At 49.1% G+C, this 54,161-nt stretch overlaps 2 protein-coding genes across 4 annotated transcripts; one reads left to right on the plus strand and one right to left on the minus strand.

Moving 5' to 3' along the window:
• Positions 1–1,490: 1,490 nt before the first annotated feature.
• LOC120858101 (testis-expressed protein 49-like) lies at positions 1,491–17,469 on the plus strand. The gene is made up of 4 exons (XM_040233961.1): positions 1,491–1,500; positions 13,578–13,700; positions 16,552–16,696; positions 17,114–17,469. Exons 1-4 carry the CDS (start codon positions 1,491–1,493, stop codon positions 17,160–17,162), a joined length of 327 nt encoding a protein of 108 aa, XP_040089895.1. The 3' UTR covers positions 17,163–17,469.
• A 156-nt stretch (positions 17,470–17,625) lies between these two features.
• LOC120858160 (adenylate cyclase type 6) lies at positions 17,626–37,618 on the minus strand. 3 transcript variants are annotated; one of them, XM_040234025.1, is made up of 22 exons: positions 37,494–37,618; positions 32,119–32,977; positions 28,507–28,656; positions 27,999–28,120; positions 27,791–27,902; positions 27,499–27,626; positions 26,821–26,979; positions 26,606–26,747; positions 26,369–26,497; positions 26,073–26,098; positions 25,707–25,854; positions 25,420–25,517; positions 25,159–25,246; positions 24,891–25,007; positions 24,466–24,624; positions 24,018–24,196; positions 23,030–23,065; positions 22,818–22,947; positions 22,241–22,504; positions 21,279–21,483; positions 20,327–20,451; positions 17,626–20,106 (listed from the first exon to the last, which is right to left on the minus strand). In XM_040234025.1, exons 2-22 carry the CDS (start codon positions 32,974–32,976, stop codon positions 19,981–19,983), a joined length of 3,501 nt encoding a protein of 1,166 aa, XP_040089959.1. In that variant the 5' UTR covers position 32,977; positions 37,494–37,618; the 3' UTR covers positions 17,626–19,980. The 3 variants fall into 3 exon arrangements, with proteins under 3 accessions (XP_040089959.1, XP_040089960.1, XP_040089961.1); XM_040234026.1 differs by lacking the exon at positions 37,494–37,618 and adding an exon at positions 36,388–37,338; XM_040234027.1 differs by lacking the exons at positions 17,626–20,106; positions 20,327–20,451; positions 37,494–37,618 and having other exon boundaries at positions 21,311–21,506; positions 32,119–37,344.
• Positions 37,619–54,161: the final 16,543 nt, after the last annotated feature.

Below are 54,161 nucleotides of genomic sequence, written 5' to 3' on the forward strand. Positions count from 1 at the left end.
TCCAGATAATTCCATTCTTAATAGAAAAAAAAAATAACCAATTAATTTTACAATACTAACACAAACTGATAAAATAACATAAAACAATATAGAATACAGTACAAAAGAGGAACCCATAGACCAATAAATGGACAAATTCACTAATAGGTTAAGTTCAAGAATAAAGACAATCATATACCATCAAGTAGGATTTATTCCAGAAATGCAATGATGATTTACTATTAGGAAATAGATAAATATAAATACACCACACCTGTATGTCCAACAGTTATATCCAACTATCACTAGGAACTAAAAAGGCATTTGATACTTTTAGAAAACACTTTGTAAATTAAGTAAAAAAGGACATCATTAGCATAATATGGTATCTACCTCATATTTATACACAAAAATAAATTCTTGATGATGTAAAGACCTAAGCATATAAGACAAAACTATAGAAATATTAGAGGAAAATGTAAAATATTTTCACAATCCTAGGATGATTTCAGAAAACTTTCTTGTAGGACATAAGGCCCAGAAGCCTAAAATTAAAGATTGACAACCTTTCCTAAATAAAAATTCTGTATCAAAAGACATCATAAAGTTAAAGGTAAGAAAGCAACTAAGAGAGGAATTCCCTGTTAGTCTAGTGGTCAGGACTCCACACTTTCATTGCCAAGGACCTGGGTTTGATCCCTGGTCTGGGAACTAAAATCCCACAAGCCATGCAGCATGGCCAAAATTAAATAAATAAAAGAAAGACTAAGAGAAAATATTTGCTATTTATAGATGTGTATGTGTGTATACACATATTTATATATATACACACACCTCTATATAAACACAAATTTATAATTCGCACATACATATAAAACACACATATTTATAATTCATATATATAATATTCAGAGTACATAGAAAACCCCCAAGTAGGGCATCAATCCAGATTCTCCTTCTCATTCAACATCAGATATTTATTTTTTGGGAACTGACTGTGCCAGGCCCTGTGTTAGACACTGGGAATACAAAAGTGACTAACACAGACAATAAATAAACAAACAAGATATTCACAGATTATAACAAGTATAACAAGTATGGAAAGGATATAAGGGTGGGAAAGTTGATGCAATGGCTCAGGAGTTATAAACTGCTGGCCAGAGGGCCAGACTCAGCCTGCAGAGTGATTTCTTGAAAAAATTTGGTCCAACATCTAAAACTCAGGAGATTTTATGTAAATTCCACATTTCTGACTTCTCTTAAAGATTAGAACTGGCCTCACTGGCCCTAAGTTCCCACATGAGCACAAACGGCCAGAGTCAAGTAGCAGCTGCCCATTTTGATTGGACAAGTTTCTTGCTCAGTTTGTTTTATTCATTATCTGCCTGACTCTTGGAGGCAACTGAATTCATAGATCCCATGATGGAGAGTAACTTGGAGAGGTCCACTTTAGACAATAATCAAGGAAGCAATGTTTGAGCAACTTCATGAAAAATGAGAATGAACTAGCCATGTGTAGAGGTAAGGCAAGAACTTCATAAGAGTAAATTTCAAAATCTAGAAGCAGTTCAAGGCCAAAACTATAGCAAAGCACTTCCAACTCCCACTTTGATCACAGACTACTTTCACTGAATCCCAGTCAGAAACCTGTGACTCATCTCCCATTTGTAACAAGAATTTTTTTCTCCTATGGTTGATTTCTAGTTTCATACTGCTATGGTCAGAAAGGATGCTTGAAATTATTTCTCTCCTCTTAACTTTGTTGAGTCTTGCTTTGTGTGAAATTATGTGGTCTATTCTAGAAAATGTTCCTTGAGACTTGAAAAGAATGTGTACTCTGGTTCTTTTTTAGAAAATCATTTATCTATTTTTATTGACTGTGCTAGGTCTTCGTTACTCTACTGACTTTCTCTAGCTGTGGCGAGCAGGGTCTCCTCTTCACTCTGGTGCGTGGGCTTCTCGTTGTGATGGCTCCTCTTGTGGTGGTGCGCAGGCTTTAGGCACGTGGCCTTCAGCTGCTGCAGCTTGTGGGCCCTAGAGCATGGGCTCAGTAGTTGTGCATGGGCTTAGGTGCTCCTCAGCATGTAGAATCTTCCCAAACCAGGGATCAAACCCATGTGCCCCCTGCATTGACAGGCAAATTCTTATCCACTGCACCACCAGGGAAGTCCTGGTTCTTTTTTTGTTTGTTTTGTTTTGTTTGGATGTAGTGTCTTGTAGATATAAGTTTAGTCCAGCTGTTTTATTGTGTTCTTTAGGATTTCTGTTGCTTTACTGATTTTCTGTCTGGAAGATCTGTCCTTTGATGTCAGTGAGGTGTTAAAGTCTCCTGCTGCTGTTGCTGCAGTCACCATCTTCAGTGATTTTGGAATTCAAGAAAATAAAGTCTCTCACTGTTTCCATTGTTTCCCCACCTATTTGCCATGAAGTGATGGGACTAGATGCTATGATCTTAGTTTTTTCAGTGTTGAGTTTTAAGCCAGCTTTTTCACTCTCCTCTTTTCACCTCATCAAGAGGCTCTTTTGTTTCTCTTTGCTTTCTTCCATTAGGGTGGTGTCATCTGCATATCTGAGGTTATTGATATTGCTCCCAGCAATCTTGAATCCAGCTTGCAAGTCATCCAGTCCAGCATTTCACATGATGTACGCTGCATAAATAAGCAGGGTGACAATATACAGCCTCCTTTCTCAACTTTGAATAAGTCCATTGTTGCATGTCTGGCTCTAACTGTTGCTTCTTGACCTGCATACAGATTTCTCAGGAGGCAGGTAAGGTGGTCTGATATTCCCATCTCTCTAAGAGTTTTCCACAGTTTGTTGTGATCCACACAGTTGAAGGCTTTAGATTAGTCAGTGAAGCAGAAGTAGATATTTTTCTGGAATTCCTTTGGGTTTTCTGTGATCCAACAGATGTTGACCATTTGATCTCTGTTCCTCTGCCTTTTCTAAATCCACCTTGTACATCTGGAAGTTCTCGGTTAACATACTGTTGAAGCCTAGCTTGGATTTTGAGCGTTACCTTACTAGCATGTGAAATGAGCACAACTGTACGGTCATTTGAACATTCTTTGGCATTGCCCTTCTTTGGAATTGGAATGAAAACTGACCTTTTCCAGTGCTGTGGTCACTGATGAGTTTTCCAAATTTGCTGGCATGTTGAGTACAACACTTTACAGCATCATCATCCTTTAGAATTTGAAATAGCTCAACTGGAATTTCATCACCTCCACTAGTTTTGTTCGTAGTAATACTTCTTAAGGCCCACTTGACTTCACACTCCAGGATGTCTGATTCTAGGTGAGTGAACATACCATGGTGGTTATCCAGCTCATTAAGACCTTTTTTGTACAGTTCTTCCCACTTCTTCTTAGTGTCTTGTTTCTTTTAGGTCCATACTGTTTCTGTCCTTTGCTGTGCCCATCTTTGCATGACGTGTTCCCTTGGTATCTCTAATTTTCTTGAAGAGATCTCTAGTCTTTCCCACTCTATTGTTTTCCCCTATTTCTTTACATTGTTCACTTAGGAAGGCTTTCTTGTCTCTCCTTGCTATTCTTAGGAACTCTGCATTCAGATGGGTATATCTTTCCTTTTCTCCTTTGACTTTTGTTTCTCTTTTTTCAGCTATTTTGTAATACCTCCTTAGAGAACCATTTTGTCTTGTTGGGTGTATATTGGGTGTATGTATGTTATTAATAACACATATAATATCTTCTTCTTGTAATATAATGATTCCTTTATCATTAGACAGTGTCCTTCTTTGTCTTTCTTCATGGACTTTGTTTTAAAGTCTATTTTGTCTAATAAGAATATTGCTACCCCTGACTTCTTACTGTTTCCATTTGCATGAATTATCTTTTTCCATCCCCTCACTTTCAATCCATGTGTGTCTTTTGCCATAAAGTGGCAGCATACTGTATATTCTTCACCAGTCATTTTAATTGTGCACATCCTGAAATATCTATGCACAAAGACATTCAGGGAACTTGACTACCCTCTGCGAAGTTTGGTTTCAGTTATATTATTCAGACTTCTATGTAAAAATTCCACTCAATAGCAATTATGTTCTGTTTCTAGTATTCCCTTGAAGCCACTTCAGCTGCCCCAGAACTGAAGTCTGGGCTCATGTGACCAAGCTCTGGGGTACATAGGCTGACTCTAGAAGCTCAGGATAAGGCTATGAAACTCAAGGGAGTTGGAGTGTTGAACTCCAGGGCAATCTATCAAGACAAAGGTATGTGTATATGGCTCTCCTCCTAGGATATCTAGTCTTCCTAGAATGGTTAGGAACAATAACCACAAATCTCAAGTGAGCACTTGGGACTTCCTGATAATCCTGTTATATTTCCCTAGCCACTCTCCTACTCCTCAAGGCAACTTCACATCTATTCTCTCCTCAAATCTCTAAAATGCCCTCTCCCATCCTCACTCTGAGGTAATAACTTCCTTGTTTCTTATTTAACTAAGTAGGAGTAATCAAAAGACACTGTCCGTCATCACATCTAACATTCCACTGCATTTCTATCTTCCCTCTGCTACAATGAATGAACTAACTCCATTTGTCTGCTCTATCTCATCCACTTTTTTTGGGTTTATTTATTTTTGGCTGCACTGGATCTTTGCTGCTGTAAGTGGGCTTTCTCTAGTCGTGGCAAGTGGAGGCCACTCTTTGTTGCAGTGCAACGGGCTTCTCATTGTGGTGGCATCTCTTGTTATGAAGCACGGGCTCTGGAGCGCAGGCTCAGTAGTTGTGGCACATAGGCTTAGTTGCTCTGTGGCACGTGGGATCTTCCTAGAACAGAGACTGAACCTGTGTCCCTGCACTGGCAGGTGGATTCTTAACTACTGGACCACCAGGGAAGTCATGGATCTAATCCACTCTTAACCTCAAGGATTTTGCTCCTGTAATTATCCCCTTCTCCCTCAGTTTTTTCCCTCTTCCCAGATCATTCCCATAAGTATACACATGTGCTGTAATCTCTTCCATCTGGGAAAAAAAGGAATCCTCTCCTGATCATATGATCCCCTCAAGCTGTTATCCCCATTTCTTGCTCCACCACTCTCCCCACTCCCACTCCTGATTATACCAAAATTCCTAGGAAAAGTAGTTTATACTCATCAACAGGAGAAAAACAACCATGCTGATTGACCTCACTTTAAAATTCCTGATCACTAAACTCAAATGGGTCTTTATGGCTGCCCAAATGTCAGACTACATTTCTTTGTTCTATGCATTTTCTCACTCTGCTGAAGGCCTCTTCATATCTTCTCTTCCCTCATACCTCCACCATTTCCTCCCCTATCCTCACTCTCAGATAATGACTTTCCTTCTATTTCACAGTGAAAATGAAAGCAACTGGAAGATAATTTATATAACCCCTCACAAACCATATCTATCCATCTACCGCATCTGTGCCCATACATGTCTTATAATAACAAGCGAATGTTCTACACACTTAAGACCAACCCCTCCACTTGTGCATCAGATTTTTGACTATTCAAAGATACTTTGCTAGTACTACTCCAAATGTTGCATCAGTTTTTCTGTGTCTAACCATTCCTATCTACATACATACATGCTATAATTTTTTCCATCTTAAAACCTTACATCCTATTTCCCTGCCTACAGAAAAGCTTCTCAAAAGAATTGTCGGGTCTTTCTGTCTCCAAATGTCCTGCCAGTCTCTCTTGAACCTACATCAGTCGGGCTCTTGCCCCCACCAGTCCACTGAAACATACCTAGTCACCAGTGCTCCTATCCATGGTGATGTTGCTAAATTAAATGGTAAACTCTTGGCTTTCGTCTCATTTAACATATTAACAAGAAAGAGCAACAGAGCTCACCTGGTTCTGAATCCTGATGGTGCTAATGTTGCTTACAGTATGTCAGCTGGTAGAGGTTTGGGAATGTGGACCACCATAATGAGGAACTTGCTTCATACCCTTCTGTTACTTCAGAACTGGTTCGGAAAAAGTTATGTGTGGAGAAAATACTGCATTCTGTTTGGCTCTTAAAAACCACATCCATCCACCACGCTTAACCAGGCCTTTCTAATCTCAATTTCTACATTCATTAATTTAAGGAACACACAGTTCCTGACTGTGCTCACCCTTAGTTCCACAACACAAGTGATCTTACAGGACTGTGAGTTGTATTCAGAATGATTCTCTGGCCCCTCTCACTTTCTGACTGATTTCACCTTGTTAATACATTCACTCAAGTGGCTTGACCCTTTTCTGACTGCCTGTACTAGCACTTCAACCTGTTCTCCATGCTCAGATCAGCCACACTCTTACCTGGCTCTTCAGTGAGGGCTTTAACAGCAACATTAAAATGAATCTATTAACACTTCACATTCTTAACACATACTATAATGATATTTTTGAGTTATTCACAATTTTTCTTTGAAGAAAGTTTTTTTCCCCTTCTAGTAGATATGAGGGCCCACTCAACCTTTCCTTATTATAGTCATAATGAGAACTTGTAGAAGTGAGTCAACACAGGTAACTAAATATTCTGCCAGTCTCTGCCCCCTTCCTTTCTTTTCCTCCTGATAAAGAACCAAAATAGAAAAGCCAAAGAGGAAAACCGGGTGTGGAGAGCATATTTTGGTTTATCCTTGACTTGAGAAACTCATTCTTATCAGGTACTCAAAGCTAACTCACACTAAGCAAATTCAGAGTGCCCCATTTTCCTCACCTGTAAATGGAGATAATAATGCCTTCCTTACTGATCTGTTTTGGAGAGTAAATTAAATATACAATGTATGTAATACACCTGAGACCTAGCACATAAAACTGTATGACAGATGATTGGAAGAAAAGTTAAAAACCATAATTTTATTTACATAGGGAATATATACCTTTCCTCTGACTGGAATATATTTGCTACTCCAAACATACTTGCCAGGGTAGAGAGCCTGAAAAGCAATATATATATTTGGGTCATATAGCTTATAGGATCTTAGTTCCCCAACCAAGGATTGAACCTGGGCCCTTTGGCAGTGAAAGCTCCGAGTCCTAACCATCAGACCACCAGGGAGTTCCCATGGAAAGCAATATTTTTAACCATAAGATTTCTTGAGAAGCAACAAATGCTAGCTGGCATCAAAGGATAGCTCATCCCAGACCCTGAAAGAGCCTGGTCAATTGCAGTTGCTCACAGAAGTGCATCCCTGACCAGTGACCAGAACTCTCTTGTCCACCAATCAGTAATTCCTACCCCTCCCAGACTCACCTTACTGATCCTAATTCTACTAGTTGCCCCTGCAGGTTCAGCCCAGCTTCCTGAGTTCATTCACCTTGAGTGCCTAAGCTTTCCCTTCCCTATCCTGCCCAGGAGAGCCTGGCCACATATCTATCCTTTCCTTTGCTGAATCTGTCTCACCAGTTGCTTTGAGTCCTATTCTCCTATCTTCTTTTAGCATCACACCTGGACTCTTTTCTTGGTTCAGAAGTGTCTTAGAATTTCAGAAAAATTCCCTTATATGGCCCTTTGCTAAGACAACTCCCTTGCCTTGTTATATGAAAAACCTAGGTCAAGCTAGACATAATCCCAACACACATCTCCACTCAGGGCATTGCCCACTGACAGGCGTCTCAGAGGCAAATTGATGGGGATTGGTGGTAAAGGGTGCTTATGCTTGTTCTTGATTGGAAACGAATGACAGAGTCTGCCTGCCAGACTCTCTAGTGACTGCCCTCCAGCCACAGACACAGTGACCTCCGAGCTCTGCATATCCAAAGGGCCTCACTCCATCTTCCTCCACTGCAGCCTTTATCATTCCTCCTCCCAGAGGAATTCCATAATGAGTCCTCCTAGTTGCTCTTACTTCCAAATGAATCTCTTCAAAGAAAAAGTATATCTTTGGTAAAAACTGAGTATGTATCACTTGTATTCTCATTTTCTGGATCTTGCCAAAGGGATCCCATAGGTGGTTTTCCCCACCCTTGCTGGAAAGTACTCTGCTCAGTCTCCTAGTTCTCTTGACCTCTGCTAGCTGCCTGTTTGATGACCCGCTATGAGAAGACAGCTGGATATGCCATTCTTAGACTCCAGCAGAGGGCACTGTAGTTCTGGCTTTTCGAACAGGAGCGTGAATGGCACAATGCAGCCAAGAGTGAACTGGCCAAAGTCTCTGAGCCCCTCTACCTTTCTAAATGGATAAATGTACTGAAATTATTTTTGGAAACACTCATACATCTCATAGCTTCTGCAGACCGTCATCCTCATCCACCTGAAACTAGAGGGACAAGATACTCAAGCTACTCACAGTTAGATACTATCTAATAGACATTACTTGCAGTTGTCTTGAAGTTGGTATAACTGCAAGCAGAGTAATACCACCCTGCCAGAGCCTCAGGAATGGGCACCTCCAAGGTAGGTGACTGTGTCTGTATTGCAGCAGACAGACCACTTTTTTCACAGGGGTCTTTCCCTGCTGGTTCTCCCCACTGAGGCTGGTCTAATCCACTGAAGAGTGACCCACCAGGTTTGTCTTCTCTGTTCCCTCGATGCTAGCCATAGGAAATGGTGTTCTGCATTTAAGTGACACTCAGGGAGGCGAAGATCTGCTTCTGGAACAAGGTTATATTACTAAGTCCCTTACCCAACACAAGGCTTCTTCAGGGTGAGAAGACACCCTTGACAGGGCCCTCATTCAGCTATACACAAGAGAGCCCACTAAGAGGGTAGTTCTATCAGTTCATATTTTTCCTTAGCCTTTGGTATTTCCTGGAAACTCTGATGATATTTCAGAAGCCAATTTAATGTGGTGGTTAAGAGCATGGGCAGTAGAGCCAAAGTGCTGGGTTAAACTCGTGTCTTGGCCATAAGCTAGTCATGTGATCTTGGCAAATCAGTAAACTTCTCTGGGCCTCCGTTTCTCCATTTATAAAATAAAGTAATAGTACCCACGTTTTACAGTTGTGCCAAGCACATTCATTGCATATCAGCTCTTATTGTTGTTATCGCTAGAAGATCCATGCAGTCCATTTTATATCAGCAGTCTGCAACCAGCACTGTCTCTCTCTTATCTCATGCACCCCCCAACTTTCCCTGTGTTCAGAATTCTGAAGAACTCCACCACTTTAAGGAAGATATTTTCAGAGGTAAAGGAACTGCCCCCATGTGTAAAATGTGCCCTGAGAATTGGTCTGGTTGCCTGGGTTTATGTTCTTGTTCACTTTCTCCCAAATCACTGACAATTTCCTGATGTCAGGAAAGACTAAGTACAAGATAGCTTCCAAAAATATTTCAACCAGTTTCAGTCTGTGTTAATACTCCAGTCAACTTGCCTCATATCTGATACAACCTCTTAGATAGGAGTCATATTTTATGTACAATACCATAACATCTAGAAATGTTGTTTGCATTTCTACAAGTATGTTCTACAAATATCTTGTATGCATTTCTAGTCTGGGTGGTATTACTCTGCTTATAGTGACACCAACTTCAAGTAATATCTGTTAGATAATATCATCACTATGTACTAAGAATCTGGAACAGACAGGCAAATACCTTAACCTAAAATTCAGAATTCTGGGAGTCACTGAGGTAGCGTACATGCTTAGTTGTTCAGTTATGTCCAACTCTTTGTGACCCCATGGGCTATAGCCCACCAGGCTCCTCTGTCCATGAAATTCTCCAGGCAAGAATACTGGGGTGGGTAACTATTCCTTTTTCCAGGGGATCTTCCTGACCCAGGGATCAAACCCAGGTCTCCTGCATTGCAGGAAGATTCTTTACCATCTGAACCATCATAGGTAGACCCATTCTAAAAAGTTTTCAGCCTGAAAACATTGTGGCCAATCAGCCCCAGTTCTAACTAACAGAAACAGTGGGCAAAGCAGTGGGAAACTAAGATTTTGTGACCTTCTTAGGGGCCCTGGGAAGCTTATACTACTGAGAAATCTGCAACATAAATTTGGAAAAGTAGAAGATCCAGCCATACTTTTGCATTACCCCATATATCCTTCACAGTCCATTCAAAGCATTAAATCTGGTCTTTTGGTAATTCCTAATTTATGGCCTGGTTCTAGAAGAAGCTGTCAGGGCCCTTCCTATCTATTTACCACAAAAAACCATATGGAGTATAGTATTAACTAAGTGGATGAAGAACCTCTGTTATACCATCTGCCAAAAAAATGATGAATTTTTCTCCCTTGCCACAATGGAATTTGCTTATAAAGAGTTCATTGCATTGCGCTATCCAGAACATGCTCTTTCACAGTAGCTGTGGCATGATTCTTACCTACCCCTCACCACCCTTCACCTCGGGTGGCTTCCACAACTTGGCAAAGTTATGGGTTACCAAAAATATCTTCCAGCTTGCCAAATACTGATCCGAAGAGTAGGCCAACTGGTGCTTGATTCACGAGGAAGGCATCCAAGTGGGTGACACTGTCTAATATGCCTCCAAGCACATGGTAACCCATACAGGAAGCTAAGCACCCACTACTCAGAAACTGACATAACAGTCATCTGATAATAATCATACGGCTATACTTTAAAGAACTATCAGCCTGAGGCCTCAGGACCAGAGAAAGAGTTCCCTCTGTCACCGGCACCCTAATCAGTACTTGCCTGCAATCCAGGTCCCATTGCTCACTAGGAATATGCTGTTGCTCTTTCTTGGTCTACACTTACTTGGCCATGGACATTCTGCCACCCTCACTTAGCCCAAAGTCAAACAACCAAACTCAAATGACACTGTTTCTAGGAAATGTAACCTGTGATGAAGTACAAAGCCAACCCCTGGTTCAGTCCAGGGTTCCACCTGTCCCAGCCCTCAACTGTCAGTGGAGGGGACTCAAACCTTGCCCCACTCTGTGGTGTCACTGTCGCAGAGAATGTTAAGGGTGTCCATGGGAGGGCAAAAGGGAGGATGGAGGGACAGAGATGATGAACAACATGTGGGGCCAAGCAGAATAAAGGGGAAAGCAGGAACTGCAGAAGAACTACAGAACAGCAGGCATCCCCACCACCCACCCAAGATGAGTCCGCAATCTCAACAATTTCCAGAGAGAATGGCAAGCTTTGACCCAGTTCACTACAAGCTCAGGATTCTGAGATGCAAGCCAAATCTAGCCTATTTAAGTAGAACATGAATTTTTTTTTAAAGATAGTGGTAAGACTACACCAAACTTAAAAGCTTCCATGTGGCAAAAGAAACAAATTGAAAAGACAGCCTACAGTATGGGAGAAAATACTTGCAAACCATATATATGATAAAGGGTTAATACCCAAAACACATAATGAATTCCTACAACTCAACAGCAAAAAAAGAAAGAAAATCCAACTAAATGGGCAGAGGATCTGAATAGACTTCTCCAAAGAAGACAAACAAATGGCCAACAAGTATATGAAAAGATGCTCAACATCTAATCACCAGGGAAATGCAAATTAAAACCACAATGATATATCACCTCACACCTCTTAAAGTGGGTATAATAAAAAACAAAATCCACAAAACTTAACAGCATTGGTGAGAAGAAAAGGGAACCCACATGCATTGTGGTAGGTAAGCAAATGGGTACAGCCACTATAGAAAACAGGGCAATTTCTCAAGAAATTAAAATAGAACTGCCATATGATCCAGCAGTCTCACTTCTGGTATATATATCCCCAAAGAAACTGAAATCATGATCGTAAAGGGATATCTGCACTCTCATATTTGTTGCAGCATTATGCACACTAGCCAAGACATGGAAGTAACAGAAATGTCCATTAGGGCTTGGATGGATTCTTTTAATGTGGTAAGTGCATACAACAGAATATTAGTTGGCCTTAAAAAAAATAGGGAAATCCTGACACTTGCAACAACATGGATGAACCTGGAAGATATGCCAAGTGAAATAAGCCAGACAGAGGACACATATTACATACCACTTATGTGAGGAATCCAAAATAATTAAACTCAATAGAAGCAAAGAATACAATAGTGTTTACCAGAGGCTCAGGGGAGGAAAAAACAGGAGGGCAATAATCAAAGAGTACAAAGTTTCAGTTATGCAAGAAGAATAAATCCTAGAGATCTACTGTACAGCATAGTATAGTTAATACTATACTATATACTTAAAACTCTACAAAGAGATTAGAGTTCATGTTAGATGTTCTTGTTACAAAATAATAATTAAGAAGGTGAGAGGAAGTTTTTGGAGGAGATGGATATGTTTGTGGCATAGATTTTGGTGATGGTTTCACAGGTGTATACTTATCTCCAAACTCATTAAGTTGTATAAATTATATACATAAACTTTTTTTATGTGTGTTTCACAACGAAGTAATTTTTATTAAAAAAATTTATTATTCAGGTGTGTCAGGTCTTCGTTGCAACATGTGAGACCTTTCACTGCAGCCCACAGACCCTCTAGTTGTGGTGTGTGTGCTCAGTTGCTCTGTGGCGTGTGGGACTTAGTTCCCTGCCAGGGATCAAACCCAAGCCCCCTGCATTGCAAGGCAAACTCTTAACCACTAGACTACCAGGCAAGTCCTTGAAATAGTTGTTTAAAAAATATTAGGAGGCACATAAAAACTGTAGAAGGGACAGAGAACCAAGTTTGGCAGATAGTAACCAGAAACAAGGTTCACAGTCATGCCATAGACCTGGCTGTGCAGATCCGCCAATGCATTCAGTGCTGTGGTGGGCACTGCCGGCACCGAGGACACTGGGCCCCAGACAGTGCTGCTGGAGACAAGAGGCAGCTTCACTGCCCCAACCTCCATCAACAGAAAAAGACTTCACATGGTCCCAACTTCTTTGCAACCCCAATCTTTGATTCAGAATCTGAAGAAGACGTGTTGATTAGCCTAGCCAAAACTCTTGGCCCTTGGCCTTGCTACAAGAGAGGCTGAGTCCATGCAGGCTGCTATAACAAAATACCATAGACTGGGTGGCTTATAAACAGAGATTTATTTCTCACGGGAGACTGGCAGTCCAGGATCAGGAAGCCAGGTGAGGGCTCTCTTCCAGGTTGCAGACTTCCTGTTGTTCCCTCACGTGGCAGAAGGGGCCAGGAAGCTCTCTCAGGCCTCTTTTTATAAGGGCACTTATTCCATTCATGGGGGCTCCATCTCATGAATCACACCCCAAGAGCCCCACCTCCAAATGCTATTACCTTGGGCATTAGGTTTTCAACATATGGATTTGGGGGGAGGATGGAGTGGAGGGAATTCAAACATTCAGACCACAGCACTGGGTAAGGAAAATCTCATCTTTTCAGTCACTATAAGAAGTTACAGATTTTGCATCTGAGATTTCTAAACCCCCATAAGAATGCTAAGACTACACTATCCCACTCTATACTGCCTTCCCAGCTCCTGGCCCTGTCCCTCTCCATTTGACCCAGCACCAGTCCATCTCTAAACCAATAGCAAGCTGAGAGCTCTCTAATGCTCCTAACACACTTGATGCCTGCTGCCCAAAATGCTCTTCCTGATACTACTGTGTCCCATGAACCCCTTCTTACCCTGCAGCACTTGGCTTGTGAGGGGCTTGGAGGGACCCCTGCCTGTGCCGGGTTAGCGTGGAGACCAGAGACTGAGAAAGCCAAACAATCCCATTTGCTAGGCACTCAGACCAAGTCTGCTCTCGTTTCAGACCAGAAGGATCCAGTGCCCACGAGGCTTCCCCCTATTTCCTCAGAAGATGGGAATTATTCTGTGCACCAAAATAGCCACACAAAGTACCACGAAGCTGTTCGGAAGGTATCGTTAAAGACATGTAAGTATCTTGGGTTTGTCACAATTCTAGGGGCAGAAAAGGTGGGTCTGAGTTGCTAAAGTGGCTGGGATGTGGTGGGCACTGTTTTAGAGCAGGCGGCGAGGTCAAAAAGAGCCAAGAAGAGACTGAGAAGAGGGAGAAAGTGGGCTCCAAAAGTGAGATAAACAAGATAAGATAAAAACTGAATCAGAATTGACAGCAGAAGATCTACCCGTGAGTACTTTCTGTCTCTTTCAAGTGTCTCACCGTGGATAAGTCACGTATCCTCTTTAAACTTGTTTCCTCATTCATTAAAAAAAAAAGGGCAGAAAATGCCGACTCCACCAATCTTACAGGATTGTTATGAGGATCAAAGCTTGTAGCTGAGAGGTTAAAGCGTCCGCCTGGAATGCAGAAGACCGGGTTTCGATCCCTGGGTCGGGAAGATCCCCTGGAGAAAGAGATGGCAACCCACTCCAGTACTCTTCCCTGGAGAATCCCACGGAGGGAGGAACCTGGTAGGCTGCAGTCCATGGTGTCGCAAAGAGTCAGACACGACTGAGCGACTTTACTTTTTTTCAACTCCAAACAAACTGTGTGACCTTGGGCAAAATCCTCTGATCACGTAACTTCTCTGAGTGAGTGAAGTCATTCAGTCGTGTCCAACTCTTTGTGACCCCATGGACTGTAGCCCACCAGGCTTCTCTGTCCATGGGATTCTCCAGGCAAGAATCCTGGAGTGGGTTGCCATTTCCTTCTCCAGGGGATCTTCCCAACCCAGGGATCGAACCCGGGTCTCCCGTATTGCAGGCAGACACTTTAACCTCTGAGCCACCAAGGAAGCCTCTAGACCATCTGAAAACTGGAATAACACTCTAGTGTTTTTTGAGAAAGAGAAACTTACATTTTAAAAAGTACCTAGGACAAGCTGCAGTCCATGGGGTCGCTGAGTCAGACATGACTGAGCGACTTCACTTAGACTTTTCACTTTCCTGCATTGGAGAAGGAAATGGCAACCCACTACAGTGTTCTTGCCTGGAGAATCCCAGGGACGGAGGAGCCTGGTGGGCTGCCATCTATGGGGTCGCACAGAGTCGGACACGACTGAAGTGACTTAGCAGCAGCAGCAGCAGGACAAGCTACTGATATAGGCAGATACTTGCAGGAATCTCCAGGGAATTCTGCTATGTAAAGAAAGCCAGTCCCCAGAAGATCCCATACTGTATGATGCCATTTATACAACACTCTTGAACTGACAAAATTACAGAACTAAAGAACACATTACCGATTACCAAGGAGTGGAGGGAGGAGTATGTGACTGTAAAAGGGCAACTCTGGGATCCTGTGGTGACAGAACTGTATCAGTATGTTAATAGCCTAGTTGTAACTGAAAAGTGGGAATGTGGTGTTTTTTGTTTTTTTTTTTTTTTTGCTTAATCGTATTGGACTCTTTGCAATCCCATGGACTGTAGTCCCCCAGTCTCCTCTATCCATGGGATTTCCCAGGCAAGAATACCAGAGTGCACTGCCACTTCCTTCCTCAGAGGGGCTTCCCAACCCAGGGATCAAACCCGAGACTCCTGCACTGGCAGGCAGATTCTTTGCCGCTAAGCCACCTGGAAGGCCCCAATAATATAGTAGGGATTTTTTTAAAAAAATAATAATTATAAAGACTAGATAGCCAGAATATTAGGCTATAATTCTAAGTTTTAAAACGTATACAAGTTTTATACACTGGTATAATTAGATTTATACAATAAATTAAGAGTGAAAATCCAAAAAAAGAAAATCTAGGTAAGTCTGATATTCAAAATTTTTTAAATATCTAATACAACATTTAAAATTTAACAGGTACTGGATAAATTATAGGACTTCCCTAGTGGCTCAGACAGTAAAGCATCTGCCTACAATGTGGGAGACCCCGGGTTCAGTCCCTGGGTCAGGAAGATCTCCTGGAGAAGGAAATGGCAATCCACTCCAGTATTCTTGCCTGGAAAATCCCACGAATGAAGAACCTGGTAGTCTACAGTCCATGGGGTCGAAAAGAGTCAGACACGACTGAGCAACTTCACTTTCACTTGATAAGTTATATGTTGCTGCTGCTGCTGCTAAGTCGCTTCAGTTGTGTCTGACTTTGTGTGACCCGAGACAGCAGCCCACCAGGCTTCCCCATCCCTGGGATTCTCCAGGCAAGAACACTGGAATGGGTTGCCATTTCCTTCTCCAATGCATGAAAGTGGAAAGTGAAAGTGAAGTCACTCAGTCGTGTCCGACTCTTAGTGACCCCATGGACTGCAGCCTACCAGGCTCCTCCGTCCATGGGATTTGCCAGGGAAGAGTACTATAGTGGATTGCCATTGCCTTCTCACAATTATATGTTAGCAATACCTAAATATAAGGCAGTATCACTGCTAAATTTCAGAGAATTTCCTGAAATAATCAAAGGGGGAGGGAAGGAAGAACCAGTAGACCCATCTTGCACATTTTCCAAGTGGGATGTGTGGTTAGGACTCTGCACTCTTATTGCTGAGGACCTAGGTTCAATCCCTGGTTGGGAAACTTAAGATCCCACAAGCCATGTGGCATGGCCAAATAGAAAAGAAACCAAGTAGGTGGACCACTTGTTTTTGCACCACCTTAGCACTTGGGGAAAGCGCTCTTAGAGATTGACTTGTGGTAAACACCAGAAGAACCAAGACTGATTCCACTGACCATGTAGGGTGTAAGATGCTGAAATCCAGAAGTGGAGCCGAGTGTGGTGACTACATTTCCGGGACTTCTCAGCATCTGGTCAAGCCTAGTTGCTACGTTGGGCTTGTGGTGCCCTAAGGCACAAACTCTAAGAAATCTGATAACCTGCCTAACCATTCAGTCCCTAATCAGGTCTTCAGGGTCCCCCTGACTGATGCTCAGAACTTCAGCTTCTGGCGGTCCAACGCTGCAGGAGTGCGCCCAGAAGAGACCATGCCGTGGATCCGGAACCCCCGCCACTGCCTCATCAAAAGCGCAATGACCAGGTTAGGCTGGGAGGGGGGAGGGTGGGGAGATCACTTAAATCCTTGGAGATGCTTTCCATCTTATTCAGAGTTGGGAAATGGAATAGGAGGTTTTGGTCTTTCCAGGGAAAACTGGCCCCGGAATCTGGGCAGTAGTGGCTACTGCTAGTAGTGGCTATTCAAAGGAGCTAAAGATTCATCCATGTCTTTGTGTTTCACCTTATGGCTATGACTTCTGAACACTCAAGAATCTACAGCATTCCTGTGGGAGGCCTGGAATGTTTCTGCTCCCTTCGCTGCCACCTCCCACCCCTCTAAGCACCACCCATTGGCAGCAGCTCCACTTCTTCATTACTACCCCTGCCCATTCAAGGTTTAAGCCCCACCCCACCCCCAGTCCAGCCTAACCTAGCTGAATCTGAGACTGTCTCTTTCCAGGTTTATGGATCACTCTATTCTCCATGACAGGAACTTCAGTCTGTATTAACCAGGATACGTTTGCAGAAGGACAAGATAGTACTGTGGATGGAGCGATGAAGAGGTGGTATCCTGGTTTCAATGGCTGACTAATGGGGAGAGGGGACTGAGAAAGTGCAATAAATAGACTGATCTAGAAGTAACTTGTGTACACAGGAAATGAGTGAGTAGGAAATTATTCCCCAATTCCTGTGAGATCAGGATTGTGAGAGACTCCTGAAGGAGTCGGAGCTTGGTGCTTAGTTTGGGAGGGGCCAGGACAGACCACTACAAGGGGTTCTGACCTCATGTATGGCAGGAGTCAGAGTAACGAATGCTGCCGGGCCTCAGAGGGGTCACATTCTCTGCAGACACTGCAGCTTCATCTTAGCAGATGAGAGGTCTACAGAACCCCTGGCAGGGGCCTGCCCCCTCCACCAGGCTTTGCCACTTCGGACCCAACCCAGGGCCCAGAACAGCTGCAGAGAACAGGGAATTTTACAAAGAATTTGATTTTTATTGATATTTAAATATATTAAATATTTCACTGAAATACAACGGTATGCCACCCTCCCCCCGGCCTCCACGCTGGTTACATTATAAAACCAAAGTCCATGGCCTCCCATCCACTGACTCCCCCACCAACTGGCAAGGAAGAGGGCAATATCAGCCCAGGAGAAATGCATGGCTGGCACTGTGGTGCAGGGAGCCAGGGTGCAGACAGGCCCCTTCCACTAGCAAGAAGCAGACACAAGTCACTCACTTCTGCTGTAAGTGAAGCAGTCTTCCACTCTGGTCTCCTTACAGCCTCACCCCCACCCCAGGACCCCATGCAGAACCTTCCTGTCCAGGGCTGTGGCTGAGGGAAGGGGAGCTGACTTCATCTGGACCACCTAGTCTTTTCTCTTCTCATGCCTTGGCTAATGAAGTGACTGATGGCCCACTTGGTTGATACATGAAGATGCCCCAGAGCAGTCAATAAGAGCCAGAAACAACCTCTGCAAGGAACTAGAGTCAGAAAGGGCATGAGGAAGGGCAAGAGTACCACCTACCCCTTCCAGTCCCCAAAGTCAGCAACTCTGGGACCCTCTCCCCTCTGCCTCTTAACACCTCTGAGACAAAGCGATCTTCAAGCAAAACTGTGGCCACTGCCTCAGCTTAAACAGGTACAGAGAAACCAAGGCACCGACTCATTCAGGCCAGAGGCAAGGCTGAAGGGAAGCGGGTGAAAGGCAGGCACGGACAAGAAGGGAATCTAAGGCCCAGCCCTCCTAATCCTCCTGCCAGCCCCCGCAGGCTTCATGGGGACTGGGGAGCCTGGAGCACGCTGGGCTCAGGCTGTAGACTAGGGACGGCTGAGGTCCGGGTTCCCCTCCCCTTGCCCCTAGTACCAGAATCTGGGTCCTCGGGAGATCCCATGCTACCTAAGCCCCAAGGCTTACCACATCCCAGGATACCAGCTGGGGAAATCCAGGGGACTCCTGAGCCTCTGCCCACCAAACCCCAGAGACTTCAAGTGCAAGGAGCATGGGGGCTCCAGCAGGCGCTTGGGTCCCTGCCCTAGCAGAGAGACAGTCATGCTGCATACGTGGTCCCCAGAAGGCAATTAGGGATTTGGCACAAAAGACCTCCTCTCCCCAGTCACCCTCCTCTTGTTACCATACCCCATCCCACTCCTGTGCAAACTGGGCATCTGTCTCCATCCCTTGAAATCAGACATCTGCCTTATTCCCAGAAGACAGAGGCCCACAGGAAAGAGGCAACCCAGGGTGGAGAGTTGAGGAGCAGGAGCGTAAGGATACATAGACCTGGAAAACAGACACACACGGACCACCGTGCACACACAGTTACACAGACACACAGGCCCTCCCCAGTGCCAGAGGTCTGGGAGGACGGGTTTAGGATCAGGGTCGTCTTCCTCCAGGCCCTGGCCCTTTTCTATTTGGCAACAGAAGGGGTAGAGACGCTCTGTGTCTCTTGCAGCAGACAGCAAGAGTGTGCGGGGGCAGAGTGGCCTGATCCTGACCTTCAGAGTCTGGCACCACCCCCATCCCTGGCCGGCCTGCTCTCTTTGGCACCTGCAGGCGAACGTCCACCTTCCAGTCTTCTAACACCTTCATGCACGTGCCTGCTCCCTGGCTGGGTCTTTTCACAGTACCAATGAGACCAGATGCCCCTCTCCCTGGAGCTGTGCAGGAACTGAGGCTAATCTGAGCTGTCAGAAGTCCCTTTGTTCCCCTTTGGGGACAGATCGTGGGACTAGGATTTGGCAAATGGAAACGTTCCCCTGAAATATGGACAGAGCTGGGTCTCCCAAGCCTCTCCCTCCTTGGCCCTGTGTCCCTGAGGGAGACCTGGCAGGGTGGGGAGGGCCCAGGACCCATGCTGGGGATGCAGGCACAGCAAAGGCAAGCGTGGAACAGGCACTCTTCAACCCTGCCCCAGTCTTTGTACAAAAGATTCCCAGGAAAAAGGGAAAGAAAGGGCCCAGCCCTGAGCATGTTGCCCAGACAGACAGGGAAAGGGGAGGTGTGACAAGCTGCCATTTTAATCTCTCAGGCAGGAAGGGTCCCCCCACCTTTGCTGCTGCCCCCTCCCCTGCTCCCAAAAGCTGGAAGAAAGGAGGGAAAACAGCCCTACCCTAGATCTTAAAAGTTACTTGCATAATCCTCTTGGTATCCCCTCGTTCACCAGCCTGAGGACGTAGTTGAACAGCCTGCTGGGGTGTTCCCTTTGTGATCAGCAGGGTCTGAAAGCTCAGTGGCCCCTGCCACAGCTTCCCCCAGCAAGCACAGAGTCCACCCAAATGCCCACCTTGGTCCTTTCAGTTGATCTGTAGCTGGGCCCTGCTAACTGCTGGGGCCCCCATTGAGGAAGTAGGTGGTCATCTCCCCCTTGCCCTTCACCTTGACCACCCCTCGACACTCCAGCTGGTAGCCCTTGGCCGCTAGAACCTGGTACAGGTCCGTGGTCACCTGGGGGGGTGGGAGGGGAACCTGCTTAGGCCAGGATCCTTCCTGCTGCATTTGCAGGGGCTCAGGGGTTCTCTGGTCATGCTACTATCTCCCCCTATAACCTCCTCCACCAAATACAGAATATCGCCACCCTACCCCTGTCCTGGCTGACTGCAGAGGGGGCCCTGTGGAAGCTCCCCACACCCAGACCCCTTCCAGCTTCCGCTTACAACCCCCTCACCTGGATTCGGTCGGGGACCCCAGTGCTGTCCATTCGACTTGAGACATTCACTGTGTTCCCCCAGATGTCATACTGTGGCTTCCGAGCCCCAATGACGCCTGCCACAACTGGGCCCATGTTCAGTCCTGGGGTGGGCAGGGATAAAAGTAAGAAATTGAGAGCAGTGGATGTTCCCCAGTCAGCCCAGGGAGCCACCACCGCCCGGCACCTTTAGAAGGACCCAGAGAAGAAAGTGGAAAAGGGACAAGTCTCCTGGTTGTAAAGAATGTCAAGGAGCTCCCCTGAGTCAGAAAGGCTATGCCAGAACGGCAGCTAATCCACCAAAGGCTCATGCCGTGCCAACCGCTCTATAAGCATTCTACACTATCTCAGCCTCTCAACAGCCCTACAAGGTAGGGCTCACCATCCCCATTTTATAGAAACGGTACCTGAAGCTTACAGAAGTTAGGTGACTTGCTAAATAAGCACATAAGTGGAAGAGCCAGAATTCAAACATTCTGACATTCTGATTCCAGAACCCACACTATTAACAACTCCCATCCACCAGCTCATCTGGGAGGAAGTGCCTCTTACCAGACCAGCCACAGATAGGGACATAGGTACTGGTATCTACATAAACCTGGTCTTGAATCCCAGTTCAGCCGTAACTAGTTGTATGACCTTGGCTGAGTTATTTACCCACTCTGAAAATCCAACTCTTTTCTGTAAAAGGGGATAATAATGTGAGGATTGATATGTGTTAAAAAAAAAAAATCTGAGACAATGCTTAGCACATAGGAGGCCCTTAATAAATGGTATCTATTCTTAACATCAGATGATATAGGAAGCGAGAGAAAAGGAAACCCCCACGGGACTCCTGATGGGGAGTCTGAGACACCATCCCTAGCCTGCTGCCTCAGCTTCACCCCAGAAACATCCCTGGGAAAACGTGCCATGATCCAGGCCTTCTTACCAATCTTCATCTGGAAATTGTTGAAGGAGTGCTCATTGATGTGCTTCATCTGTTCCATGAGCCGCATGGCATAGTCAGCGAGGGCAGTGATGTGGGAGCGGCCCACCTGATCATAGGTGCTGGCATTCAGCCCAGAGGCAGCCATGTAGGTGCTACCAATTGTCTTGATCTTCTCCAGCTGCCGGAAGCGCTCCTCACTGATGATCTGGATAGCACAGGGGGACCCGGCTGTCAAGGCAGAAAGGCCAGACCCAGTCCTGCCCCAAGGCTCCTTCCTGGCCATGCTCTGGCCCCTGCCTCACTTCCCTGCCTCATACTTCCCTCCAGTATGTGAGCCCCGCTTCCAACTACTGCTCTTGGTGCTGGGCTAGGAACTGGGAAAACGTTTCCCTTACTAGGCAGCTGTCAAAACCCAAGCAGGGACTTGAGCACACAACTCCAGGACAACTTCTACAGCCCGCTACAGAACCCAGAACCACAGGAGGGATATCAGGCATTAATGATTCCAACCCTCAACGCTGGAGAGAGTCCCAGACTGAGGAAGTGCCTTCTCTCCAGACCTGACCTGGATGTTCAGGACGCTTCCTCATATTTTACTTCCATTTTCTCTATTCAGGGGATCATCTTGATTACTTGGCCTCATGAGGCTGTAGTCTACAGATTACCAGCTCCTTCTTCAATGACATCCACTCGCTAACTCTACTGGCCCCTCCACAGATCTTCACGTCCTCCTTTGCTCCTCAGTAACAATGACCCTGCCCCACTGGAGCTGACCCTGCTGCCTGTGACACATTCATATCTGTCCCTAACTCCACGGTGCCTACCTTTACTCCTACCCTTCACATCTCTGGGTCTCATCAGATGAGCCCCTCCAATCCTTGCCTTCTTATCCAAAGTTCTCCCACCTCTCTGGTCCCCACATCCCCCTACCCTCTGCCAGCACCAGCCTAAGGGACAAGTACCTCATCAAAATCAGCAATGATCTCATTGAGCAGTCGCAGGCACTCGACACCCTCGTTGTTGGCCTCCAGCTCCACGTAGAACTCAGAGAAGTTGGCAATGGAGGCGAACATGACGGCCACACATTCACAGGACTGATAGTAGAGCTCGTCGTTCCGGCGCTCCCGTGCCAGGAAGTGGGCGGCCACATCCTTGGGCAGAATGTTATGTAGCAGCCGCCGGTTGTAGGCCTGGAGCTCCTCCATCTCCTCCTTCTCCCCTGTTGCCTGTGGACACCACACCCATCACCCACTGCCCAACATCCACAAGGCGTGGGTACAGCGGCCAACACCTGGAGAAGGGTATCTAAGGGAACCGCATGGGAGAAGAAAACCAGGGAGAGATGAGGCCGAAGAACAGGCAGAGGGGCCGAGGGGGCAGGGACAGGATGAGGCGGGGGATGGGGGTGGGCACAGGGAAAGCATGGAGCCAGGGTGGGCTGAGGGCAGGCTGAACCTTGACCAGACTAAGAGATGCCTGACACGGCCCAGGCTCCGCCCCCAGGAACCACCCACCCACCCCAGAGGCCTGCCCTGTCACCTGCAGCTTCCAGAGGAAGTCCAGGCGGGCTGTGGACTCCACCTGCTGGGCATGCAGGTACAGCGCCAGTGCGAACACCAGCAGAATCACGGGGGTCATGTATTTGAGTGCCACCCTCCCGGCCGCTGGGCTGAGGGAAGCAGAGGCGGGCTCAGTGGCTGAAAGAGGCGTCTGGCAGCCCAGCCCTTTGCTGCCCTGGAGCCCTCACTCACCAGTCCAGCCCATCAAAGGTCTCATTGGAAGAAGCCCTGGCAAGAAGATACAAGAGACAAAGTCATTGGTTCTTCCTGGGTCACCAGGTCAGGGCATGGAAGAGGAGACAGAAACTGCATTTACTGAGCACCACAGATCAGGGACCAGGCCAAGGCATTTGCTTATATTAAGAGCAGAGATTCCACTCCTGGCTCCTCTACCCACCAACTATGTGACCTGGAACAAGTTGTTTAACTCTGTAAGCCTCAGTTTCCTCATCAATACAAGAGTGATCAGATCTAAACAATGTGAGCAAAAGGCTTAGCACATCCACAGCTATAGAAAGCCCAAGTAGCACAATAAAGACACAGCACAGTCTAAATTCTTAAAAAATGCTTTAAATTAAAAAAAAAAAAGACAGCACAGTGCTTGGCATCAGCAAGTCTTCGATAAATGTTACTATAATCTTTACAACTACCCTGTGATATAGATGGCACTGCCATTTTACAGATGAGGAAACTGAGGCTCGGAGAAGTTAACTCACCGATCTAAGGTCACACAGCTAATAAGTGGCAGAGTAGGGATTCAAACTCAGCAGGCTGCAGAGGCTTTTTCTACCACACCATACGTTTCTGCCACATAAGGTGTGGGCTTTTACAGAGGAAAAGCCAGTGTTGTCCCAGGCAGAGCCCTAAAGCAGGAGCCCGAGTTTTGGTTCCTTTCCTAGCCGGGGCTCTACCCCAAGCAGCTATGTGACCTACAAGTAGTTAAGAGTGGATATGAAACCTGCAAATGCAAGAGGGAGTTTTTATTGTTAATGTCTAACCTAAAGACAAAGGGATTTCCCAGGTCTGGGGTTTCCTTGAGTTGACTGTTAGGGGTCAGTTGCTACCTCCTTTCCCCTCATGTGAGGGATGAGTGGTAGCATGCCAGGGCACAAAGGGCTCTCAGCGACCTGGCGGGGTCAAGAGGCTCCTGGGGGATTAAAGGGGTTGAGAATAAACTCACAAGCCATGGACGCCCAGCAGGAGGTCATAGTTGTCAAAGACGGTGGCTGGGGGACCCAGCAGAAGCAGCACCAGATAGACGAGCCCCAGGACAAAGATCATGGCCAACTTCCCGATACTACTGATGTGCAGGAAGACAGAGCTGGCCAAGAGACTCAGCAACACGTTCCCAATGAAGTACTGCGGAGCGAAGGCAGAGGAAGTCTGGGTGAGAGGGCAGAGCACAAGGCACGCCGCCGCCTGGCCTGAGCCCCCTTGACCACCTCAAACCCAAGCCTCCTTCGCCCTCCACACACCCTGACACCACACCACGCCAGGGCTGCTCCTGGAGTTGGAGACTCTGGTGAGATGCTGGGTCCCCAGTGCCCACCACCAAGCCTGGCACAGAAAGATGAGGAACTGGCACTGATCAGGACCCCCCCCACCCCGCCTGACCACTGCCTGGACACCTCGGGGAAGCTGCAGGTGGGTGCGGTGCCCTCACACAGGGGAGCATCCAGGCCCAGAGAGTAATTGAGCTGCTGCAGGTGGCAGGCGGTAATGTCGGCAGGGGTTAAATTCAACATCCGGGCTGCACAAGTTCGTATAGGGGTGTGGTTACAGGTGAACTGCAAAAACAGGGGAAGAGGAGGTATATATTAGGGTAACTGAGGGGGGAAGGGGTTACCAGGGCCATGACCAAGTGCCTTATATGCCAGAGGCCCAAGTTCTCACTGAGGGATAACAAGAGGCAAAGGGAGAAAGCCAGGAGGACAGGGGTTAACCTCACTCCTGCTTTGAGGAGGAAATGTGTCTCCTTCCTCTTTGTAGCCCCAGCACCCAGAACAGTGCTTGGCACAGAGGAGGAGGAGAAGAATTCTCCCTGGACCTTTACCATGCTGGCAACGGCGGAGGTGAACACAAGCAGGACAGAAAAGATGCCAACTGCGGTGCTATGTGCCCTCGAGCGGACGATACTGCGAGACACACGTCGCAGGGCCTCAGGGAACAGCTGTCAGGAGGCAGGAGACAGAGACAGAGGCCACGTCACCCAACGGGTAAGGCCACCCAGGGCCAGGCCTAGTGGCAGAGGCCTGGCCTTCTCCTCCCTCCCCACTCCCGGCCTGGCCTCCCCGACCAGCCCCGGAAGGTCCCCCACGTACAGAGCCACAGGAGTACACAGCGCAGGTCAGCACGGTGACCAGTAACAGCAGGAAGATCCCGGCGTGGATGCCAAGCATCAGGGCTGAGCTGGGCGGGAGGGGGCCAGGGAAGATGTTACTCTGGGAGATCTGGGGGTCCTTTCCCACTCCCTGGGCAGGCAGGGGGCAGGCCCCAGGACTGTGTGCTTGCGAGGAGTTTAAGAAGGGCCTGGGAAGTGGTAGAGGGAAGAGAAGCCCAGCAGGGAGGGGCAGAGCTCTCACCGTGGGAAGATGACAAGCTGGATGAAGCAGATGAAGCAGAAGACCAGCAGGGCACAGGCTACGTAGGCTCCAAAGCGGGGGTCCACCTTGCGTGAGTACTGAAGGAGAGGAGACTAAGCTGGCTGCCACTGCCCTCGGAAGGCAGGGTGTTGCCAGTTGGCCCAGCTGAGGTGAATCCCCAGTGCCCGGTGGTCACCCCCCGCTCCCTAGAAACTTCTCCTGTTCCCTCACTTGTGCTCAGACCGCCCTGCCGGGACCTCCTCCTGCTACCCTTGTACCCCCCAAACCTTCTTTTCAAGATCCTCTCTCTGGAAGGTGAGCAGGAACCGGCGCACGTGGTCCTTGCGCAGCTGATCGATGCTGCGGGCATCAATGGCCCGGCCGAGGAACTCGTCTACCTCATCCTCAGGGTTCAGGGCATCCTGAGCACCCCGGCTGAGGGCAGAGGACATGGCTTCACCAGGCGCCTGACCACGGCCACGTGACAAGTGATGAGAAAGGAGGGGCATGGGCAGCACTCAGAGGGGCAGGTGGCACCCGGTCCCACACGACACGTCTGAAGTCCAGGGAAGAGGGGGATCTCAGCTCCCCAACGCCTCACCCCAGGCTGCAAGTGCCTTCACCCACCCCCCCTCCTCAACAACTTGACTTACTTGTCTTTGCTGGAATCATCGATGCCCTGGAGAAAGGGACAGTGTGTGAGTGAGGTGAGGGGCAGGCCACCTTCACCTCTACAGTCCCTTCCCCACCCCCAACACAGTGCTGAAGGCTTTCCCGATAGATTCTGGGGAGCTTGGGACCCCTGGGATGAAATCAGCCCTCCCATTCCCAATTGCAGAAACTACAGAAACAACAGCCTCCACAAGGGAGGCAGAAGAGGGCAGGGCGATACTGAGTGTTGAGGGAAACAAGAAACCAAGGCCCGGGCCAGGCGCGGTGGGTCCCTCACCATCTGGCGGAAAGCCTTGGAGTCCTTGGTCCGGGAGAAGGCACGGTCAGGCACCCAGCGTGGCATCAGCCCCTCCATGGAGTTGGCCCGTGCCCGCTGTAGCTTGGCCAGCATGGCCTTCTCCTCTTTCTGTGTAGACAGCACAGGTACAGGCTGGGAAGAGGCGCCCAGAGAAGGCCTCTGCTTGCTCCCTCCATCTGCCCCTCTCCCCAGCCGCCTTCCCCACCCGACCCTGACCCGTTTCTGGCTGGCTCCCAGGATGAGGAAGGTCTCAATGTGCTGCTCCTTGAGGTAGGCGTTGCGCTCCCCGCCCCGGCCCGGCTCCACCTCATAGTCCCCGTTCAGGTACTGCAGCGTGGCCCGGGTGATGTGGATGCGGCTGCGTGGGACAGGCGGGTAAGGCCCTGGCTCCCCCAATGGCCGCCACCCCTCACCCCTGGGCCCGCACTCACCCGGCCCGGCCCCCGGCCTCCATGTGGTTGGCCAGAGTCACGTCATTGGACCACACGTCAAACTGCCATTTCCGCAAGCCAAGGACACCGCAGTGCACACGCCCACTGTGGATGCCCACGCGCATGTTCACGTTTACCCCCGTCACCTCGCGCACCAGCCTGGGAGGAGGGGCCTGGCTTAGCTCCCGGTAGTCCTCCCCACCCCCAGTCCAGAGCCCAGGCCTTGAGCTTGCCTTGGAGCCAAGTGGGCAAGGACAGACCCAGCCACAGGGCACACGGCACACCCTTGGCGGGACACGCCCTTGGCGGGACACAGGTAGGAGGCTGCACAGGGCTCAAGGACAAACCTTTGGGAACCCTGTTCACCAGCAGGGGTCCAGCAGTGTCCTATGGGACTGGGCGAGATGAGGAATCGCCACTCGCCCAGCAGGCCTACAACTGGCATTCTCTCCAGCGTAAATCCCCCCTCACCCTGACTCCCCCTGCCCCATCCCAGCCGCTGGAGTCTAAGGTGCACGTGGATCTTCACATGGGCTGAAGCCTTTCCCCTCCCCAGGCGTGGATCTCCAAGACAGAGAGACAGCCAAGACTGAGGAAAGGTCCTAAGGACACATCGAAGGGCAGGGGCAGGCAGAGCCCCCCTCAGTCCCAGGAAGCCTGGGAGGGAACGGTGCTCACGAGATAGCCTCGATCATGTCCACCCCCATCTCCACGCAGCAGTGGGCATGGTCTGCCCGGGCCTCTGGCAGCCCTGACACGCAGTAGTAACAGTCCCCTAAGATCTTGATCCTCAGGCAGTGATTTTCCTGAAGCAGAAAGAGTTGGGGGACAGTCACCTTTACTCTCTTACCAGCCAGCCCGCCTAGCTCACTACTCTCACTGCAGACTCCACAGGCTCTCACCCCCAAGCTGCTGCCAGAGAGGTGCGCCCCACCGGGTCGCCCCTGCCCCCTAGCCCCAGCACCCTCACCGCAGCCAGCTTGTCGAACCGGGCAAAGAGCTCGTTCAGGGTCATGACCAGCTCCTGCGCTGTGCACTGGGATGCCAGGCTGGTGAAGCCTTCAATGTCTGCAAACAGGATGCTGTGGACAATGGCAGAAGACAGAAGGACGGTGTGGCCCTCAGAGACTCACAGACCGCCCCCACCTCTCCCAGTATCCTCCCCACCCCCACCCTACCTGACATTGTCGTGCTTCTGAATGTAGATCTTATGAAACATCATGTCTTCTTTCTTTGTGTTGATGTCTTCTTTCATCTCCATGGCAACATGCTGGGGCAACACAGACAGCAGCAGCCGCTCCTAGACCAGTGGTTTCAACAGGGCACCACTATCTCCCTGGCCCAACGCTTTAATCCCTCCCGGTCCCTCCACATCCTGGAACCCTCCCTGACGTCTCTGGAGACCTGAGCTTCCCTCCTGGACCGTAGCCTGACCCTCCTCCGTTAGAGCCCTCACCAGACACACACCCCAGTCTTCTCTGACAAACACCCCATTCAACCCCTCAGGTGCACTGCATCTATTCCCTCTCCTCCTCTGACAGGCCAGCAACTCCAAAGTCAGAGAACCTTTGTGCTGCACAGTCAGGGGGAACCATTCACAGTACTCCATGGCACAGGTGGCAGACCCAACCTGCAGGCTACTGGCAGGGGGCGGGGGAAGTCTGTGAAGAGGGAGAGCAGCCCCACCTGCTGCCGGTTCTCATGCTGCAGGTGCAGCCGGGCCTGGATGTAACCGCGGGTCTCTTGAAATGCCTGGCGCTGAGACACCTCAGCCGGATAGTGTGTGCAGATCCCAATGACATTGGTGCAGAGGAACAGCAGCATGTTGGCACCGAGCTGCAGAGGGGTAGCAGAGGCAAATGGTGACCACTCCCAACACACACAGCTGCAACTAGTTAGGCTCTCGGTGGACGCACTGCTTTGGGGAGGAAGCCAGGATCCTGTGCCTTGTCTTCCCCAAGCCAGCCCCACCCCTGCAGTCCAGCTCCCCATTCCCCACAGGGGTCCAGCTCCCTGCCTGGCTCACCCGTGGTGAGAAATGTGATCTTCTCACAGCTCCTAGGAGTGGAAGCACCAGCCAGGGCCAAGTAGGTCACAGGGCCTGGGCCCAGCACTCTCTGACTCCCTGCCCCACAAACACCCCAAACAAAAGACATGCTGCTGCTCCAGCATGTGGTTCTCCTCACAGGACGACACCCAGGAGACCTGAGCTCCAAATCTTCCTGTGCGTGCCCAGGACAAGTCACCTCATCTCTCTGGGCCTGTCTGCTTGTCTAGAACCTGGAGAGGGACAGTAAGATCTCCAAGGTTCCTCCCTACCCTGACATAAATTAATATGATAATAATGACTACTAATAGCTAATTTGTTGGCTATTTACAACATGCCTGGATTGTATAGGTGTGCTTTATACATTAACGGATGCATTTCTTGTAACTCTTATGAGATGGGAGCATGATCCTATTTTAAAGGTGAGGGACTCAGGTGCACAGAAGTTGTATAACCTGCCCAGGATCTCACCGCTGGTAGTAGCTGGCATGGGACTTGAGTCCAGGACAGTCAGACTCCAGGCTGTGTCCTAACCCTACTGTGTACTACAGCCCACGTTCCCAGGACTCCAACTCACTCCACTCACCAACGCTCTTGAGGCCCACCTCAGAACCCAGGCTTGGGAGTCCAATTCCAGACACGAAGAACCCTTCTGAGCTGGGATGGGGTGCCACCACGCCTGGCCACCTCCAACACTTGGTCCAGCCAGGTCCCTACACCCTAGGACCCCAACCCAAGGGTGTTCCATCCTCAGTCAGCAGCAGCAACAGTGACTAGAGAGCGAGTCTAAGGGAAGCTGGCCTCAGTGATTCTGGAACTTCAGGAGTTAACCTGGCACTCGTGGCTCCACCCCAGAGTTGGCTGGGGCAGGGCTCTGGTTTTGGGAGAAGGGAGGGCAAGAGCACCAACTGGAAGCCAGGAGTTCTGGGCTCTGCCTGGAACCAGGACTCATCCTGCAAAATTGGGCCTGTCACTCAGTCTCTGGGACCTTGGCTTCTTGTTCCTTGGGTAAGACGGAGGGTGGGCCAGCTAACCCCCACCATTCCCAGCTCCTGCCCTCTAGGATTGGTCTCCCAGCTTCCCTTCTCTGTCTAGCTCACAAGACCACCCCCTTCCCAGCAGCAGGGGAGAAGAAGGGGGGCACACTATCTCCCTCGGGGGTTTCTAAGAATAGCCCCCAGTGGGGGAGAAGAAAAGGGGGGGCAAACCAGGCAACTTCCCTTCCTGGCCCCAGGAGCCCAAGAGGAAAATGTGAGTCATGGTGGAGGGAAGGGGAAGGGGGACAAGAGACTGAAATAGATCTGTACACAGACCCCGATCTGACTGTGAGAAAAAATGGCTGCCAGGACACTGCAGGACACACCAGGCTGGACTGGGTCACTGGGTGAAGCTGCTCAGTGTGTCTGGGTGAGTGGGTCAGAGGAGGATGAAGGGCCTGGAGCTGGGAAGGGGCTGCCCAAGGACCATAGAAAGGAGGCCAGAGCCCCACCCAGAAACCTGAAAGCCAAATGGGTGCAGGGAATCCTCAGTTCAGAGAAGGGGTATGGGCTGCCCTGGCCCCAAGGGCTGGCACAGGCCATGGGCAGCTTCCTCCACTCACCCCAAGAACATGCCCACTGAGCCCCACTGGTTGGGCACCCTGGAGAGGCGGGAGACTGGTGCAGTCCTGGCCTCCATGGAACTATGCCTCCCTAGTCAGGCCCTGGGCTTAGCTCTGGGCACCAGGCCAGCAGGGAGCAGGGAAGAGACACCCATCTACCCTAGAAAGGATGGGGGATGGGAAGTCCCACCTCCAAGCTCCTCCTTCCCCAAAAGGGCAGTCCAACTCCAATGCCCAGTGTGACAGCTCCCCTGGAGAGAGATGGGGGGCTAGCAACGGCAGAAGGACCCTGGCCCTTTAAGAGATCTGACAGCGCCCTGCGGGTATGTGCTCCACAAACAAACTGGCTATAAGGTTACTCTTAAAAAGGTACATTCTGTTCCACAGGCAAGGCAGGGAAGGGCATCATGCCAGAGCACCCAGCTTCTCACCCTGGGAGCCCCAGGCAACTTCCTCTTTGTGGGTGGGGCTGGGTGGGCTACAGGCCACAGGCTCTGGGCAAGGCAGAGCAAGAAAGAGGGCAGCATCATCTAAAGTAGGGGCCACGGAGGGATCACAAGGAGTGTTGGGGAGCTGTATCTATAGCAGCCCCAAAGGCTCAGCTGGGCAAAAGCCCCTGTGCCTGGACAGGGGACGACATGAGACAGCCGACTCCACTGGCTCACATCTCTCTGCAACAGACGTCCCGGAAGCCCCTTTACTGGGTACCATCCCCTCCAGCCTCCCCACACCTCACTGCAGGTGAGGACACCACCCTATGAGGCAGGGCCCTCAGCAGCATCACGAGGTAGACACCATTGCATCTTCCTTTTACAGAATGGGAAACTAAGACTGGGAGAGGCAAGGTGTGCTGTCTGCACTCTCACAGAGAAGATTTCAGCCCCTTGGACAACCAGGTCTGCCCGCAGCCAAGCTCTTACGAGAGCCTCACCTCACATACCGCTCAGAACCCAGAGGCAGAAGCCCACATGGGCAGAGAGCCTCAAGGCAGTTGCCAGAGCCCTGGTGCTCAGTGGGAAGTAGGCGAGATGAGGTCGGAGCCTAATGCCCCTCTTGTCCACAGCTCCACCCCAAACTACTCCCAGCCCAGGAGAGGAGAGACCACCCATCACCTCCCCTGTCCTCTTGGAGCTGGCCTTAGTCCAGGAGAAGGTGACTCCTCCCTTGCTAACTCCATCGAAAGCCTACTTGGTCCCCCCTTGGTCCCCGCCGAGAGCTGCCTAGAAGGCAGGCACCAAGCCCAGAGTCTCAGGCTGGGGGGTCAGGGGTCAGGGTAGGATGTAGCCTCCCCTGCCCTCTCAGCCTTGCCCCCACCCAGGGGCTAAATATCACCTGCCCTCCTCCAGCCCTCCACGGTGTCTCTGCAGATGATACTATTTCACAAGCCTCAGGCTAAAGAGCTGCGGACAGCGGCCCATGGGAGCAGAGCACAGGGTCTGCAGCCTTCCTCCCCCTCAGCAGGGCCTTCTGCCCCAGATCCCAGATGGAGACTGACCCCCACAACCAGGCCTCCAGACCCCTGCCCCTCCTTCCAGATCCAGCCAGACATCCCTCGCCCAGTGTCCATCCAGGGCTCACCCACCGCCCTGATCACCAGACCCCTTCTCATTCCTGGCCTGATGCCCCAAGGCCTACCTCCCTGACCACCCACCTGCTTCCAGAGGAAGGCATCACCACGGTTGAGCTGCCAGGCCAAGACCAAATGCAGGGTGGAGAGGCCCAGGCCGCTGAAGACAGCGGCCCGCATGCGGATAGGGAGGAGTGTGTAGGTGATGTAGACAAAGAACACGGGGCACCAGAGGCCTGCAGACGGGCTGTGCGGGTCGGCTGCCAGGGCGCCCCCGACCTGCACGGCCGCCAGGATGCCCAGCACCACATAGCTCACCACCCACATGGAGTCCTGGCGGAAGCTGTGGCGGTTGCACACCACCATGAGTGCCACGAAGAGGGTGGCGGCACAGGCCAGCAGGGCCACATAGGCGGGCTGAGGGCGGGCGGGCGCTGCGTGGAAGGCCAGCAGCACCGCCGTGAGCAGCACGAGCGCCGCCATGAGCAGCGTCAGGCTGCTCTGGTTCATCTGGAAGAAGTACCGCTGGTACAGGCGCTCCAGCTTGGCCGAGCGGAACTGCTTCGACTGGAACACCTGCACCAGCCGGCGCCAGCAAGCCCGCCTGCTCCTGGTGGCCACGGCGGGGGCCGCCTCCGCTGCTCCGCCGGCCGCGGCCGCCTCAGGGTCCTCGAAGCCCAGGGCCACCGCCCGCAGCCCCAGCTCCGGGCCCTTGCCCGGGCCGCCCCTCCGGATGAAGGCCTCATCCTGCCAGGGGCACCGAGGGGCAGTGGCGGGGGTTGGGCTGGGTGGCTGCGCACCCTGGAGGCAGCTCATGTAGCGGGGCGTGCAGAAGCCACTGGTGCGGGTCCCGCGGCGTGGCCGCTGCTGCCCATTGCGCTCCCCCCAGGCTGTTTTCCGTTCATCCACCTTGGGGACCAAGAGGCCGCTAAACCACGACATCCTGCGGGGAGGAAAGGAATGAGACGTGTCAATACCCCCATCGTGGGCTGCCACCACCAGCAGCTCTCACTAACGGCACTTTCTGCTGCCAAGCTGAGTGCTTCAGGCACATCCTCCTCCTAAAATGACTCTGAGGAAGACCAGGGTAGCCCTAGTCAACAGGTGAGGAAATCGAAGCAGAGACGGATAGGGTCACCTGCCCAAGGTCAAGCAGCCACACAAGTATAAGAGCTAAGATTCTAACCCAGATCGGTCTGACTCCAAAGCAGTTCACTTAAACATCCACCTCTTCCTTACAAGGCACTGATTTGATGTGACCTGTCAGTGAGAAAAGCCGCCCGGCTCAGGAGAGAGGGCACACCCTAGACAGGGGCTAGCACCACCCCGCACTCGGGGACTGGTGCCACGGGTGTCCCAGTGGAATCCAATCTGATTTTTCAACAGAAGCTTTAAAAAAAAAAGTAGACTTTAACACGACATCTCCTGGTTTTACATGTTGGCAAGGGACTTCCCTGGTGGTTCAGTGGTTAAGACTCCACACTCCCAAAGCAGGGGGCCCAGGAGCCATCCCTGGTCAGAGAACCAGATACCACATGCCGTGTGGCGCGGTCAAAAGATTTAAAAAAAAAAAATTAAACTTTGGCAAGTAACCAACATTTCTCAATACTGCAAGCCAAATAAATCACATCTATGGAATGAATTCAGCCTGTGAGCTGCCAATTGGTGACCTCTGTACACGGGGGGCGGGGGGGGATCTTGCACGCGTGCGCTCGTACACACACACCGCTCACTTCACCGAGTGAAAGTCAAACTCTCCCTCAGGTCCCAGCTTAAACGTAACTTCCTCAGGAAGGTGTCCCAGTACCCCCACCCAGACTAGGTTTGGTCCCTATTCACTCTCCATGCACTCCCTCCGTAGTAACTGATCACAACTGAAACTAAACCATCCCTTGGAAAAGACCCTGATGCTGGGAAAGACTGAGGGCAGGAGGAGAAGGGGACCAAGAAGACAAGATGGTTGGATGGCATCACTGACTCAGTGGACATGAGTTTAAGCAAACTCCAGGGGATGATGAAGGACAGGAAAGGCTGGTGTGCCGCAGTCCTTGGGGTCACAAAGAGTCGGACAAGACTTAGAGAACAGCAACCACAACAGCCCTTGTTTATTGTGTGACTCTGCCCCCAGACTACAAATGTTTTGAAAGGAGGGATGACACCTAGTTTGTTCAGCACTTTATCCCCACCCCCAAGTACCCCGAGCATTGAGCCTGGCTCATAGCAGGTACTCAACCAATTTATATGTGGAAAAGATAGAAAAAAAGCAAGCTCAAGGGGCTAGTTCGGAGCAGCTAACGTGAAATAATAACTAATAGTGGTAATCCTATGATGCTCCATCTCTCTTTCTGCACTCTGCTTCTCTTAGCCTCTTTGCTGTTCCCCAACACACCATGCACAAGCCAGCATGGGACCTTGGTGCTTGCTGTCCCCTTTGCCTAGAACAAGGGCTCCTCCAGGTCACAACTCAAACACCCCCTTATCAGTGAGCTTTCCCTAACCACTCTATTAAAATAGCAACCCCCTTTCCTGGCGCTCCCTATCTCTCTTCCGAGCTTTATGCTTTATTTTTCTCTACCACTCTTATCGGCAACTGCCATTCTATATATTTTTCTTATTTGTTCATTGTCTGTCTCTCCTAACTGGAATGCCAACTTCACGAGGGCAAGGATTTTGGCTGGTTTTGCTCACTGCCACATCTACAACACCTAGAAGGGTCTAAATGAATGTTTGCTGAGTGGACAGTTGGGTTGGGGGACAGATGGATAGATAACACTTCCATGCACTTTCCCTCTGCTTTGAACTACTATCTGATCATCACTAAAACCCTGTGAGGCTGGTCCTGTGGCTACCCAGTGCACAGGACAGATTTGATAGCCAAACAAAACAAAATGAAACTGAGGTCCACTGTAGTCTTACACGGCCAGCCCAGACTCTAGAGACCACAAGTAACCAAGTCAGCCCCAGATCTCACGTCTCCGTGAGGACTCCCTGACAAAACCCTGGACGTGTCTCCAGCTGAGCCCAGCTCAGAAGGTGAGGGTGAGAGCCCTGCCATCACGGATGCCTGTGTCCCCTCCAGGGCTACACTCCTCCATGGCCACGGGGCACCGTGAGGGGCTCCTCATACTTAAACCTGCAGAGCTAGCAGCATTGACATTTGTATTCACGAGAGGAGTACCCAGGACTTGCCCCAGGTGGCCACAGAAGCAGTGCTTCAAGCTGACAGCCAGGGATTTCAGAGCAGAAGGCAGCCTGGGGACCTCTCCGCACATGGGAAACCCCCATTCCCAAGCACACTCCACCAAGTTCCCTCGGTGTCCTTCAACCCCTTAACATCACCAACAGCACCATCTGGAGAAACAGATCCAAAACCTAAGACTTCTGGTCAGGCTGGCGTTTGGAAAAGGTCACCGAAGAAAGCCTGGCTCTTCAAAACACTTCCCTGGAAACGAGGTCTTGGGAATGAGACCAGGCTTCAAACCTTACTGTGATCACTTGCTAGCTTCACGGCCTTGGACAAAGTTACATCACCTCCCTACGTCACTTTCTTCATCTGTAAAATGGGAATAAGAAGTGTTGCGAGGAAAGAATAACAGCCCCTGCCACACACAGAGTACACACTTAATAAACGTGAGCTCTTCTCCCCGCCTTCCACCACTTTGAACCCAAAAGCCTGTCAATGTCCAAGAGATGGAAAGAGAGGAAAAATCATGAGCAAAACCACACGCGTGCCAGCCAGTCACGTGTCGCCATGTCCTCAACTGTCAGTCTCCAGAGCTGCATGACACACAACCCAGAGCGAGCAGGTTGCCCACTCCCTGTGATATTTTGCTTCAGTCTCCTCTCCCTCACCCGTCCCCTGACCTGTCCTTACCACCCCCCCCCCACTGGCCAGACCTCTGTTCCCAAAGGACCCGTTTCTGGCCACGTTCCCGCACGTTCCCACCCCCTGGAAGCACATTCTAGCCTGTGGCTTGTACTCACAGAGGAAGGACACACACTGTCCTGCAGAGCGCATGACCCTCCCAAGAACACTCTGACCCCACAAGCGGATAGCTTCGGAGATCTGTAATTGTCCAACCCATTGCAACCATCCCACCCTGGGCTCCACTCCAGGCGCTGCCCAACTTGGGAGAACTCACTCCCGGCACCCCATGCCAGGCTGGTACGGCAGGGAACAGGGCAGGGTACTGTTCAAAGCCACAAAACTTCCCTATATGGGCCCCCACCCCTACATGTCCAGGAACCCAACTCTGTGAACCACAGACCACCCCTTCCTCCCCAGATGCAGGCTCCTGAGCCTGCGCCGGGGCCCCTCCTCCCCAGGCTCCTGGTCTCTTTGCTCTCTCTCACCGATCTTCTGCTCCAACGCAGATACAGGCACCTCCAGCTCCATCTGGGAGCTGTGTCCATGCAGCCTGGCAGACCCAGGCCCAGGGTCCCTGACCCCAAATCTGGGTCCTCTGGTGGGTCTGCGACTTGGAGCCTGAAGCAGGCCAGGCCCCAGCCCCAAGGATGGCTGTACTTGCTGCTTCGCCCTACACCCTTCACTCTACACCCTCTTCCTGGCCACCTCCTGTTCCCAGGACCCCTCTGCCCCTGCCCTCCTTGGCAAAAGGAGGCTCCGGGGGGGACTTTAAAAGGACTTCAGAAAGTTCATGGCAGAAGGCGCTGCCCAGGTTGGGCACTTCAGTGCCAGCACCACCCATCAGGCTGGGACGTGGGCCTCAATTCCAGGCCTATCCAGATGTGGATGAGCCTGGCCAGGGCCTCTATCAGGAGGTCCAGCGACCCTATCCCTCCCTTCCGTAGCCCCTGGTCTCCCTGAAGATGGCACTGAGCTCCGTCCTCCGCCACAACCAGAAAACCCCCATCAGGGTCCTCCAGTCACAAGGCACGCAGGGCAGGGGAGGCTGGGGAAAGAGTCTACCGCCTGACTCCTGATTCGAGCTTTTCAGTCGGGCCCCAGAGCTGTTCTGAATAAAGTCTGCCTTAGCAGCCAGCCAGCACACCAACCCTTTCTGTTCCCAAGGTCTGGGGTGAGGTGGGTGATTGCAGGCAGAGGACACCCCTCCCTCCCTTCTTCCCCAAGCACAACCACACTCTACTTCAAACTCGAAGACGCACCCACAACCCGGCTGCAAAAACCTCAGGGCAGCCCCTCCCCGCCGTACATGCCTCTCCCCATCTTCCCCGCCAGCCGGGAACTCACTCCGGGTGGAGAAAGAGAAGCGCCCAGCGAGGGCTGAGGGTGGGAGGCTGCAGCCCCGGGCCTGAGTCCACCGTCCCCCATCCATCCCCTCCCGACTTCCCTCCGCCAGTCCCGACGGCCCGGAGCTCGCCGCTCCTCCGCGACCACAGAACTCTCGGGGGGCTGCGCGGGAGTCCGCCCGCCGCCGCGCCGAGCCCCGAGCGCCGGGCGCCGCCGCCTCCCGCGACGCTCCTCCGCGCGGTCTCACCTGCCGGCCGGGGTCGGCGCGTCCCCGGGGCCCCCGCCCCGCCGTCCCCGCGGGCTCCGGCCGGCCGGCCGGCAGTCCCGCGGTCCTGCTCCGTGCCCGTGCGTCCCGGCCGTGCCGCCCGCCGTCCGCTGAGCGCCGGGCCCGCGCCCCCTCCCTTGTTGTCCAGCGCAGCCGCCCTCTACCCCGGATCCAGAAGTCCCCTCCCCGCCGGCTCCCGGACTCCCCGCCTTAAAGGCACAAGCTCCTTTTGTCTGGGCACCCCCTCCCCCCCGCCACCACCCCGGACGCCCGGCTGAGCGGCCCGATTCCCTTCGGAGGAGCGGGGTAGGGGCGAGCGAGACCGAAGAAGAATGGAAACCCTCCCTCCGCACGCCCCCTCCTCTCCTCCGGCCGCTCCCTCCCCCAGTCTTGGGAAAACAGGCGGCTACTGTTCTGGGATCAAGACCCCGGGGAGGAGCCGGCCGGCCGGCCCTCTCCCCACTTCCCTCCACCCCCGGGCTGCCTCCTCTAGCATTCTCTTCCCACCCTCACTCCCGGGGTCCCCCCACGCGCAGGGGAAACGCACTCTCCAGCAGCGATCACCCGACCCCCTCCCGCCCCGGTCCCGCGCCCAGAGGGTCAGCTTCCTTCCTGTCGGGGTACCCTGGGACTGAACGGGTGCCCAGCACCCACTCCTCACCCCTCCTCCCTACCCCAGCCTCCACCCCGCCATTCCCGCCCCGCCTGCCACGGCTCTGCTCGCTCCCGAGGGAACTCGGTTTAATAATTAATAAAGATTTCATTCCACAAGGCGCCAGGTGTGTGCGGCCTGCTTCCCCACACACCACTTTTTTCCTCTTCCTCCTCCCCCGGAGCGTTGGCCCCACGTGAATCTCCTGCACCCAGAGCCCCAGGGGGAGTGAGGGAAGGGGCACTCACCACGTGGCCCCACTCTCTCTGGGAAGCCGCTCCCCAGCACCTGCGCATATGTAGACACACACCTGCACCTTTCACACACACACTTTTTACCCAAAGGGTTGTCCTTCTCTGTGGAGTGGGGGTTGGGGTGGAGAGAGGGTGCATTGCTAGGGTACTGAGAAATTGTTTGGGACTTTTGTTTATTTCCCAGGTTTTCAAGCCGGGAGCTGCAGCCCAAGTAACCTGGATGATGGGGAAATCACGTGGAAACCGCTTTAACCCTTTGATGGTTAGAAAGACGGTGTAGCCAGAAAGGAGAGGAGGGTGGGTGAACTCACCCAGGATGTAGGTGATTCTGGCTTTAGAGGGGGTGCCAGTCCTCCCGAGCTCGGGAGAGGGCGGCTTGTCAGCCTTCCCCTGGAGGCGGCTCGCAGGGTCCTCAACCAGACCAGTAGTTCATCCTTCCTTTGGCAGCGCCTTCTCCACCCGGAGGTCCCAGCCTAGATATCTGAAGCTGCTCTTCAGACCCAGCCCTCCTGCCATCACTTCACTTGCACTGTGCTTCAGGGCCCAACTCTTGTCCTTGCCAAACTCCTACTAGGATCCCAAAGCCCAGGACAGAGCCTGAGGCCAGAAAGAGAGGGGAAGAATTAAGAAAATCCCTTTCACGGGGGCTTCCCTGATGGTTCAGTGGCTGAGACTCCGTGCTCCCAATGCCTGGGTTCCATCCCTGGTCAGCGAACTAGATCCCACATGCCGCAACTAAGACCTGGTACAATCAAATAAATATTTTAAAAAAGAAAAAAAAAGCCTCTTTCAGTCACTTATCAGGTATATATAATTGCAAACTCTTCATCTGCGGTTAATCATCACTTACTCTCTTGGTGCCTCATCTATAAAATAGGGATAAAACTATCTGTCTTGTCTTACAGAATTTTCAGGATAAGCTAGAAAAAATGTTGGTTAAAATGTTTGAAAATTGAAAGTGAAAAAGGGACAGTTTATTCTTCCATGTATGAGTCTCAGTGGTGCAGGCCTGGCCTGTAATTTGACCTTTGGGGCCTTTCTGGCTGACTTCTCCCTTCAAGTAGCCAGTGTTCTGACCACTGTCAAAATTTCCTCTCCAATCTGAATCTAGTATCTGCCATTTATCTCTTAGAATAATATGTTTACAGACAGTATTGGGGAAATACAAAAGACATAGAGGGAAAGAAATGTGTGTGTTATGAAATTTTATATTTCAAAATGGAAGCCTGGATCCTTCATTTTATTTTGGAATGAAAAAGAAAACTGGGGGGACACCAACCAGGCAAGCTGGAGAACCATGCCAGGGACGCATCTCTGGCCCCCTCTGCCTCCTGGGAAGCTGCTGTGGCGGTCTGGCCTCCGCCGTCCTTTTCTGGTTTCTGAAGGGCAAGGCTGGCACCAGCATGTTCCTTTGATCCCTACTATCAGCACCTTACACAGAGGATTTGTTTCTAGCGCTATTGGGGCCATAAAAATGATCCCAGCCCTTTACTTCACAGATAGGAAACGTGAGCTGGTGCTGGGCATGTGGGGAATATTCAATCATTAAACATTTTAATCTATACGATATTAGAGCAGGAAGAAATCTTTATGTAATGCAGCTGCTATACTTTCCATAAACAAAATAGCAAGCACATTCATATCATTTACTGTGCAGAGTAGTCTTCTAAGCCCTTGACTTAAAACAATTCATTTAATCTTCATAATTGCGTTCATGATGCTGTTACTATCCTCACCTTGGAATGAGGATGAAAAAATGAGGCACAGAGAGGTTCAGTAATCCCAGGGTCACAGAGTGGTAGGTCCAGATTCTGGGCACGGGCTGCTTGGCTTCAGAGTCTGTGTGTCACCACTGTCCTCTGCTGACTCTGGAAAACCCAGCCCCTGAGATGGGAATGGACTTGCCTATGATCACCCAAACCTAGACAGCATATTAGAAAGCAGAGATATCACTTTGCTGACAAAGGTCCGTATAGTCAAAGCTATGGGCTTCCCAGGTGGCACTAGTGGTAAAGAACCTGCCTGTAAATGCAAGAGACATAAAAGACGCAGGTACAACCCCTGGGTTGGGAAGATCCCCCGGAGGAGGGCATGGCAACCGACTCCAGTATGCTTGCCTGGAGAAGTCTATGGACTGGGGAGCCTGGAGGGCTACAGTCCATGGGATCACCAAGAATTGGACACGACTGAAGCGATTTAGCACAGCATGATGATTTTTTCAGTAGTTGTATACAGATGTGACAGTTGGACCATAAAGAAGACTGAATGCCAAAGAACTGATGCTTTTGAATTCTGGTGCTGGAGAAGACTCTTGAGAGTCCTTGGACTCCAAGGAGACCAAACCAGTCAATCCTACAGGAAATCAACCCTGAATATTCACTGGAAGGACTGATGCTAAAGCTCCAACACATTGACCATCTGATGCAAAGAGCCAACTCATTGGAAAGGACCCTGATGCTGGGAAAGATTGAGGGCAGGAGAAGCGGGTGGCAGAGGATGAGACAGTTGAATAGCATCGCTGACTCAAAGGACATGAGTTTGAGCAAACTCTGGGAGACAGTGAAGGACAGGGAAGGCTGGCGTGCTGCAGTCCATCGGGTCACAGAGTCAGACCCAACCTAGGGACTGAAAACAACAACGAATGGTCACACAGCTGACTGGCGACAGGAGGAGGACCGGCACACAGAGCCCCTGACCCTGGCTCCTTTCCCTCTCCACTCAGCTTCCCTGGGTGGGCCCAAAAGTTCGTTTGGGGTTTTCCATACGACCTTAGGGAAAAACCCAAATGACCTTTTAGCCAACCCAAGATCATATAGACGTGAGTTGTTCTCATCCTTCCCTATGTTCCCTCAGAGGCACGACATTCTTCTGCTGGCAGGCGGCAATATTTTTCTCCCCTTCGGCTGTGGGGAATGCACTGAAGGGTAGGGACAGTGGGCCCCCGATCTGTAGCTTCCTGACCTCAGAAGAGTGAGACGTGATGCCAGTGACTGACTGTCGGGGACCAGGGACGCCAGATTAGACCATGGGTTAGAGTCTGGGCCTTCCACCAGCCCCTCGGTGAGAGAAGGTTGCACGTGTGGGACATTTTTAAGTCAAATCACCTCCCTCTGAAATGCACCAAGGCTATTTAAAAGAGCTTGCATAGCAAACATGGAATTTTTGAGTCGGTGGTTCTCAGACTTAATCCTGAGCCCCTGGAAGAAATGGTACTCTTAGCAGACCATGATGAAATATTAATATATTAAAATACATAATGTTGTGCTTTGCCAGATCTAACAGACTCTAGAATCACAGGCACCTATGTTTTAGAAAAAAATATTGGAGAAACTTTAAAATTGAGAAAATTCTATTAATTTTTAGTCCTTGAGCCAGAACACAATGGCTATTACTCAATTTTCATGGCAGAACACCTTGATCCAGCTGAGGGAACACCAGCCCTGCTGAGCCTGGTTTGAGAACCACTACAGTAAGTGAAATATTCAGAAAAGACCTTCTTATCCCAGGGTGGGAAATAAAACCAGTCAGGAATCAGTTGGAAAGTTTTAACCCTAACAAAAAGAATTAAAAAGAGAGAGGCAGCCGGCATGAACTGTTTCTATTGTCCAAGTCTAGCTTAATGTCAGTGACTGTGGTTTTTTCTAATACAGACCACAGTCACAGAGTGCTATACTCTCAACCCCTCATTTTCACAAAGAGGAAATTCCTATGAGAAAAGTGCATCATATGCAAATGCAAGTTCCATATCACTGTAAGTGTATCTGGACAGTGCTATAAATATCCAGCGTTGAAAGCACCCTGGAACATAAGTAATGGAAGAGCTTGAGTCCCCTGAGCTTTCCCTGGGTTGTTTGGAAAACAGCTAAGCGAGCCTCTGCCTACTCCCTTTGACAAGGCAAGGATTCCTTTACAGTGCAAACAACCATTCCCTGACTTTTCTCTCTTCGAGATCAGATTTCTGTGTATTTCATTTCTGGAAAGATGTGTCAAGACAACCCACATCCGAATATCCCCTGTCCACTACCCCACCGGAACGTGGCTACTGCCACCATCACCACCCCAGAGACTCTTGGCTTCCTCTAGGTCCCATATTGGAGGAGCCCTTGGCTGCCACCAATCCCACAGCCACTACCATCTATGGGAATGGAATGGTTAACTGTCAACCCAAGATGGATACGAACTTCCTCATTCCTTAGATCCCCATCATTCATTCATTCTTTCTTTCTTTCCACAAATACTTATCAAGTGCTTACTAAGGCCCGGTACTGTTCTGTTCATAGGTACTGGGGCTACAGTCTCAGCAGACTGGGTCCTTATTCTCATAGAGCTTTCCTTCTAGTGGGAGGAGACAAGAAACAAATGAATAGATGAGGAGATATGTTGATGGTAATAGGTGTGATGATAACCGTTAGAAATGGGGACAGGGACTTCCCTGGTGGTCCAGTGGTTAAGAATCCACCTTGCAACGCAGGGGACCCAAGTTTGATCCCTGGTGGGGAACTAAGATCCCACATGCCTCGGGGCAACTAAGCTCATGCTCTGCAACTACTGAGCCCACATGCCACAACTAGAGAGTCCGTGCAATTCACTGAAAGGTCCCCAGTGCTGCGACTAAGAACTGACACAGCCAAAAATAAATATTAAAAAAAAAAAAAAGCAGGGACAGATAGGAAGTAAGTTCCTCTCTGAGGAAGTAATGTTTTCATGGAGACTTGAATGACAGGGAATCAGCTGTGCAAAAAATATGAGTAAAGAGCATCCAGGCAGAGGGGACAACTAATGTAAAAGTCCAGAGGCAAGAGCAAGCTCACTGGGTTCAAGAAACAGAAAGCAAGTCAATGAGGTTGAAGCCCATTGTGCTGGAGGAAGAGAGTAAAGATGAGATCAGAGAGGGAGGCATGCCCTAGCTAGTGCAACAGCTTGGAGGCCAGGGTGAGGAGCTTGGATTTCATTCAAAGTGTAATGAGAAGCCTTTGGAATATGTTAAGCTCGGAAGCGGCATGATCTGATTTATGGTTTTAAAAGATCATGTTGGCTGCTAGATGAAGAATAAATCAAGGGATCAAGAGACGCAAGGGAAACCACTTAGGAAGCTATTATAGTGGTTCAGGTGGAAAACAGCAATGTCTTAGACAAGGATGGTGATAATAGTGGGCTATTGAGAAGTGAAAGGTTTGGAGTTGAAGTACCCAAATGACCTGTCTTGGTTCCCTCTGCATGGTTGATCCACAACAAATAATAATCCCAAACTGACAAATATGTATTGAGCAGCCACTGTATGCCAGACACTGTGCTAGGCGCTGGAAGTTACAGTCCAGCTGCTGCTGCTGCTAAGTCTCGTCAGTCGTGTCCAACTCTGTGCGACCCCAGAGACGGCAGCCCACTAGGCTTCCCCAGTCCCTGGGATTCTCCAGGCAAAAACACTGGAGTGGGTTGCCATTTCCTTCTCCAATGCATGAAAGTGAAAAGTGAAAGTGAAGTAGCTCAGTCGTGTCCGACCCTCAGTGACCCCATGGACTGCAGCCTACCAGGCTCCTCCCTCCATGGGATTTTCCAGGCAAGAGTACTGGAGTGGGGTGTCATTGCCTTCTCCGTACAGCCCAGAGAAGAAGACAAACCTACCCTCTGCTGCCCCACCACCATATCAAGCTCTAGGCTGAGTAAGCCACTGCCCACCCCGGGCCCTGTCCCACCTTCAGGGCCATGGCCACACCCTCACCTCACCCCTGCACTAGACTCCAACGCTGAGCTGGAGTTAATGGCATGGGGGTGGGGGGAGTGTTTACAACTGGAGAATTGATGCCATAAAAAATGAGTCCAAAGTCCTCCCAAGATCTCAGAGCAAAGACTGAGAGAGCCCAAAGCTCCAACAATGGGGAGATAGGGCAGTCAGGGCCATGAGGACAAGAGAAGCCAAGTGGTGCCCACACCAGTGCTCCCGCTTCTCTGAGCCCCTACAGCCTCAACACACCAGAGCCCCAGCCAAGCCCGACTTCTCTCTACCCCTCGATTTTACTGCTCCCAAGCCCTCCAGCTCCCTTTGATTTCTGAGTCTTGTGTGCCCTCTGGTGGCACATTCCTGACACTGCAGCCCACAGTTAGCCTCTCCAGTTTGTCACCATGCAAGCGACAATCCGTGCTGGGTCAAGGCAGGGGACACTATGGGAACCAGACTCTTCCATGGTTGTGTGTGTGTGTGTGTGTATGTGTGTGTGTGAGCACACGCGTGCAGTCTTTCAGTCGAGTCTGACTCTATGACCCCATGGGCTGAAGCTAGGCTCCTCTAGGCTAGGCTCCGCCGTCCATGGAATTTTCCAGGCAAGAATATTAGAGCAGGTTGCCATTTCCTCCTCCAGGGCATCTTCCTAAACTAGGGATCTACCTGCATCTTCTGCACTGGCTCTTTAGCACTGAGCCACCTGGGAAGTAATTCCCCTTTGTTCCTGCCTGTTTTTTAAGCCTGGTACTCTGACCTTTCCATCAGTTCTATGAGCAAGTTATTCCTGTGGTTAGTCGCTCAGTCATGTCTAACTTTTTTGTGATGCCATGGACAGTAGCCCGCCAGGCGCTCCTATCCATGTGATTTCCCAGACAAGAATACTGGAATAGGTTGCCATTCCCTTCTCCAGGGGATCTTTCCAGCCCAGGGATCGAACCCAGGTCTCCTGCATTACAGGCGGATTCTTTATCATCAGCCACCAGGGAAATTCAAGATATTCCCTAACCTTCCAATAACCTTCCAATAAATATCTCTTCTGTTCACATTAGTCGAAGTCTATTTCTGCTTTTACAACCAAGAAGATGACTGATGCCTTGATTGGACAATTGATCCAGCCTCTCAGTTCTAGTTTCCTCTTTGGTAAAAAGGGATGAAAGTGAATTCTTTTTTCAAGGCTGTTTTACTAAATGAGTGTATCAGTTATCTATTGCTGCCTAACTACCACACATTTAACACCTTAAACATGTTTACTAGCTCAGTTTCTACAGCTCAGGCATGGCTTAGTTGTGTGCTCTGAGCTGTAATCAAGGTGTCAGCCAGGGCTGCAGTCTCATCTGAGGCTTGGATGAGGAAGAATCTAATTCCAGGTTCAGGTGGTTGTTGACAGTTCCTGAAGGGTGTTGGACTGAGGGTCTCAGCTCTTTGCTACATGTATCTCTCCAGCATGGCAGCTTACTTCATCAAAACCAGAGGGAGAGAGTCTGCTAGCAAGATGGAAGTCACAGGCTCCTGTAGCCTAATCAAAGAACTGCCATCTCATCCCTTTTGCTATGTTCTGTGAACTAGAAGCAAGTCACAAGGCTGGCCCTTATACCAGAGGAGTGGATACCAGAAGACAGGGATCCTCTGGGGCCAGCTTGGAGTCAGCCTGCCACAGTGAGCTAGCTTTTAGTTTTCATTCTAGGCCTTGTTCAGAATCACACTTCCTTCTTTTGGGGGGTGGGGGGTGGGGTGGGGAGGGTGTGTGCCATGTCCTAAGACTTGCAGGATCTTAATTCCCCAACCAGGGACTGAACCTCGGCCTGAGGCAGTGAAAGTGCAGAGTCCTAATCACTGTCCCACCAGGGAAGCCCCAGAATCCCACTCTTCCTTCTTGAGGGCTTGTCAAGTCCCTCCTCAACCCAAACTCCTCCCAATCAACCTTCTTACAAAAGAGGAAGCTTGATGTACTGGGTGTCACATGGAATTATTTTTAATTGTGTTGGGGGGTAATGTAATTTCAGTGCTATGAGAAAATGTTCTTTTTGAGAAATACTACTGAAATTTTTAGCGGTAGAATATTATGAAGTCCACACTTTTGTTTAAAATATTTTAGAGTAGTAAGGAGAGAGTCATAAGGCCATTCTCCCACTGCTTCCCAATCTCCCTGGCTGAGTAGTTGCCATGGAAAAAGTTGCTTTTGCTCTTGCCAAAAATGGTCTAGAAAGTCAGCTTTATACATGTGCTCAAGATGAGAGTGGGACTAAAAGGAACAATATTTAATACCAGGATTCCTCATCTCATAAGCCTCAGAGGTTGTGTGTAAGGTTGTAAATATGTGTGTGTGCTGTGTGCTAAGTCGCTTCAATCATGTCTGACTCTGCGACCCTATGGACTGTAGCCTGCCAGGCTCCTCTGTCCATGGGATTCTCCAGGCAAGAATACTGGAGTCGGTTGCCATGCCCTCCCCAGGGGATCTTCCAAACCCGGGGATCAAACCTGCATCTCCTGGGACCTCTGCATTGGCAGGCAGGTTCTTCACTGCTAGCGCCACCTGGGAACCCCCATAAATACATAAATATACATAGATAGAGATATATATATAAGCTCACTAAAGTGCTTTCATCCACCTTGAATAGAAGGATGTGGGGTGGAGCTGATTGTCATTGGCTTATAGATATTGTCATTTAAAAAATTGGTGTTTAGCATACGGCATTTCCCCTTCTGTATTGTGCTTAGTTCTTCAGGACAGATCAAGATCAAGAGAAAGGATCCTAGAGAAATCCCAGGATGGAGAACCAGCACCTAGAAATCAGCTATCACTCTGTAGATGTGGGTGGCAGACACTCAAGACAAGGATTCTCTTTGAACTTGGTTTTGACCCAGGTGAATCTCAGCCCTTAGTTCAGGACCTGGGCATCAGGGAAGAGAAGGGAGAAGAGAAAGTCATTGAGTTGCTGCTGCCTTGGCGCAGGCTGGCTCCAAGGCTCCGCGGCAGGGAGCAGGAAGCAGGCTTCACTTTGCACAGTGTTGGCCCCAGGAAAAATGATGGCCAACCTTAGCCCTGCCTTTCCTCTCCTCCCTGGTCTTCTCACTCTTCCCTCCGGCTCTCTCATCCCTCTCCTCCTCCCTGAGGTAACATCCTCCCTAATTAAGAAAAATGCCACGAATGCCACCTTAACCTGATGACTAAATTTTTATGATTTCATTTCTTTATTTTCGACTGCTCTAGGTCTTCATTGCTTTGCACGGGCTTTCAGCAGGGGCTCCTCTTGGCGGCGGTACATGGGCTTCTCACTGGGGTGGCTTCTGTTGCTGTGGAACGTGGGCTCCAGGCGTGTGGGCTCAGTAGCTGTGGCTAACCAGCTCTAGAGCGTGGCCTTTCCAGTTGCGGGGCACGGGCTTTTGTTGCTCTGCGGCATGTGGAATCTTCCTGGACCACAGATGGAACCTGTGTCCCCTGCATTGGCAGGTAGGCTCTTTACCACTGAGCCACCAAGGAAGTCACACCAGGTAATCAGATTTAACATCGCCAAAAATGGGACAAGCTGACATCACGTGTCCCCCACAGGATGCACTGGGAAAGACACAAAGTCACTTGTCGTATTCCTACCAAAAATGTTTAACACAAAGTCACTTGTCGTATTCCTACCAAAAATGTTTAAACTGAATCTGATCCCAAGGAGACAAATTGAGGTATATTTCTAAAACAATTGGCCTGCACCATTCAAAAATATCAATGTTACGCAAGAAAAAAAATAGAGCAGGGAAATCTTATAGTTTTAAGGAAACCAGAGAGACATAATTAGACGTAATGCATGATGCTTGATTGGATCTCGCGGGTTTGGGGGTTTTTTTGGTTTATTGTTTGTTTTTGTAATCATAGGAAAATTGTTGGGACCATTGGGGAAATTTGCAACAGACTATATAGTAGATAATATTGTAACAATGTTAAAATTCCTGAATGTGAATAACATTTTGTGCTTATGTAGAAATGTCTCTGTTCTTGGCAAATACATGATAAAGTATTTAGGAATGAAGCTGATATCTGGAACTAACTCAAATGGTTCAGCAAAAACACATGTCTACACAGCAAATGTGGGAAAATTGTAACAACTAGTGAATCTAAGTGAAAGGCATATATAGTCATATAATTCTTGCAACTTTAAATCTACAGAAAGGTTTAGAAATTTTCAAGACAAACTTTTGGGGAAATGCCAATTCAGAAAAATACTCTAAATAAGGAAAGACACAATATACTATAATTCCCCTAAATTTCACATTTCCATCCCACCAAGGTGGGGTTTTGGGGATTTAACAGTGACTGTTTACTCAATAGATATGCCGAGGGCTAGGTGTCAGCAAAACAGGGCACTGAAAAATATTTATTTAGAAATAATTTTATATTTGATATTTTCCCCCACACATCAAATTTGTCATGAAAATTTTCAGAATTTTGTTAAACCTCTAAATTTTTTTGCAGTTGAGTTTCTTGAGGGTTGAATTGTTTTTCACTATACAAGGATCATTATAATCTTTTTCATGCTTAGGGTATCTTATCATGTCCTCACACCCATCAACCAGCACAAACAGGCTAGGAGCTGGGAGGCAGGGAAACCCAGAAGGCATACAGTTCAGCTCAGTTCAGTCGCTCAGTCGTGTCCGACTCTTTGCGACCCCATGAATCACAGCACGCCAGGCCTCCCTGTCCATCACCATCTCCCAGAGTTCACTGCAAAATCATTAAAAAAGAGAGAGAAAGAGAGAAAGAAACTAACTTTTAAATTGGGTAGCAGTTATCTCGGGGGCAAAATCTATAAAGGAGCCAAGCCTGGATGTCCAAGGATAAAGCCAGCTGTAGTGAGAATGGGAACTTTCTTTAAAAATAATAATAAATATATATATATATATTTGTTTGTTTGGCTGTGCCGGGTCTTAATTGCAGCACTTGGGATCTTCACTCTTTGTTGCAGAGGCATGTGAACTCTTAACTTTCTTGCTGGGGCAGGGCTCTCAAGGGAAAGGAGAGCCTTCCAGAGCTTCTCCCTTGGCTAAAGAAAAGCTATTTGCCTCCTATCCTCTTCCTTTCTTGTCTTCACTCCTTCTGCCCATCCCCTTCTCTCTCCCACCGTCTTTCTCCCTTCCCAGTGCGGTGTAATGAGGCATTCCCAGGTGGCTCAGTGGTAAAGAATCTGCCTATCAGTGCAGGAACTGCAGCAGATGCAGGTTCAATTTCTGGGTTGGGAAGATCCCCTGGAGAAGGAAATGGCAACTGCAGTATTCTTGCCTGGAGAATCCTAGGGACAGAGGAGCCTGGCGGGCTACAGTCCACAGGGTCACAAAGAGTCGGACGTGACTGAGTATGCACGCATGTGATGTAATGAACACCCATCCGTCTGGGCTGTGAAGTCAGGAAGACCTGAATTCCAATCAGAATGTAACTTGGACAAACTGTAAAAGATATTCATCCTTTCGGCAAACATTCATTAATTGCCTACTAGGTTCAGTCCAGCTTAGTTGCTCAGTCGAATCTGACTCTTTGTGACCCCTTGAACTGCAGCACGCCAGGCTTCCCTGTCCATCACCAACTCCCAGAGCTTGCTCAAACTCATGTCCATCGAGTGGGTGATGCCATCCAACCATCTCATCCCTTTCTCCTCCTGCCTTCAATCTTTCCAGCATCAGGGTCTTTTCCAATGAGTCAGTTCTTCTCATCAGGTGGCTGAAGTATTGGAGCTTCAGCTTCAGTATCAGTTCTTCCAATGAATATTCAGGACTGATTTCCTTTAGAATTGACTGGTTTGATCTCCTTGAGGCTCAAAGGACTCTCAAGAGTCTTCTCCAACACCACAGTTCAAAAGCATCAATTCTTTGGTGCTCAGTTTACTTGATGGTCCAACTCTCACATCCATACATGACCACTGGAAAAACCCATAGCTTTGACTAGATGGACCTTTCTTGGCAAAGTAATGTCTCTGCTTTTAAATATGCTGTCTTGATCTGTCATAGCTTTTCTCCCAAGGAGCAAGCATCTTTTATTTCATGTCTGCAGTCACCATCTGCAGTGATTTTGGAGCCCAAGAAAATGAAGTCTGTTACTGTTTCCATTGTTTCCCCATCTATTTGCCATGAAGTGATGGGACCAGATGCCATGATCTTCGTTTTCTGAATGCTGAGCTTTAAACCAACTTTTTCACTCTCCTCTTTCACTTTCATCAAGGGGCTCTTTAGTTCTTCGCTTTCTGCCAAAAGGATGGTGTCATCTGCATATCTGAGGTTATTGATATTTCTCCCGGCAATCTTGATTCCAGCTTGTGCTTCTTCCAGCCCAGCATTTCTCATGATGTACTCTGCATATAAGTTAAATAAGCAGGGTGACAATATACAGCCTTGACGTACTCCTTTCCCAGTTTGGAACCAGTCCATTGTTCTACATCTGGTTCTAGCGGTTGCTTCTCGACCTGCAAACAGATTTCTCAGGAAGCAGGTCAGGTGGTCTGATAGTCCCATCTTTTGAAGAATTTTCCAGTTTGTTGTGATCCACACAGTCAAAGGCTTTGGTATAGTCAATACAGCAGTAGATGTTTTTCTGGAACTCTCTTGCTTTTTCGATGATCCAACAGATGTTGGCAGTTTGATCTCTGATTCCTCTGCCTTTTCTAAATCTAGCTTGAACATCTGGAAGTTCTCAGTTCATGTACTGGTGCAGCCTTGCTTTGAGAATTTTGAGCATTACTCCGTTAGCATGTGAGATGCTACTAGGTAGCAGGCACAATTCTAGGTACTGGGATATAATGGGAAGTAAAAAATGTTGACAAGGTTCATGGCCTCATACTACTTACATTAGAGTCCAGGGAGGCAGATAATAAACAAACAGGCAAATGAAATAGAAAAATATATATCATGAAAAGTATATTGCATAATCTAGCTACATATTGTATGGATATACTATAGAACTGGAGAGGAGAAAGGCAAACCACTCCAGTATTCTTGCCTCGAGAACCCCATGAATGGTATGAAAAGGCAAAAAGATACGACACTAGAAGATAAGTCTCCCAGGTCAGAAGGCATCCAATATGCTACTGAGGAAGACTGGAAGCCAATTACTAGGAGCTCCAGAAAGAGTGAAGTGGCTGGGCCAAAGCAGAAACAATGCTCAGCTGTGGATATATCTGGTGGTGAAAGTAAAGTCCGATGCTGTAAAAAACAGTATTGCATAGGAACCTGGAATGTTAGGTCCATGAATCAAGGTAAATTGGATGTGGTCAAGCAGGAGATGCAAGATGGAACAGCGACATCTTAGGAATCAGTGAACTAAAATGAACAGGAATGGGCGAGTTTAATTCAGATGACCATTATATCTACTACTATGGACAAGAATACCTTAGAAGAGTGGAGTAGCCCTCATAGACAGTGAAAGAGTCTGAAATGCAGTTCTTGGGTACAATCTCAAAAACAAGAGAATGATCTCTGTTGGTTTCCTAGGCATTCCAAAACATTCAACATCACAGTAATCCAAGTCTATGCCCCAACCACAGATGCCAAAGTAGCTGACGTTGAACAGTTCCATGAAAATGTACAAGACGTTCTAGAACTAACACCAAAAAGAGAAGTCCTTTTCATCATAGGGAATTGGAATGCAAAAGTAGGAAGTCAAGGAGTCCCCTGGTGGTTCAGTGGCTAGGACTCCATGCTCCCATGCCTGGGTTCTATCTTTGGTCAGGGACCTAAATCCCACATGCCACAACTAAGACCCAGGGCCAAATAAATAAATATTTTTTTTAAAAAAACTATGATCTCTTTTTTTTTTTAAATAGGAAGTCAAGACATACCTGGAGTAACAGGAAGTTTAGCCTTGGAGTACAAAATGAAACAGGGCAAAGGCTAAGAGAGTTGCCTAGAGAACACATTGGTCATAGCAAACACCCTCTTCCAACAACACAAGAGATGACTCTACACATGGACATCACCAGATGGTCAATACTGAAATCAGTTGATTATATTCTTTGCAGCTGAAGATGGAGAAGCTCTATACAGTCAGCAAAAACAAGACCAGGAGCTGACTGTGGCTCAGATCATAAGCTCCTTATTGCAAAATTCAGACTTATATTGAAGAAACTTGGGAAAACCACTAGGCCATTTGGGTATGACCTAAATCAAATCCCTTATAATTATACAGTAGAAGTGATTAATAGATTCAAGGGATTAGACCTGGTAGAGTGCTTGAAGAACTATGGAAGGAAGTTTGTAACACTGTACAGGAGGTGGTGACCAAATCTATCCCAAAGAAAAAAGAAATGCAAGAGGGCAAAGTGGTTTTCTGAGGAAGCTTTACAAATAGCTGAGAAAAGAAGAGAAGCAAAAGCCAAGGGGGAAAGGGAAAGATATACCCAACTGAATACAAGGTTCCAGAGAAGAGCAAGGAGAGATGGGAAAAAAATTCTTAAGTGAACAGTGCAAAGCAATAGAGGAAAACAACAGAATGGGAAACACTGGCGATCTCTTCAAGAAAATTAGAGATATCAAGGGAACATTTTATGCAAGGATGGGCACGATAAAGGACAGAAACAGTAAGAGCCTAAGAGAAGCAGAAGAGATTAAGAAGCAGTGGCAAGAGTACACAGAAGAACTATACATAAAATGTCTTAATAACCTGGATAGCCATGATGATGTGGTCACTCACCCAGAGCCAGACATCCTGGAGGGTGAAGTCAAGTGGGCCCTAGGAAGTGTTATTACAAAGAAAGCTAGTAGAAGTGATGGAATTACAGCTGAGTTATTTAAAATCCTAAAAGATGATGCTGTCAAAGTGCTGCACTCAATATGTCAGCAAATTTGGAAAACTCAGCAGTGGCCACAGGACTGGAAAAATCAGTTTTCATTTCAATCCCAAAGAAGGACAATGCCAAAGTATGTTCAAACTATCAAACAACCACTCTCATTTCACATGCTAGCAAGGTAATGCTCGAACTGAGAACTTCCAGATGTACAAACTGGATTTAGAAAAGGCAGAGGAACCAGAGATCAAATTGCCAACATTCATTGGATCATAGAGAAAGCAAAGGAATTCCATAAAAACATCTACTTTTGCTCCATTGACTATGTTAAAGCCTTTGTGCAGATCACAACAAACTGGAAAATTCTTACAGAGATGGAAATACTAGACCATCATACTTGTCTCCTGAGAAACCTGTGTGCAGGTCAAGAAGCAACAGTTATAACTAGACACGGAAAAATGAACTGGTTCCAAATTGGGAAAGGAGTACATCAAGGCTGTATATTGTCACCTTGCTTATTTCACTTATATGCAGAGTACAGCATGCAAAATGCCAGGCTGGATGAATCAGAAGCTGGAATCAAGATTGCAAGGAAAAATATCAACAAACTTAGACACTCAGATAATACCACTCTAATGGCAGAAAGCAAAGAGGAACTAAAGAGCCTCTTGATGAAGGTGAAAGAGGAGAGTGAAAAAGCTGGCTTAAAACTCAACATTCAAAAAACTAAGGGCATGGCATCCAGTCCCATCGCTTCATGGCAAATAGAACGGGGGAAAGTGGAAGCAGTGACAGATTTTTTTCTTGGGCTCCAAAATCACTGCAGACAGTGACCGTAGCCATGAAATCAAAAGATGCTTATTCCTTGGAAAGAAAGCTATGACAAACCTAGATAGCATATTAAAAAGCAGAGACATCACTCTGCTGACAAAGGTCCATATAGTCAAAGCTATGGTTTTCTAGTAGTCATGTATGGGTATGAGAGTTGGACCATAAAGAAGACTGGATGCCAAAGTATTGGTGCTTTTGAACTATGGTGCTGGAGAAGACTCTTGAGAGTCCCTTGGACAGCAATGAGATCCAACCAGTCCATCCTAAAGGAAATCAACACTAAATATTCACAAGAAGGACTGACACTGAAGGTGAAACTCCAATTCTTGGGCCACCTGACTTGAGGAGCTGACTCACTGGAAAAGGCCGAATGAGATGAGAAAGGCTGAGCATAGGAAGAGAAAGGAGCTGGCAGAGGATGAGATAGCATCACCGGCT

The sequence above is a fragment of the Oryx dammah genome, unplaced genomic scaffold (assembly GCF_014754425.2).
Source record: "Oryx dammah isolate SB20612 unplaced genomic scaffold, SCBI_Odam_1.1 HiC_scaffold_29, whole genome shotgun sequence".
Taxonomy (NCBI): domain Eukaryota; kingdom Metazoa; phylum Chordata; class Mammalia; order Artiodactyla; family Bovidae; genus Oryx; species Oryx dammah.

What these genes read in the sequence shown, in the direction of transcription:
- LOC120858101 (XM_040233961.1), top strand. An exon ending in GAAGGTATCGTTAAAGACAT is followed by an intron (nt 13,701 to 16,551) that starts GTAAGTATCTTG and finishes CTAACCATTCAG; the next exon opens with TCCCTAATCAGGTCTTCAGG. An exon ending in ATCAAAAGCGCAATGACCAG is followed by an intron (nt 16,697 to 17,113) that starts GTTAGGCTGGGA and finishes GTCTCTTTCCAG; the next exon opens with GTTTATGGATCACTCTATTC.
- LOC120858160 (XM_040234025.1), bottom strand. Translation starts at nt 32,976, where the DNA reads ATGTCGTGGTTTAGCGGCCTCTTGGTCCCCAAGGTGGATGAACGGAAA. An exon ending in ATGCCTTCCTCTGGAAGCAG is followed by an intron (nt 28,657 to 32,118) that starts GTGGGTGGTCAG and finishes ACCCCTCTGCAG; the next exon opens with CTCGGTGCCAACATGCTGCT. An exon ending in CTGTGTACTCCTGTGGCTCT is followed by an intron (nt 25,008 to 25,158) that starts GTACGTGGGGGA and finishes GCCTCCTGACAG; the next exon opens with CTGTTCCCTGAGGCCCTGCG.